At 36.7% G+C, this 72,089-nt stretch overlaps 1 long non-coding RNA gene across 1 annotated transcript; it reads left to right on the top strand.

Moving 5' to 3' along the window:
• Positions 1-17,900: 17,900 nt before the first annotated feature.
• Positions 17,901-31,326, top strand: LOC116737387 (uncharacterized). The gene is made up of 3 exons (XR_004342794.1): positions 17,901-18,831; positions 20,038-20,040; positions 31,314-31,326. It is a non-coding gene; the product is annotated as an uncharacterized LOC116737387 (long non-coding RNA).
• The last annotated feature ends 40,763 nt before the right edge of the window (positions 31,327-72,089 follow it).

Raw genomic sequence — 72,089 nt, 5'->3', positions numbered from 1 at the left:
AAACCAACTGAGTCTTAGAATTTCTTGTGCTTTCTCTGTGACTATTTCCTTATATTCATTTAGAGTTAATGTTTTTATTATTTGATAAGTACAATACATCATAAACATCCCAACTTGATAGACTCTCCGATAAAGATATAAAAAGCACATATCTTTTGTTTTGTATCGCTTCATGGGGCAATGACTGTGAGAGTTCCTCTAGTTTCCTTGAGCCGACATTGTGACTTTTGGCAAGAGACTTCATCTGCCTTGCCTGCTGGTGGTAGGCCGCCATACCATCCGTGTGCGAATGCATGTGTGAATGGGAGACTGAACATAGTGTAAAGTGCTTTGGATTCCTCTACACTAAGAATCTAGTCAGAACATGGGTGTGAGATATCAGCTTATTCTGATACCCTTGAATAAAATCAATTTCAACTAATGCCTTCAAAAGTAACATGATCAGTAGATAAAATTCACATGTGTTTGATATAATCTAAACATACATTAAACCACTCTATGAAGGCATCAAAGGTCTGTTTAGAGAACCTCAGTGAACTTAAGTAACATCCTCATGAAGGTCACGGAAAAAGATGGAGAAATTTAAAGCCCATTAGGTTGTGAAACAGGAACAGTAAGCCGTGAACATGTGGGACATTGGAACGAGTGTGGCAAAACTGCAAACTTTATAAATGGTGATGGTATCCAACTATAAGAGTGAGTTCCCTCAGACTGTATGAGTTTTTAGAGAGGAATAACTTACAAACTACTTGTCCTCTAGCTTTCACATGCTATCCAATGACTGTTTATCATTGAAATGAAATAAAACACATGTGCTGACCTAATTCATAACTTAACATGGAAGACAGTTAGATTAGACATGGAGAAAGGGACTTCAGGGTCAGTGAATGACAGCAGGATGGAGTCGGATTAGAGTGCGGACAAGGGAAGAATCCTGGAAGAAGTTGAGGAAGAGAAGAGTGATTGAGGACATTATGACAGATATGTAAATGATGGAGAAAAGGAATGCTGAGAGTGGATGCTTAGGGTGGTGGAAGAGGAAATGTCTATCTGATGACATGTGCATTAGCATCTTGTCAGTGGCAGAGGGCCATGACATTGAGGGGAAGAGACATAGTGGGATGTGAAGTGGCTGAGTAAACCACTATAAGGTTATTTCTTGTCTCTCACCCTCTGTTTCTTTCATATAGTTTGTCAACTTTCCTTTCCTCATGATGCCCTATTTTCTCTGACTGAAGTTTCTCCTTCTGATGACATCCTCATACTGTTTGTAATGTATTTTTGATGTGGCGTTATCCTCTTTATGACCCCGCTCTTCACAAAAAGGGGAAAATAGCATGGAAACCATGGATTAGTAATTAAATGAATCACTTTTCAGTGGCCAAAACATGGTTTAAAATACCAAAACAAAGGCAAACCTTCAAAAAATGTCTTTTAGTTGAATAAGACTGGCTGCAAACCCATGAGAAGAATGTGAGTGTACAACAAGATATAGATGACCTAAATGTCAGGGTTTCTACATAATATTAAAAGGCCTGGGAAAATATAACATTTTTTTACGTGTTTTCTAGGTATGGATTAGAATAGAAAAGGGAATATTAGTTTTGATTCATCCATCCTTTATAAGTGTACCTAAAGCTGACTATGACATTTAGTTATCTGAGTCTTAAATATGTAGATGTGTTGGAGACTATTGCCCATCAGCCAGACCAGGAGTTACCATGGCAACTGAATGCAGGCTCACAGACAAACTTGCTGACCAAGGAGTGTGATGTATGACGCGACTCTATTAATATGTACCGGACAAGAGAATTTCATTTTGTCATATGTTTTGCATATTTCTGATAAAATAAAAAAATTACTACTTTTTTATTTAAATACTAACTTTTTAGATTGCATAATGTGTTTTTAAAAAATAGAAACTGACACAGTATGCAAGATGGAAATGTTCTCATTTACAATGCTGTCTGTGAACAGTAATATTAGTGCACTAATCCAAGTACGAATGCTGTCTTTTTTGTATTGCATTACTGAATTGCAAATTAAGACTGAACAGTAATAGATATTATATCAGAGCAACCAAAATGTTTGTTGTCTTTTATGTCTGCATGTCGTGTGTTGGGGGCGTCTTAAGCAAATGCCCAGGCAGCATGGCTCAGCCTGTTTTTGTCTGCCCACAAAACAGGCACCATATTGACACACTAATTTAGCGCAGCCATAGTCATGATGATTCATAATGAAATTTGTAATGTATAATATAATTGATTTATCACAGAACCATGCATGTCTTTATTTGCACCACATGCTTTTTTGCGAGTATCAAAAGGAGTAAATGCTGTTGTTTTCTGACTGCAACTAAGGGTATTTTTGTATCACATAGTTGAAACATCAAAGCATCGAAGGTCATTTAGAGAAAAGTTAGAGCACACTCACACACCAAAAGGAAACATATATACCGCTGAGGAGGCAGGCAAACCCCGTGTGGTTATCATGAATGAATTGCATTTATTTCTTTTTTCCCCCATGCTCCTTATTCCCTCCACCACAGCTGGAAAAGCAAATGTCAGTGAGTTGTTAATTGCTGCTGCTCCGTCTCTCAAGCCCATGTGCCCTAAAAAGCACATGAGGATGTCCACTTTGCATGTGTGTGTGTGTGACCTTGAACTTGAGACAATGTAAGGACCGTTTTTCCAACAGATACTACGCTGTAAGGACCTTCTGCTCCTTATAGGGTCCAAAGCCCAGGCAGCGGTGCTGTTCTTGGGTTAAGTGTAAAGTTTAGGACTAAGGTGTGAATTGAGTTTAAGTTACCGTATGTTTAGGGTTAGGTATGTACTGGTAATGGTTTAGGGCAAGGGTCAAGGTTAGGCTATAGAAATGAATGAATGAATGGAAGACAATGCAAAGGCCCTGTGAGGATGGAACAACATGGGGTGTGTAGGTGTGTGTGCGTGATCTGGGCATAAAAGGCAAAGATGACTAAGTGCATGTTTTGTTATGTAACTAATGTCGGTATGATTCAGAGCTCCAATAACACTTTAGACAGTACATTCAGAAATTGTTCAAAAACAGCATATTACTGTGTTTTAAAGGCACGACAAGACATACCTACTGGCCACATAAATAGAAAACAGGCACAACAGTTAAAGGTAAAAAGACTAAAAAAAAATATGACCTTTTGCAGACATGTGACGCTTTGATCCGAACTTGCCATTAAAATATGGCAAATGCGCAAATCAATTTTTTCTTTCTTTTTTTTCACGAATGATGTTAGAACCACAATAAGAAATATTTGACCTGATTAAAAACTAAGAAAGTAAGACAGTAAATAAAAACAAAAAAAGATAAAAGCATTTTCCCAATAAAGGTAATCCAAAAATTTAAGAGTTCAAACATAGGTTCCAGTTTTAAAATTTCACTGCAACAGGCAGGAATGATTCCTTCTACAGCCCAATTTTTATGTTGTGGCCATCTGAATAACCAACAGATTCAACAATCAATCCATTGATCCGTTGGTGATGCAAGGGATGTGAAGAAAAGTTCTACATTGTCCTGATTTTGGACAACATTCTCCTCTCCAGCATCATGTCCAAGGAATGTACTGGCTTTCCTAATGATTTTGTTGACCTTGTTGATGTCCTTGACTCTGAAGCCCTATTTATGATGATAAACATCTTCAGTTCTACTTAAACCCCAGCCAAGTTGGACTCATTGCTGCTTCTTTTAGCTTACATAGTGTTAAGAAAAAGTGATTGATTTTAATGCTTAATACAGTTGGTCTTGCGACATGTGTAAAGGGATGGCCAACGCTCTTGTTTGGAACAGTTTTCTGTTGAGCATGGGGAAGCAGGGCCTTTTTCCTCCCCCGCTGACACACAGAGCAATAAAATTTACAGGCCGATAGGGGTTAGAGACTTCTTGGCGCCTCGGCCCGTATCAGGCGGAGATGAGCGCGAAGTGGTCCGCCCTTTGACTTAGATAAAAAGCAGACACCTTTGCCATAATGAGGGGAGTTTCCAAGTTTTTCTGAGTCCCTGAGGGAGTTTCTAATTGGTCAAAGAACGGAACGCCTTGACTGCATACATTAAATAGGGAAACACCTATTTGGTATAAAATTACGTACACGGAGCACGCCGAGAGAGAGAGCGGCCGCTATTTTTTGCCTTTTTGTATTTGTTTTGTGTTTGTCTGTCTTCCCCCTTGTGTGTCTTTATTTTTATGAGAAAATGCATATCTCTGTTCCTCTGCAGCTTTGTTGTTCATTGCTTTGTATGAATTAAACTCTGTGATCTGTGACGTCAACACGCTTTGTTGTTGTTTCGTTTTAGCAGCACGCCGTCGCTGCACGTCGCCCACGGAGAACGTCACTCGCCGGTCCCGGGCAAAATTAAAAGAGGAAGAAGGAGCCAAACGTTTTGTCCAAAGCTAGCATTAAATGATCCTCTTTTTAATAATAGCCAAGATCTGTTCCTACAATCAGCCAGGGAAGGAAACAAGGTAATCCTACCCATTGCATAGTCCAGGACTTGTCCTACACATTACATAGGAAAATTATGAGCCCGTGTACTGTATAGGACAAAACAGACAGATAGGCAATGGGTCGCACACTGTAATAGGCAAACTTGAGAAGTCCGAGTCTGAATACATACTTATTTTTTCTTCTCACTTATTTGTTCTGCTGTTGTTTACAACTTTGTGACTGCAACAATGTATCCCTCTCGTCATTGTAGAAGTGTCATCCTCCACTGTTTACCTATGTGTGAGTGACAGTAAGTAAGGCTTGATGCGTTTCAGTCTCAGCTAAGTTTAAAAGCAAAAGGTGACAGCACCCAGCCCAGTATGAAGCTTGACACACATTCTGACAAATATTGCTCCCAAAATCCTTCCAAAGGTTCAAGACTCAGCGAGAGTAGAGCAGTATAAAAAAAGATAAGATGGCTTTTGGGGTAATGTTGTATGTGAAATCTTTGCTTCTGCCTTGGAATGCAGGATGAGGAGAGAGAAGTAAGCATAACAGAGACAAAGAGAGACAGAAAACAAATCGAGGCAAACGCAGGGAGACAAGGTACAGGCAAAGAGTGAGCATGAAAGAGGATCTGTCTCTACACCCTTATCCACAAGAGAGAGTGATAGCAAAAGACAGGGAGATGGAGGAAAAAGAGGCCAAAAGTGGAAGCAATGTTCTTCCTCTAGGTTAAGTGGTAAGCTTATCTATGGTTACTCCTCAGACTCTGAGCCTGAAGGAGAGCATTTTTCATCAGCTTGTCCCACTGACTGGGTGGAACAGATGAAACCGATCCTGTTTGTTGAGGGAATGCTAACTTCATGTCGCTGCTTCTTGTTCTGCTTTCTCCGGGTTTCTGTTTTGTCGAAACAGAGATAATGGGAACTTTGCCCCCTCTGGTACTGTCCCATTTTCATATTCCCAATTTGCTCATCAGCATGTGTGTGTATCCTTTTCCATGCATGTGAGTCAGCAATCTGATTTATAACATATTTGGGGAAAATACATTTCAAAATAGAGGATTAGAGTTTATAGAAAGTAGTAACTGAAATTGAATGGAAAAAAACTTCATCCTGATAATCAGTTAAAGAAAACTAAGAAACAAAATACACAGAAAAGGGTGTGCTGTGGTGGCGCACACATATATGGAGGCCTTGGTCCTTGACGCGGCCGACACAGGTTCGATTCCCGGCCTGGCGACCTTTGCCGCATGTCTTTCCCTTCTCTCATTACCCACTTTCCTGTCAATTAACTATCAAATAAAGGCCACTAGAGCCAACAAAACCTTAAAAAAATAAACTGCAAAATGTGAAATCCTCACACAAAAATTGTGAAGGTTAAATCCAAGATTATGATAATTGTGGAAAACAATGAATGTCAGTAATTATTGTTGTCATGCCTTTATGAATGATTTGTTCTTGACCCTTGTTTGCTGATATATCTTTGTCAACTCTGTTATTCGTAGATACACACTTCTTTTTTGGGTGATACCTGTTCAGTTGTCAAGTTTCAGATGATCACATGATTGTCAGTGCATTTAGGCGAGTGTGGTGAAGACAACTTAAGTTCAAACCAAGCAGCAGAATGAGAAGAATTGAAGGTCTTTGAAAATGACATCACCAAATGAATTTGTCTGAAAAACTGCTGAACTACTTAGATTTTTCACACACAACCACATCTTCGGTTTACAGAAAACTATATCCAAGGAGCAGCAGATGTGTGGATAGAAATGGCTTATTAGTATCATAAGTTTTAAACAATGGGCAGATGTAATTGAGATTATACAAAAGCAACAGTTGCTTAAATAACCACTTGCTACAACCATTGTATGAAGACTGCCCTCTCTGAATGCACACATTTCAGAGAGGTGAAGTAGATGAACACAGAATTAGATGAAGCACAACGCTATAACAGGTGCCTCTCCTATCAGCTAGGAACAGGAGCCTAAGGCTAAAATCTGCACAGGCTCACCAAAATTATATAGTAACAGCTTGGAAAATGTTGCCTGGTTTGATGAGATTCAAGTTTATTTGCCATTTTCTGATGATAGTGTTTGAATATTGCATAAGCACCATGAAAGCATGAATCCTCCCATCCCTGTTTCTAGCTGACTGTGAGTGACAGTGTATTAGAGTAGGATCTTTTTTTCAATAATAACAACACAGCCTCATTGAAAATGTGCAGTATGTCAAAATATTTATGACCACAGTGAACCTGTATTCTGATGGCAAGATTCAGAAAGCACTGGATCAAGAATTTCCATACGTTTTTTAGTATTACAATAAGGTTCCTGTAATCTAGGATCAGGAATCTCTACTGTCACAAAATATTAATCTGAATGTGCAACCATCAAGTCCTTAAGATTAGGTAATTCCTGAGGGAATTACAATGTAGCTTCTTGTTACATATACATAAGACAATTCTAGTAATTGTGTGATGATATGAAGCAAAACCTCTGATAAATATTTTAACTCAACTGTACTCTATTTAGATTTAAAGAAATTCTGAAAGCAAACGTCAGTCCAAATCTGTATTGACAAGGTGTAAAAAAAAACCTGACTCGTGAGTCTGAAGTTTATTCATATTTTCAGAATTTCCTTTATTTATTTATTTTTTGATGTCATGAACATATGTCAACTACTGACTGCAAGAGGAAAATATTTTGGAGTTTTAGAGAGATGTTTAAAGATCAAGCCCATGAGCTTGTTCATTGTTGTAATGCAAGACACAGCAACAGTGATGCAAGATCAACAGCAAAATGCTGAAGATAATGTCAAAGTGTTGTAGTGATTGCTGAGTGCTTTGAAATGGTAGATCTGACAACCATTATGAGCACAATAGGTGACTGATGACAATAATGGATGAGTAAACACCGCTGTAACACATTTTACGTCTGGACAGCAACATGTTAATACCCATTAAACTGCTATCAATTTAATGGGTGAATTTTCCTTTCAAAAAAGAACTTAGTCTTTGGCTTAATAAGATAAAAGTTATATTTCAGTGTAATGATTTACTGAGGCCACTAGCACAGTCATTAAAAAGCAGCACAGACAGAGCCTTGTCAACAAACACAATTGTGTGAAATTTCCCTCCCAACCAAGGTGAAATTGGATATTAGCTATTGTTATTCCCCACAGGCTATTTCTGGTCACTCAGTGGGTGCTGTCACCAGGTGTGCCCGGATGAGCAGTGGCCTGCCAAGGAAAATGTGAAAAGCACCCAGTTAGCATTTGGAAGCTGTCGTGGCTTAAATGCTTCAGTTAGCTCACTGTCTTCTCTCTTGTCTGTTTTTCACCACTAAAACCATCATTTGACTGCTTAGAAATTGGGAAGCCTCATCTTTACCTGCTGCCTGAATGCATGACGCAAACAAAAAAGCTAGAAAGATCCAATATTAGGAAGGATACTTACCAAATCATCCAATTTTTTGTTGCTATTTGAATGGGTTTTGTTTCTCAAAATCTGTTCAAAATAAAAATACCACTTTGAAATCTCACCAAGCTGTAATTAATTCACAGACTCACAACTTTTCCAAGAATCCACTTGCCACCTGGAAACCCACAGCAGTCCTACTGTGTTTGAGTAGATGTTTGTGCTTGTGTGGCTGTACTTATTGTCCACATCATTAGAATCAAAGCACATGTTTGCTTGGTTCTGACAATATTTGTAGAGATCCTGTGTGTGCACACAATGGTGTCCTCACTGACCCTCAAGAGGACGAGACTAAATTTGCAACAAGCATAACTGATGAATGCATTTCTATATCCTTGTCAATTATGTTCAAACTTCTTAAATTGATGTGTTTGTATTTGTGCTCATGTGCTTGTAGTTTCACCATAACATTGTATTTCAAGTTGTCCTTCAGTAATGCCAATAACATCCAAAGTCATTGTGGCATATTACTTTTTATTTTAAAAACCTGACAGGGCAATCAATGATACAAGTTTTTGAAGAAAACAATCAAATAGAAATCATTTTATTTAGTTAGTACTATTTTGTACATTCCAGTAAATCACTTCTGTCTTACTATATTATAAAAAAAATAGTAAGTAGGTATGATCTGATTAGCAAATCTTGTTCCTGACCTTGTCACTTAGAATTAGCCATTTTGCTTTCACCAAGTTCAAGATTAATACATCATAAAAAAAATCCCATGTATGATCATGACAACTTTACCTTTATAGATCTGTAAAATAAGACACTGACTTACCACTGACAGTAAGGATGCAACAGAATCTGTTTTTCTTTTGCTGCTTCATGTGGAGCAGATTAGTGAAATGGTATGCTAATGCTAAAACTTTGAGTTGGTATAGTTTGTTAATAATTTTGGTTTCAACATATGAATGATTTATATGGTTCTAGCAGCAGCCAGCATGGTCTCTTTTTCCCAGTGAATGCCATTGTCAAATGGAGACTTGCAAGCTACATTCACACAGCAAATCTTAATCTTCCAATTTTTTGCTAAAATTCGATTTTATTTCTTGGTCATTCATCCTAATTAACTGTGATCACAATTAGACTTGTGTGTGAATGGTTATTGACCCCAAAGTGACCCGCATGTGCAGAAGAAGAGCATAGACATCAAACAATTGTTTATGGGAGTAATAATAGATGCCACCATCTAGGAATCGATTTTAACGTTAATTCAGAAATGGCAGAACTAGTAGCAACATCCTTTTGAGGTGCATTGACTGCAACTTCTGTACATCTCCAAATCCACATCTAGATGTGCATTTAGAGTCAAGAGTGGTGGGACTGCGATGTGCTTCACTGACATGTGCTTCTTTCATAATTTCAGAACATTGAGGACGACCTTTAATTTAATCTATCAGTGCCTCTCGTTAAGACTCTCTCAACCAGAACACTTTCTCTGATGACGTAAAAGTCAGACGTAAAATGTGACATGACCATTCATTCATTTGTCACATTTCGATGTGTCATTCAGGAACACTATTTTCATTTCATTTTGCATTCCATTAGATTTTATTTATAAATACACTCTAAAAGCAACCACAGCTGACACAAAATGATGAACACTCCCTAAAAGAACACTTTTTTAGATTATAACTGCTTATGATATAAAAACATGTCAAAGAGTCAAAAAGTAAGTAAATAAAAAAGTTAGTGTTTAAGTGAATTAATGATTAAATAAATATTGGCTATGGATATTATTATGAGTTGTTTGAGCTTAAAAAATCAAATATATATGAAATATAAAAATGTGCAATGCCTGTATAGAATATAATGAATGAGTTTATTTGGTAATGCTAATAGATGTAATGGCAGAATTTTCTACTATGCAAATCACTGAATTTAAGAGGCAGCAGTTGTGTTTCACCTGACAGTTGAAACAAAATCTCAATAACCTGCACAGATGAACATAATGTGAATGTGAATTTATGCAAACATTTATATGCACTTATGCTGTTAGTGTTGTGCTGGATGAAAAGTTTTAGCAGTTTTCCAGAGCCCTGAATGATGTTTTTTTTTTAAATTTTAAAGATTTTTAGCAGAACTCGCCAGTTACAGATTCTGGCACCAAGATCATTACATCAGTAGTTCAATCAGTGTTGCAGTTTGGTTTTTTTTTTTACAAAAACTCACATCACATTCAACCTCTAATAGTCTTGCTTAAATAGATGCAGACAATAACACTGAACAGTGTATTTCTAAATAATGCTATACAATCAAGCACTTTTTTTACATATTAAAATCTATTTTACATAGACAATTTACATCACACTACAAACTTTTAAATATACAAAAACTAAGTCATATAAAACTAATTCTTCAGTCCACTTCCACTCTCATCTCGAGTCCAATTGTCTGCACCAATGAGGTGGATGATTAGAGAATTAGGCTGTCATGTGTGCACCCCATGAATCCTGGCTTCTGGAAGTTGACCTCAAAGAGAGACTGGTTAGTGGTCATCAAACTAAAAGCATTACAAAACCACAAAATTTACCATGTTTGTGTGGACCCTTTTTAAAGTTTCCCAAAATTTTGCCAAATACTCTTTCTTGCTTTAAGGTCGAATTACAATAAGGCATTTAGTGAGAAGGGGAAAAAAAGTTTTGTTATGGATCTTGCCTCCCTTGATTTGCAGCTAAGCTGACCACAACATTTTTTTAAGAAGAAAAGTCAATGTAAAAAAAACAGTGGGTTTTTTTGTGGCAGACCTAGCTGCTAGAAAACAGAGATTAAACAGAAAAAGCAGCTGGACCTGTAATTTCTTTAATTATTTAATCCATCTTTTTTTGTGTACAAAATGGAACCAGGTAAAAAAAAATCAAAAAGGATTGTTTCTTTAAATATTAGCCAGTCAAAGAGGAAATGGGTAGAAACATGACACAGCTGGAGGCACACTACGCATGAGGACCTGCTTAAATCTGCTCTTGAGATGTGAAGACTGCTCTTGGCTCCCTTGGGTACTTTTACAGCCTTCATTCTGTCAAAAGATGGCACTAGTACCACACCTGGTATTTTGTTAAACAATAAGAAGGAAGAAAAGGTAGAGGGAAAAAAGAGAGACAGATAATGGAGAAGCTCAGCCATTGAAAATACTAAGATAAAGTATGCAAGTGTATAAAGGATAAAAAAGCTGAATTAAAATTGCACATAGTAAGAAAAAAGGAAAGAGGTGAGTTGCATAACAGCCTGATCTTGCTAGCAGTATAATTTATTTAGCACAGCAGATTGGGCCTAAATCTGGACCTGTTTTTCATGCAGGAACTAATCAGTGACTGCTCATGGGGAAAGAGTGATCATTTTAAGGCGCTGCTCTCCTTGGACTCAACCTAAAAATCAGATGTGACTCCTACTCCTGTGAGCCACAGCAGTAGTGTAAAGAAGCACAGTTCTTCACGCCATAAGTGCTTGTCACAGTCACTTAGTATGCTATTGTTGCAGGACAGTAAGTGGAAGAGGAGAAGATGCTCATTCTGACAGATGGAGTCCCTGATTGCTTTCGCTTATCATATTTGATAGACTGACAACCTCTAGAATACCAAAAACATGCAAATACACAAGCGTTCAGTTCAATTTGACTTTCAAGCAAGTTTATTCTTCAGTTTCTTTAAAGAAAGTTCTATTCTACAACAAAACACATGCATGTTGATATCTTCATTTTTGACACAAAATATTAAAAGTGATGAGTGTGCATTATTACTTTCAGAAAAAGAAAAAAAAGCACATCAGATCCACAAACATATGCACAATGTTTGACAAGAAAGTTGGTGAGTGTTTTTTGAGTCACTCAATTGTCTTTCTGTCTCCTTAATTCAAGCATTCCTGATGAAAAGATGTGGTCAAGTTGTAGCTTTAAAGACAAGTGTTCTTATCTCAAACTATTTTTATTTAAAGACTGTCAATGCTGAATTTAGGGGTTTTCAGTGGTGAACAGAGCAGCTTATTTCTTCTAAAACTGTCATGGCTCAATCATTTTAAGATCCCTCACTGTCTGGCGCCTCCTAATTGACTGCCTTCCTAATTGTTGGTGAAACAGCTTCCGGTTGGGAACAAACCATATTCTATCTTCTATATACAATCAATTAGTATCTTTGCTTCTAAAAAAAACCAAAAACAAAACAAACAAAAAAACTTAACCTTAGCCTTCAACTATACCAACAGGAGCTAAAAATAACTATATTTTCCTGCATTATACATACAACTGGTCTCAAACAATTCTCTGAAGTACATATCATTGTTACCTTAAATATCTGAAACTGTTCTTCCACCCAGAAGTCAAGAAAATCCTGTAACTTCATTGTCTAGCCTAAGGGGCCCCTTTAATTCACTACCCAACTTGTTTTAATAGCCCACATCCAAAATGTTGTTTTCTAGCTGCAGCTTGCTCTGTTCTGATTCAGACACTGAAGATGTGAGTCATCTGCTTTTTTTTTGCATGCCACTACCAGACTTTCAAAAGTTATTTTTAAAGTTTATTGATAAGAAGTCAACAAACACATTATCCACCATTAACAGTTTCAAAGTTTGAGGGCTTTAGCTTCTGGGGATCATTTGACTGGTGTCCCTGCAGAAACAACATGATCAGAATACACTGTTGTTTAAATGAAAGAGAGAGAGAGATTAAATGGTATCTCTGTCTGTTGTCATTATAATAATAATAATAATGACAATTTAATGACTGTGATAATGATGATCTAATTTGATGACACATTTTTTTGTGCCTTAGAGACATATCTTTTTTTCATTTCTTGTCTCCAAGGTCTTCTTGGCACTGTATTGAAGAAGAACAACCTTTCAAGCAGTATTCCTCAAACTTTAGTTTTGACTTTTCTCTTATGACTGTTTTCCTTCAACTTGCCTAACTTGTTCTTCTTTTACATAGTTTAAGTGAAGAAAGAGGAGTGCACACTACTATAGTCAGAAAGCAGTGAGTTCTCCACTACCTCAGCCACAACCCCAAATTTGATGCATCTTAGACATTTATAGAAACATTTCATATTACCACAGATTCAAATGCGGGTAATGGGTTCCAGGGGCTCGGTCTGGTCCTTTTCGCTTACATGCCAGCGACTGAGTTGTCGGCATTGACTGGAGATGGTAACAAGAAAGTTGCTCAAAAGGGTAGATTTGTGCAGGGACACTCATAGCTCTCTTAACCTACTTCTTCTTCCTGTCACACCCCAATCTGTGTCTCCTTTCCTGGAGGTTCGATTCAAATCAATGGTCTTTGATATAATAATTTGCTGGTTTCTGACAGAAAACAAACAGTTTATAGATTCATATCAAGATAGAACACATGTCTTTTTGTATCACATCAACAGCTTTCTTAAACCTTGTTTTATAGAAATCAGATAATTTTTGTTCCAGGTACCTGCTCATTACCCATTGGAGCAATATGGTTTTGTGAACGTGACTCAGTGAATAGTAATGGTGCCTGCAGGTGACCGTCATTAGAAACAGAAAGTAATAGGTGCTGTGCAATCCAGTGGTATACCCCCCTTTTTCCCACCCAGCAAAAAAACAGAACCCCAAAGTTTTGAGTTTGTTACATGGCCATCTTGCCTACATTTAATCTTTGAATTTGCTTTTAACTTGTCCATTTGTCTTGTCTTCCTTTCTGCTATTCAGATACGTCTCATCAAAAATAATAAGGCCAGTGAAATACAACTTCTTTTTCTTTGCTCTACTGTCATTCATTCTTTATTTCTTTTCTTTTTGTACTGCATGGCTTTTTCTCTCTTCTTTTCTCCCTAGATTTTTCTTAACCTTGTTATATAATTTTTCTCCAAAATTCATCCTTCTTAATGAGATCTCACCAAAATAACTGGCTGTTGCAGTGTCTGACATTCAACCCAGATTTTCTCAGTCTTTCATTTCAACTATGTATTTTTGATAATATATTCAGTAACAATACAGTAATTTACAGGTGGAATATTACTGTAAAATGTGGGTCACTACAAGGCATAAAAATGGCACAAGTTATCTAAGAATATCCATCCATCCATCCATTTTCTGTTCACCCTTTGTCCCTAATGGTCAAACCAATATCAGAGATTTCAAATACATGTATTGTGCATGTTGATGTCTCATATCTCTTGCAGTTGGGTTACCACTGCTGAATGGCAAATTAAGAGTTCAAAAACACAACAAACTGACAAAGAAATGGCAAAAAAATAAGGTCTAACATTAGAACTTTAGTCTTGTTTAAGCAGAAAAGTTATGTAGTTACTTAATAACTTAGTTACTTAATAAAGTGGAGTTGAAGAGAAAAGCAAATACAAATTTGGAGATAGTACTGAGGCTTGCTTTTGATCAACTTATGAGGATGGGTAGAAAGGCAGAACTGTTAGTGGTATGAAAAATAAATGGCCTGGTTATGTCCTCACGTTGTTGATTAATTATTGTTCTCTCGTTCATAATATTTCTGCAAAGTTCACCACATGCTTGAATTCCCAAACTACTGCACAATTATGTAACAACCAGCATAATTGCTTATATTAAGTGGGGCTTTTGCTTTGACAATTACCAGATGAAAATCTGATTTTAATGACTAATTGATGCCTGCCAGTGCAGAGACATATACTTGATTACCTAGGACATTTTTGCTTTTGTTTTTTTAAGTATATATCTGAACACACAAATGACATTTTAAAAAGTACTGACTTTTGTTTTGGAGATAAAAGACTCAGTGTATTTGTAAACATATGCTGTCTTTCCTCAGTTCTTCTTTTGCCTCTGTCATATCCTCAATGTCTTTAAGGGGGTCATGATCGATGTGCGAATCTACCAGACCATAACAAGGTTAGGAACTCTGCCCTGTGAATATTTGTGTGTAGGTGTGTAATAAACCCAGCTCTTGATTTCAGGGTGTGCACTCCTTCACAAGTAGGATGCACATGTACTCTGCAGGAAGGAATTTATCTGAAGTCAACCTGACTGTGAAGGACGCATGTTGAAGAGTGTTTATTTTTTTCTGTGTATATTCCTGTTTGTGACTGTGTGTGTACAGAGTGTTTGTAACTGTCAAGATAATGATTCCACCACTCAGTTTCTTGCTGCTCTAGCAGTGAACTGAATCAATAACTATGACAAACCTTGAGTCCATTTTTGTCTTGCTGTGTGCGCACACATACACACACAACACTCAAAGCTACCATACTTGTGCTCTCTGTGTTTGAAGCTGGCATATTGATTGTTCTGCTATTGAAACTCCTATAAGGAGTTTGCCATAGATTTTAGTACATTGCTTCCACCTCTGACAGCTTAAAATGCTGCAGGCTTTTGTTTCCGCTAGCTGAGGGGAACATTCACTAAAAGGAAGCACACACATGTACTACCCTAATGTACATTTGCATTTTGCTGTATTTAGTTGTTTCCCAGGTCTTCACGTTGCAGTTCTTTGTGTTTTTATTTAGAGACTTTATTCTGTTTTGCACCATGCAAAGAGAAAAGTTACTGATTGTTACCCTATTTCCATATTTTTCTTTGATAAAACTGCTCCTCATAACACAAAGAGGACTGAAAACAGAGTGGCAATGATAAAATATCGAAGGATCACTTATCATATTTAATGTGAAAGTCACTCTGGTCTCTGTCAGGTCTGTCCCGGCTGAGTAAACCCACTAGCGAAGGATGAACTTGCTTTGGGTTCTGGCTGTCTGAGCATTCCTGCATTTGCCACTTTGCTTGAGTTAACTTCTCCATCTTACTGACAGAGCTGGATGGGAGTCAAATAACATGTGCACTTTGTTTACAGCCAAAGTCACACATCTGCCATGTAGAATATGTAGTCAAGTTACTGAAGGTTAATCTTATAATTACTCAGTTGTTGTGTATGTAAAACAAAGCAGTGTGAGCACATAGTTTAGGCTCATAGTTCACTAAGTTAATCATTTCATTGTCCAAAATAAAATATATGTGTAAAATGAGCAAAAGATAATCCAATGCAGTTGACGACACAGGTGAAATTTGCCAGTGACCATGTATTTCCTGACTTGCAAAAGCAATTTTAGCACAGTCTTTAATTTGATTCTGAGATCATACAATGAAAACTGCAAGCTGCCCAGTGAGGAGAAGAAAGATAACAGGTAACCTATCCAGGGGTCTAAGTCACGTTCAATGGGAAATTCATTCTGCCTGTTGGAACCAACACAAGCAACACAGGCACATCATAGAGCCTGATGTTCCTGTTTAAACTTTAGGTTAAACATTTAAACTAAACTTAATCATGTTGATAGAAAAAGTTCTAACAATGTCCTTTATCTGTCACACCAATAAGCTGCACCTTTGTTTAAAGATCTTATTTAAATCAATAAAAACTATCCTCTATCTAAAGCCACAAGAAATGACAGGTTAGTGGACCTGATTCAAAAGCATGTTTTAAAATTACATATGTTTTGATAGGCTGATGTTGCTGCAGTAATGGTTCTTATATCCTATATTTATCCATTTTCTGGCCCCTAATTTGTGAAAATTACTTTCCACAGTTTGTAAATTAGCTTTGTCTTTCTTATTCTCGAGTTTTTGAGGTGCTAAAGCTAAATAATAATTATCGAAATGATAAGGTAAAAGTTACTGCAGAGAATTTTCCATGGCACATATTCCATACAATGTTTAGTGGGTAAGGACAATAGTTCAAGTGTTTGAACCCATCTCACAAAAATTGTAGCTTAACTCAGCTGTCTGGTATAACATCCAAAACTAGATCTCACTTTTAGTGTGAGCCAGGTATTTGTGGGCTTGAGCAGAGAAAGCTACATTTATATGAAAGGGATATCATGAACCAATCGAAAACAATAAATAAAGACATCATGATCTCAGACACCCTTCCTTTTAGTAACAAGTTACCATGGAGATAGTGTCTGAAATTGTGATGCAATACAATATACTGATAATGACAGGCAAAAAGGGAGATGACACTGATTTTGAGGTAATAAATTCCCCCAATTTTTTTTCTAGAATTTGTAATTATTAATCATTTTTTCTTTAACCATCTTGCAGGTTTTTTTTCTTTTTTGGAGATTTTGTGGTATCCAGCTTTACAGAAATGTTACCTGTCATGGTAACAAGTTCTTCACTAATATGTTGAAGGACACTTCAGCAGGGAAAATGCTTAGTGGCACAGAACAGAGCAGCAGCACATCAGGATCAGTGGCGCAAAAAGTGGGTATGCACTGTATGCAACGCATAGGGGCGCTGCACTAGAGAGGGCGCCAAAAAGGGACTTTTTTTTTTTTCTAGTAGGAATATTCTGTATTTAATGGTTGTTTACGAATGTATGAAATGATCAATAACAGAGGGACGGCACTGATTAAGGGCCCTCTGCTCCTTCACCTCCCCTCCCACACAGGTCGTTTGGGCATGTGCCCCTTCGAGAACGAGCTCAGGCTAGTTCTTTTCTTTATTTTAAATTTTAATCGTCTTATCTAGTGCACTTGACCAGGTAAAGATGGAGCAATAGGGGGAAAAAAGCTATCAGTGGTACAATAAAACAGAAAATGGAAGAGGAAGGGGGATAAAGATGTTGGAGGGACGAAGAAAAGCTTTTCAAAATGACTGAAAGACACTAACATTACTTACCTATAGGTTATGTATATATTTATACACACACACACACACACACTATATATATATATATATATATATATATATATATATATATATATATATACTGTATATACATACACACACAATTGCAACCAATATAGAGTTGTTTGCAATTTTAGAATCAGAGATAAAGATTATAACAGATGAACATGGATGTTGGACTGAATGGGGGAAGCCGGAGCACCCAGAGGGAACCCATGCATACACAGAGACACTGTGCCACCGTGCAGCCCTTACTTTTTTAGAAATAACTACTACTAATACTACAATTAAAACTAAACAATATTTAACTAATAATAACTAATAAAAAGGAGCAAATACAAACTAATCAAAACCACTTGAACTAGACAAACAAGTCACTACTAAATAAAGCTAGATTATAATAACAAACCCAAACTAACTATGGAGGCCCAGACTTCTCACCCAGCCCCCAACTCTCTGATAAATTAAAATCACAGAGCCCCATGTTAAAGTTCACTGTGGCTGTTTTCCTCTCTATTTTTATGCTGCCACAGACATGACAGAATGACAGCTTTTTAAAATCTCCTCCACAGTGAAATCTTTTCTACTGGGCTACTCTCTTCTTCAGAGTTGTTGTCCTGCTCAGAACTGGACAACTACTTTTGGTGTTTCTGATCCCTGAGGGGAAACAATTTTTATTTCATCCATGCCTCCAGAAAATCTTACATTGGTGACTGTTTGAGGCTCAGGGACGGTTTCCATTTGTGACTTCCTACTTCCTGATTCTTCAGATTGTAAGTCTTCTCCTTCCTGGCTGGATTTCTCTTTGGTTGTAGAGTCTTTTTCTGCTTCACTAAATTTCTGTGTTTTTTTCCTCCTGATTGCTCAGCACTTCAGAGGAAGCTGCAAGTTGTGTCTCCTTTTGCTCAAACACTGTCTGGAGGTTCTCTGTTTTTATTTCTAAAACAGTTTGTGGTGCCGGAGTCTTGGGTTCTTTACCAGAGTTTTGAGTTTCAGAAGTGTCCATCTTGATTTGGTTTATGAGAGCTTCCAGTTCAGCGGCAGCTTTCAATGCTGCCGTTCCCCTTTTCTCATATTCAGATTTCCTAGATAGCTCTTTCTCCACTTTCTGATCCTCATCTTGTTGAGTTTCAGACGTCTTCTCTTCTTCAGTGGTCTGGTGTAATTCAGAGAATTTTTAGGTCCTTGGTTCTGATGCTGCTGCCCCAACAGGTGATGGCTGAAGAGATGACGCTCTCAACAACAGACTTATAGAAGATCTGCAGCAGGTTTAGCTTCTTCACAAAGTCTAGTCTGATTGTCTATTCACAATCGCCAAGAGAAAACACTTTGATTTTAAAAAGGGCTATAAATCTCCATAAGGCTTGAAGTTGAGAAGTCGTTTGAAGAAAATTTAAGCACGTATTGCTAAATGCTTAATTTCCCATACGATTATATGATTTTAAACAAACAAAAAAAATATCAGGTTCTAGTTTTTTTGTTTGGTTGTTTATTTGGTTATTTTTTGCTATCTGGTGTTTATAACCAATATGAATCACCTTAAACCTGTTGCTAGGCAACATTCAAACAGGGCATCCATTTCTTGGGTTCTTTTGGGTTTACTTCTGTTCTGTGTGTGTTCTCTCTGATGTTTCTCAGTGTTTAGGCTCGATACTCTCACCCAGCTCATCCACATCCATCAGACTCACTGGTTTTTGGAAACTCATCAAAACATACCTTCGTTCAAATATGAGCAATGATCGCTTGTCCCAGTTAGCAGTGATCTCTACTGAAAACAGTGTGGCACGGTCCATTTCATTTGATGCTATACTTGACAAATGGGCAAGTGCAAAGTCACGGAATGTAACAGTCTAAATGTCATAAATGTTAAAACTCTGACATGGAGTGCAGGCTGTTAAGATTTCATATTTCCGCTACAGAAAATGTTGAGCACTGAGTGCCACTACTGTTATATTTTTGTACTTTATTAAATTTCTTATTTGCTTATGATTGAAATGATCACCTAATATAATATGTGACATTAAAAAAAATCCATAATATGACTACTGTATTTTGTAAGTGCATGACTAAGGGAGGAAAGCTATACGAGACGGGTAGTGGCGAGGGGGCGATGATGTGTTTGCATCCACCTCAAAAATATGTAGTTGCGCCCCTGATCAGAATCATTTAAAGGTTAAAGGTCTTAAGGTTAAAGGTCTTTCAATACATTGGAGCACCATCCCCACTCACATTCAAAACAGGACATAAATACCATCACCATGCATCTATTCCCTTAAATTAATGAGTTATTACTCTTGCTTGTATTACAACAATGATAAAATTATGATTCTATGCAGGTCAAGCTGCAATCAAAGTGGACATCCATCTATTACATAATAAATTAATTAAAAATATATATACATATAAAAATAATTATTATTGGATATTATGATAGAAATATATTAACATTTGTAACACTTATGATTTTTCCTAAGCTTGTGTTCAAACCATGCGTTCATTGTTGCTCTACCTATTCAGAGAGAGAGAACATTCCTTAAGCAGTGACGTGTTCTCTGGTGTGTAAGAGACTGAAGTACACACAAGAAGTAATGAAGAATCTGAGTGTAGAATAGTTTTATTACTTCTCTTAAAATATGTGTTGGTTGTTCAACACCAACACATATTTACTATGTAATTATATTAGTTCCTTGACAAAGACCATAGAGTGAATATTAGCAGGAGTGTGTGTGACGAGAACTTTTTTTTTTTTTTTACCCCTCCAGGGGGTCTTTTTTTTTTTTTGTGGGCTCTAGTGTCCCTTATATGACAGTAGGCTGACAGGAAACGGGGAAGGAGAGGGGGGAAGACATGCAGCAAATATCGTCGGGTCCGGGAGTCGAACCCGCGACGGCCGCGTCGAGGACTCAAGGCCTCCAAATATGGGTCGCGCTAACCACTACGCCACCGCGGCACGCCCGTGACGAGAAAATTTTGACTAAAAGTTATAAGCTAATCTTGACTCCAACGGGGCCGGGGCAGACACCCTGGTGCAGGAAAGTTGCTGCAGAGGCATACAAGACGTTAAAGTTTGTCAAGCTCATGAATAACATTCATGGAGTGCTTTGCATGGCTCATATTGTTTCATGAATTCAGATTGCATCACAGCAGGAAGAGTTCATGCTTGGCGTCAGTTCATTCTGCATGGTTCTTTGCCTGTCAATGATGAGCTGCGCTTCCTTGTGTCTGTTTGACATGTAGATCTGAAACAGAAATTCAAATTTCTATTTGGATAAGAATGAATAATCTGACCTCTGCCTGGTAATCAGAGATGTGTCCTGGTTCCCAGGAGTGCACTATTGCAGAGTGTGCTGCAAAAGACTGTTGGGGAATATATATATTATTTTCTTGTGCCTTTTTAACATGGATTTAAATTGTTTTTCTCCACATTGTTTTGTGATTGATTACACAGTATGAATCACAATGTAGAACTGACAAGTAAAGCAAGTGGGAAGTGTGCATGAGAAAGTTATTCCTTTAATTTGGAGTCATGTAAAATGCAGAAGCATTTATGTGTGTAACATGTGTCACAACATCAGGGCATACACTTCTCAGCAGATCTTTATCGCTATTTGAGGTAATTAGATCTTGGGATATTATGTTATGGTGGGTATGTTGCGTGCAATATTTTTTTCTATTCTCCAGTATGAACCATATGAATTATGTCAATCTGTTTTGTGTTATGTGTATTGCTTAAAAAATATTTTCTTAAATATGACAAATCTTTATTAGCTTAATCTCTCAATGTTTTTCGTAAAGTTATCGTGCAACAATTGTGAAAAGTTAATCCATTAATTAAGAATGTGTGTCAATTAGCATTGATTGAGTGATAATCCCTTTTTCCATTACTTTTTGCATTTTGTGGCATTTAAAAAGCAATGTCCTGAAATATGAGTCAAAGTAAAACATTTGGCCTTGATGTTGGTAGGTCTGTTCTTGGTCTTGGAAGAACCGGTCTTGACTCAATCCCAGATCTCCACTGACACGGGTAGGGAAAGTAAAACATATTCACACAATTTTCTAGTTTTGGTTTGCGTATCATGATATCCAAATGTCTCCCATGGCTGGATCTAAATCTAAAACAGACCTGTCAACTCCTCAGTAGTGTGTAATGAAATATTAAAATAACTGATGACAACTTAAATTTTCAAAACAAATCAGCTTAGAATTTGTCCAGATATTAAACTAGTTACGTAAGTCCAAGATTTAAAATGGGTGGTGAAATTTTTTGTTGCTGCAGACACCTTAATAGGAGATGATGCAACTCTGGCATTTGTAAGTTTCTTATTAGAGGGGGAAGGCAGCGACATCCAGAAATCATCACTGCAACACCATTATGTATCGTGGATAATAACTTCAAATACTCACTGATTTGTTTGGGGGTTTCATATTTAGCAATTACTTTCTCAGAATAGGTGTCACATTTCATTACTAGTGGTTATCTCCTGTGAAATCAAAGTCTTCAATTACACAGCACTTCAAACTGACATACTTTATTATACTGTACACTTCTAATTGCTTCAATTCATTTTTATCTCCTCATTAACTCACAAATTGCTCCTTTCTTCTATTTTTAAAGCTATTTCAAACCATGCCACGAACATGAATAAATAGCTAAATAATGTACGGCTTTTTCAAATGAATTAATTTAAAAATACAATTTTTCCACATCCATGTCAGGCTAGAGTAGGTTCATGACAATAACCAGCACCTTTGCTGTGATTTTAAAGAACCATGCACGCTGAAGCTTCAGCAACTTTTAGGGGGATGCATTATGTAAAATTGAATTTCTTTTAGCTTTATATTATGTTACAATGTTATTTCCTTATCAAAAACCTGGAGTGCTGCTTTGATTCCTTCATGCGTGTTTGAGAAATCCTTTTAATCTGCTGTGTACACACACCTAAGAATGGTTGTAAATCAGAGGTCTCAAACTCCAGTCCTCGAGGGCCGCTGTCCTGCAGTTTTTAGATGTGCCACAGGTACAAAGCGCCAGAATGAAATGGCTTAATTACCTCCTCCTTGTGTAGATCAGTTCTCCAGAGCCTTGCTAATGACCTAATTATTTCTATTCAGGTGTGGTGCAGCAGAGGCACATCTAAAAGTTGCAGGACAGCGGCCCTCGAGGACTGGAGTTTGAGACCCCTGTGTAAATGGTATAATGAAGGAGCATTGTTGTGATGATGCAAAAGGCAGAATTGGAAAGAGTATGAGTTTCTTAAAGATACAAAGGCCCAATTTCAAGGTGCCAAATTGTTTGCGATATAAAATTTTTGTAACAACTGAAGGTAACACAGTCACTTGATTTTTTAGCAAAATCAAATGGAAAATACATAAAACTGCCCCTATGACATGGAAACTGTGCTTTGTTGCTATTAACAAAATAAAACTGCTAGATGAATTTGGACATTTGTCTCCTTTTAATCAGCAAGCAAAATAAAGACAAGGATCAAACACAACAAACATAAAAAACTGCTGCCTCAGTTCAGAAAACTGTGGTATAACTTTGGAATTTTCTACATGTTTATATAGGTTTAGTTCAAAGCTTTGCTCACAGTTTGACACTGATAAGTTTGGGGAATCAAAAGAAAATACAACACAGGAAGTGAAGGAATGATGATCATATAATCATGTAGAAAGCAATAACATTCAGCAATGCCGTCATCACTGCATTCAAGTGTCACAAAAATCACCCCTGTTATTTATATCTCCCAGTAAAGTAATAACAAAAGTAAACTAAGAAAAATTGCATATCCCACGCTTCATCCAGGTCGTGCATAATTTTGTGACTGTCAACGAAGTTTTGGCAGAAATTCTCAACACTGATCTTTTAATAATATTGTGGTCAGAACCCTGAGGGGTTCCGAAAAATCCAGGAGCACTGCATCAAAAGAAAATGCAATAAAATAAAATTCTGTTCGATCAGTTTTTTTCTGATGTCTTTTCTTTTACCAAAGGTAATTGTGATTTGATAATAAATGAAGAAAAAATATAACTTCATTAAAAACCTCAATCGAATAACTGGCTTGACAACATAAGAATAGCAAATACGTTGCAGTTCTCCCAAGTGAATAACCTGTCACCTAAATAAATAAATAGCTTACAGTTTATCGCAATATCTTAAAAGCAGATTTGATTCATATTTGTTCAAAATATATCAACAGCAAAAACACATCAACATGGCGGACAGACTCTTCCACTGTTGTCAATTTTAGCAGAGTTGCTGGAGCCAGCTGCTCACCCTCGAGAGATGTCCACCACAGGTACTTTTCCAACAACTTTTGTCAAATGAACTCGAAAGGTCTTTCAGTCTTCACTGCTTTCTCTACAACATCTTTACAACAGAGCCGCTAATAATATCTAAGGTATTTGTTTGTTGAACCATTCTCACTACATTTTTCTGTGTTGGTTTGGAAAATGTTGTAATATTATGTAATGTAACTGAAAATTATCTAGTATTATTGTTGCAGGACAGTGACTATGGCCTGTCCACTATGAGGGGAGTCAAGAGACAGGAAGCAAACAAGGACCGGCTGCAAACAACAACAATGTCTCTTCAAGGCTATATTAGCAGCTACTTACTGGTAGCTGCAAGCACCTCAGGTCACAGAATGCACTGAAGATGTCTGCGCACGACTCGGACTTGTGAAAACAACAATAGATGGTATGAGGTGAAAAAGGAAGGACTTGCTCTGAGTGCCACTCTTCCCATAACCACAACTGCATGCAATCAATGAATAAGCTGGAAAAAAGAAGCAAGTCTCAAGTAAGCAACAGTTATGTTTTTGTTTGTGTGCCGAACATCTTGTCAGGTTTTTCTCCAACAGGAGAAAGTGTTGATGTCACCATTATATGGTGACAGGCTGAGAATCATGGCGCACTATGTTTTCTGATTCTACAGCAGATGGTACCCATGCCTTATAAATGATAAAGTCTGCAGAAGAAGAGTTTTTGAGATCAAACGTTTAGCTGAATCAACATCTGCTAAAGATTCCACACACACAAATTTGTGCACATGCATAAAGGAAGAATATTATTGCTATCCTCTCTGTCTTGATCCATAAATCCTGGAGGCTTGTCAGCAGCAAACAGAGCTTATATAAAAGGCTTTTACGGTTTTAGATAACTACTGAAAGAGTGTAATAGATTTCCACTGTGTATGTGCATGTTTTTTATGTGTCTTCTCACATAAGCAGATACTTTCACTAGGTATTCTCTTTTAACTTTAAGAAAACTATTTCTTTCCAATTCAGACAGGCTATCAGTAATGTTTTTTGTTGAAATCATAGATATTAAAAAGAAAATCTCAATTATTTTTTTATGGTTTTACTGGGAGCAATATTTTAAGGAAGGTTCAACACTTTCCAAAATAAACTTTTTTTCTGTTCTGTAAAGTATGTTAGGGATTTTTTAAAACAGGACTGGATTGTAGCCTCATCTTTGCATCTATACATCTAAAAACATAGATAAAGTAGCATCACTCTAAAGTGAAATTTAAAATGATTAGGGTTAGGGTTAGGGTTTTGCTACATTTCTATGTTATTTGGATGTGCTTCATACTTAATTTTACTGTAATTATGGATAACGTATTAATTTCATTTGTAAGTCCTGCCATTTCTCTAAAATGTTATTTCATTTTAATATTTAATGTCTCTGCAGATGAATTTCAACAGAGAATAGTCAAGTCAAGTTTATTTGTATAGCACATTTCAGCAAGATGGCAGTTTAAAGTGCTTAACACCATAAAAACATAATGCACTAATTATGAAACAAGCAATAAACCTTACATTTTGTCAAATGCCATCACCAAAATCAAGATGAATAAACAGGTAATAATTAGTCCAGCTGGCTTCTGACTCAATGTATTCTTTTTCTCATTCATCAGCTTCTTCTGAATATCTTCTTTCTCTTCCTGTGACTCTGAAGCTTTCTCATCTTTACCTCTTACACTAACATAATTTCAATTATCTTCATTATTTTTTCCACCCTGTTGCTCTTTCAGTGACCTTCTTCATCTGTGATCTTCCTGTTTTTTATTAAAATACCCCCTCTTCAGTTTTTGTTTTCACTTCTTTGTCTGAATGCCTGCCAAGGGGATTCAAAGATTTCTCAAACATGCATGAACGATGTACTGTATGTCCAGGTATGTTTATGATGAGGGGATAATATTATAACACAATATAAAACTCAAAAAGTTGATAAATCCTCCCCAGATCCCCTTTAAAGCATGGGTTGGTTTCTTTTTGACTTCAACCAGTAAACAATACAGTTCAATACACAGCTGTGAAAAAGTGACAGGAACAATGGCACAAGAAGTCCCATCTACAGTTTTTCACCAGTTATGTTGAACACATAAAACACAGAGAAGAAGATGCTCTATGCAGATGAGACTAAACTCAAAACATTTTGACTTAAATGCTTAACACAAAACACGCCATGTTAACTCTTCCCCCCAATGTCGTTTTGGCAAAGTTGCCCACAATGCCAACATAAAACCGTTCCCCTAAAATGATTCAGAAATCTGTGATGACTGTCATCTATCAGCAACTCAATGTTCCTCTGATTTCTGGGAAATTAATTATGTTATGTCTTTTAAGTCAGATTCTTTAATTAGAGAAAAGCTCATTGGTTTTAAATGTGTTCTCTTAAGGTTATGTGAATTATATTTGCAATTATATTTAAATGAACTTTTTCGCATTTCTATTTCCCCATTCTGTTTATTTTTATATAAAAGAAAACAAATCACTTGTCCAAATATAATTTTTGGTCTTGCGTTCCTATCCTTTTCTCTTTTGTTACCATCATATGTTCCCTTCTACATGTCTCTTCACTCTTCGTCTTTCTTGCCTTTTTTCTCTCCTTTCCCTTCAGTCTGGGCCGTCATCCAAACAAATAGTATGAGGTTCTGTCTCAGGCACTAATTGACCATGACAGGACATTTATCACTAGTCACAATGTCCAAAGCTGTGTTGCTGTTGGGTGTTTCATTTCTGCTCTGGAACAATGACAGAAGCGTATACACACACAACACACAAAAAGTAACCTATCACAAAAAAATAAGAAATGCTGCAAAGTTTCCCAAAACAGGAATACAGACCTGAAAATGATGCATTTTTAAATACAAACAGACACATGCAAGTAATGCCAAATATATATATATATATATAAATATAAACTGGCACAGGCAGTTTGACTTCATTATGCAGATTTTTTGAATTGAGCACTTTTCCAGAGAACCCATCAGTAGGAATTAAATCCATCAAACCTAAATTCAGTGCCGCTTCATCTAAGCTTCCTTTGGTGTGGATCGTTGGCTGTATTCGCTAGTCAGAGCTGTTTGTCTTCTCGATTCATCCCTCGTACTTATTATTCACTTTAGGATGCTGGTGCCTAATTAATTTGCACTGCATATTTTGATGCCAATTTCTAATTTGTGCTTTAAAAAATACACAAGAATAAAACAGATGGAAGGCACATGTTTTAACACTTGGATAAATCTTTATAGCATATGTTCTAAACACAAACTTAAACTCCTCTACATATACTGTATGTATTATGACATTCATGAAGCAAATGGGTTTAATCGCAATTGTTTAACTACAAGCCCAGTTAAACAATACAATACTACAAGCCCAAAGAAACTGAATTACTGAATAGTGATTTCATACATTTACAATAAGAACTTACTCAACAAAGAGGATCGAGAACAGTTCACTACCACCTCATGCCCTCCTCTAATTTCTAGTGAGCAATACAGTACGATTCCTGCTAAGCCTTCCAGCTTGGATCAGTGTGCTGCTTGTCTTATGATCATGAACAGATAGTTGGACAGCCTCCTTCAGGATTTTCTGGCAGAGAGCAGAATTATGTCTTCAATTAGTTACAGAAAGTTGTCTAGGTTCGGAATTAGCAGAGCAGACCCAGAACATCACACCACCATCACCTTTACTGAAGGCGTAATATGTTCGATTACACCAGATGTAACTGTTTCATTGCCAGTTCACCAGATACGTTTCCAAAAGTCTTGGAGCTCGTTAAGATAGTTTTGGGATGTGCGAGACGGGGTTTTGTGTTCTTGTTTTAGTCAGCAGTGGTTTTGCTCTTTGAACTCTCCACTACATGTCCTTTCTCCTCATGACAAGAGACACATTGTATGTTTAAAATCAGAGGCCTCTTTTCAAACTTTTTTTTTCCAGTTTTGCTGACACCTAACTTAAACGAAAGGCTGAAACCACATGCAATCTAAGCCTTTTTGAGTAATTGAATTTCTGAAAGAAACCGGGTATAAGATATTCAGTTGGTGGTGAAATGGAGACTGAGCGATGAAAGATAAAGTATTTGGGTCAAGTATTCATGGAGGATTCTTACCTTAATGTAAGATCCTACGACTTTTAATAGAATACACATTTTTTTCACTTTCCGCTGAACAGACAATAGAAAAGGCAATAGTGAAAAATGTATAAGCGTAAAAAAGGAAGAGAGGGACTCAGAATCTAATCAAAGAAGGGACACTCTGCTGATTGCCTCTTCAAAAACAATAGGGGGAAAATTGGTTTGGTTTGCTCCTGTCAAGAAAGCAGGAGACAACTGATGCTAAAATGGGTAAAATGTTGCTGGGAAGTAACAAAAGGAGCTTAAAGTAAAATGACTAAATTACTTGTTCATGAACCTCAGTGGGGAAATGGGTAATCTCAGGCACCAATTCTATTCCCCAGTCTCTTGCATCAGTACTTTTCTCCATCTGACAATTACAGAGCTTTTCTAAATTGATTCTTCTCCTCTCCTCTTTATCCTCAACATTTATTGTTGTATTTATATTCATATAAAAAGGCATAGAAATGGAAGTCATCATACAACAATTTTTCTTTAAGTATGTCCTGCTATGTGACCATTGAGGTGTATATTTCACCCTGCTAGACAAACTACATACACAACAACAACATTAATTTACAAATTTAGGTTTACACCTCCTTTTGGGATTAAATGCCTGCAAACCTGCATTTGAGAAGTGATGAATTTCATATTTACCTCATTTCAGCTTTGCTGTAAGCTTACAGCTGTAAGCAATGTAAAGCTTACAAATCCAACTGTAAGCTTTACATTGCTTACAGTTGGATTTGTTGAATTAATTACAGTAAATAAAGTCTAGACTCCAATTGGGATCTAGCATATAGGACAGCACCTAGTCTACACCATATTAACATTAGACTGTGCTCAGCTGAGGCAATAGCCTATGCAGGAAAGATCTGAGCAAAACAATTATTGTTATGTTTAAACTGCAAAGAAAACGTGTCACTGACCAATTAACAAGTAATGTCGAACGAAGGGGAAGCAGATTTACACTTAAGCAAATGTCCCACTGTGGAAGATCTTCAGCACTGCAAGATGTGAATGTACTGAAGACTTTTTGAAGATGTCTCTAGCTAAGTCAGATTGTCCTTCAGATATGATGTAAAAGCTTACATGTATTTTAGATAAAGTATCAGTACAACACTGTAAAAGCTTTCTCAAACCCAGTTAACAATATGTTAGTAGAAGAACAGTTTATTCTGAAAAACCACAAGATCAAAATACTGGTTGTTGTGAAAAAAAAAAGGATCCAAAACTTGATTATAGGTGAGTAAGTCAGATAAAGCCAATCATCAATCATGTAATAGGATTTAAGTTTCTCTTTGTTGCCTTTTCTTCACGTTGATCCCTTCTACCAATCTTAAAACAAGAAGCATGTTTTCACGTGCTGATATGGCCACTCTGCCATGTAGCTCCTTTATTTACATTTCAACATCGCATTTCACTTGAAAGTGAAACATAAATATGTCTCAAAAGTCCCAAAATATTTTAATGTAAATGTTTCTTACAACCATTTAAGGCTTATGAAAATAAGTGTGGATTTTAAACATGTCAAAAAAAATTTTAAAACATTTTTTTTATCTTTTAAATGAACCATGTGTGCTATTATTTATAGGAAAGAAATCATACTTAAAAATTCCCAATATGCAGGGAGATTGTTAAGAGATTCGGAAAACAATCATTAAATTATTTAAAATACATTTTTATTATTGTAAACAAATGTGTTTCCTTTGTAAAACATGAAATTACACAGATTTAAAACAACAAAAAATTTCATAGGGCCTTAGGTTGCTTTCAATACATTTCACCTCATTTTCATCAGTTAGTGTCTTGTTGCACTTTTTTGTTTAATTTAATTATCTGTGTAACAAAAGGCTCCTTATTTTTGAGAGAGCAAATAAATGTAACAGTTCTACATACAATTATAGCACATAATTTTTACTCTTATAGACTAGAGACATTTAGGGTCACAAATAGTGGTATTTTTTAAGCAAACTTGGTGACAAATCTTTGCTCATCATTTTTAAAGTCTATATAAACATGTCTTCAACATGCATTTGAATGGTCAATCAGGTTTAGGTCGTCAAAAATTAGGCTGTATGTGTGTACCTAAGCCCTGAATGTCAACTGAGAGGCTAGATTGCCTCTTGAATATGCCATGTTCAGCCAAGTGCAACAACCAAGCAAACATCAGCTCCATTAGCTACAACAGTAACTACCTACATCAGTATGGGGACAATGTCATCAGTGCAAAGGGTGGTGTCACCTAATTAAAACACAAGTAAATAGCAACTTAATGAGTTGTAATAATAGCTAATTGGCGAGTAGTTGATGAATCAGGTCTAATTGGCTTGTATGGCTGAGATAATAAAAAAAGTTTGATTACTTTATGCTAAACATGTTAGCCAGGTAGCAGGTGTTGTTTCAAGGAGCTGTCATGAGTAATCCATTACCTTACATCTCAATCTCATCACCCACCTCCACAGAGAAGGAGAGGGCATGGCTTCCTCAGGAGTGGGTTTCCTAAGACTTTAATTATACAATGAGCTAAAGGCGCTGGCTTTGCTCTCCTTTCATCCCAGGTAAAACTCTTTCTGGAGTGCAAGAAACTTGAGAGTGGAAGTTGTCATGACTGTGCAACTGTGACATGTTAATTTCTCAAATCTTTGACATTGATTTCAAAAGAATCAATTGTCAAGTTATTCTACAACAAAGCCAGCTTCTCGGTCAAGAAGCATCAAGCTTAGATTTACAGGTTTTGCTCTTTGTAGTTTTGATCTGTCAAGGTTCATCCTGGGATTTAATTATCAAAACACTGTCTTCTCTTCCCTTTTGATCTCCTTTCATCCTTTCATTGTCTCTGAAAAAGCCAAAATCAATTATCTTCAAACCTTATCTATATGCCTGCCTATGGTCCTAGGGATGAATAATATTCAAAGCTTGTCATCTTAAAGCTAACAAAACTTTTGATACATTAACTCTATCTATCTATCTATCTATCTATCTATCTATCGGTTGTGAGCTTCTAAGATCAACTAAACCATAACTTTCTCAAAGAAATCAAATCAGATAAAAAATATCTGTTTAGCAATGAAGAGCATATTTGTGCAAACATGCTAAAGCTGAACTTGTTTCCTATATATTGTTTACCAGCACTTATATTCTGATCTGTTAACCTGTGAAGCTGCTGCACATGAATTTACAGGCAAATTCAGAACATCTTTCATCAGCATTAATGAGATGGGTGGTGATGTCGTATCCCTGGTGGAATGATCTTGCTGCTGATAAGGCTGATTATGGGTCTTCTCTACAGCCTTGGGGAGGAATATGTAGTGCCTCTTATCGATGGTTCTATCAAAGCCAGGCTGCACACCTTTGATAACTACCTGAACTCTGATTCACCGATTGACACAGATGTGTGAAGATTATATAAATAAAATATTTTTTTAACCTTCAGACAGCAGATTGGAAAGATAACAGAAGCAAGCGTGAATTTCATGAATATGCAGCACTAATGCAAAGTTTTTAGGCTTACAGAAACTTGAACAGCACACAGCATCAGCACACGTATATTACCTTGAAACTTTCAGTGACTTATAGATAATAGCATAAACCTGATTAGCTTTCCTCTCTGTGTTCACTTTGCTCATATACTGCATGGTGTTGCATAATATAGTCTCATTTCCTTCCTCACACTGCAAACATAATTTTACAGTTTTCATCCTTGGGAAAAAAAACAATCTAAGGGTGGAGAGTGTAAAACGCTGTATAGGGAAAAAACAATGTGAAAAATTGTGGATGGAACAGAAAACTACAGCAAACTGTTTAATTTTTTCCGCTCTGCCCACTGTCTCTTGCCATTATTCCCCTCCATTTCCCCTCACTTGCCTCACTGCTTGGTCAGGTCATTGAATTTGAGTGGTGAGTTGGGGTTCTGCTCTCTTTGAACTTCCTGGAAGGTCATGGGTGGCAGGGCAACACCGTGTCACAGCTAATCTGTCCCTGGACTACTCTAAGAAAGACAGGAGAAATGACACTGCGTGTGCGTGTAAGTGAGATGGTGAGTAACATAAGGGTCATCGTTTCTCGGTAGTTTTGGTATTGTTGAATCGCGAGAAGAAGATAGGGACAGGAGACAGACAGAGATGATCTGCCTAAGTAATGTATGAAGAAGTGACCCTGAAAAAGTCTCCCCCCACAGACTCGAGCCAATGAAGCGTAAACTTACTCACTCACATTTACCCACCATGCTCATATTCTCAAGTAACAGAAAAGGTCTTAAAAGTGACTTGATACTGAAAGATGATATGAGAATCAAACTTAATTGATTTTCATTCCTCTCCACCTTTTACTACACTACAGACTTCTCAATGAACTCCCCAGGCTGCCATCTTGGAAAGCTCTCTGACAACTCTGCCACTGTTGGCCTTATCAAAAGTGAGAGTGACTCAGAGTACAGAGAGTGGACACAAGACTTTGTGGACTGGCAGCAACGGAACAATCTTCTGATCAATGTGGTGAAATCCACCATCCAGGAGCTGGACTTCCACATGCACAGACCCATCACACTGACACTGGTGAACATCCAGACAGGAGACATAGAGATAGTGGACACTTATAAGTACCTGAACCTGAACAATAAACTGGACTGGATTCATAACACTGATGATCTTTACAGGAAGTATCAGAGCAGACTCTACCTGCTGAGGAGGCTGAGGTCTTTTGGAGTGCAGAGGGCGCTCCTTAAGACATTCTCTGACTCTGAAGTGGCATCAGCCATTTTCTTTGATGTATTATGTTTGAGCAGCAAACATAATTCTCAGCTTATCTACAGCTGAGAAGAAGTGGTTAGATAAGCTCATCAGGAAGGCCAGCTCTGGGGAGACCCTACATCCAAGTGCAAGTGGTCGGAGGCAGAAGACCTATCTTCTGCCTCCGACAGAAGATAGGAGGCACTTCACTACAGACTTCTCAATGAACTCCCCAGGCTGCCATCTTGGAAAGCTCTCTGACAGCTTTCAGTCAGAGAGCTTTCCGCCACTGGACAATGTCTCCTACCCCAGTGGCGGTTGTTGAACTGGACAGCTCCTTCAGTCACAGACTACTGCATTTTAGGTGAATAAAGGATCCTTATCACAGATTCTTCCTCCAAGCAGCTGTAAGACTTTTAAACCACCACTGCTCCAAACAAACTCAAGAAGTGCTTAATTCCTGCTGTTATTTGCAGTTTTTTTTTCCATTTCTTAAATAAACCGAAACCGAAAGTCATGTATCTATGCCTACAACACACCTGTGCTCTACATATTGATAGGGGGTTAATACAGAAGTATTATCATACTTTAAGATTTCTAATTATAGAAAAAAGTAGAATTTTTGTAAGTTTTTCCTTAAGATCCTACTAAAATAGAATAAAGAAATTGTGTCTTGGGTGCAACAAAACAGAAAAAGGAAGTGGTAGGAATAGTTTTGCAAAGGCACTTCACAAACTAAAGTTTTAAGAATATAAGTTAACTCAAATGTTTTGAAGAGGCATTCATAGCATCTAATTTGCAGTCTTCCCCCCTCAGCTCAGTAGTCTTCAGCTTCAGTCCCCTGGAAATCTGATGAGGATATACCAGGCATGTAGAGTTTGTGAAATTATGCTGATGAATAATTTAGGTTATTAGTTAACAGATATGGACAGCAATTATTTGACATATTTATTGTAAAAGTTGTTTAAAATAACAGAAAATGCCTGGCTCCCTGTAAAACTGGCTTTCAGTAATAAGGTACATATTTAATAATTTGGTGCTCATGCATAAAAACATCAGAGTTTTTTTTATAAAGCTCAACATCTTGCTCTTGACAAACATCATGTTATTTTTGTTTTTTGAATTTGGAGATTAATTTAGATAACATGTGCTAATTTTGTACCGAGTACTGATATTTGGGAAATCCCGTAGAAGTTTTTTTTTTTTTTTTAAAGCAATATTCCTATTCATTCCTTTCCCAAACAAGGTTTCATCTTGACACAACACCAAAGCCCCAAGATTTGTTTTGGTACATACTGGATGTGCCCCTGCTTTTGTGTGTGTCTTATTAAAAACTGAGCATAATATTTAGGAAGGCTCAAGAGATTTATCATGCTAATGAAAATTATTCAGAGGAAGGGGGGGAGAGCACAAGGTTCTGGGCTAGAGAGAGTTTATGAGAAATCTGACTGAAATAAAAGAGAAGCGGAAAAAACTTGTACAGAATAGCACTCGAGAGGAGAGGATGAACACAAACATAAATTGTTAACATTTTATAGGAGATAGTCACAAGTCACCAGCTGTGTTTTCATTGTGAATATGCCCAAATCTTTGTCTATAGCCCACTAATGTCAAAAAGAAGAGCTATAAATTCGACACATTTGAATGACACACAACTTTTAATGACCGGGATGCTGTGAAAGCTCTGGTGGAGCCACTGTAATGCACTGTCCAAATGAAACGCACGGTGTTTCACCTTGTGGTCGGTGCGCCAGGGTGGTCCACCCCTATGAACATGACTAATCAATTTGACTGTGTTATCAGTACACAATGAAAACAAGGACTTGTTCATTGACACAGATATTTAATTTTAAGAGACTGACTAAGGATTGTGAGAAAGAAACTGAATTTTTCATGGTGTCTTGCTGTTTGTACAGATTGTTTTAAGAAATGCACTTGCTGTTTTGCAAATGTCAAATGATTGGAGAAATGCACCAACACAACTAAGAAAAACTGTAATGCAGCAAATGGGATAGATTTAACATGATGAGCTACTTTTCACAAGCTGAAATTAAAAACCTCAAAAGCAAAAATAAAAAAGTGAGTGGTATTGAAGGGATTTGCTTTTTAGCCTGTGGCATTTGAATCATACTGGACAATTTAGCATAATAGCACTCAACTGGCACTCTGCCGTAATTGAAGTGATTCATTAACATAAACTCTGTGTCTTGCATCTTTCAGATGAATAAACTTCAATAAACAGAAGTGGAACATCTTCACATTTTATAATAGAAACTGAAAAACAATTTATATATAATTCAAACAATAATGTTGACTGACTGATAGGCAACCTTGGAAAGTTCATAAAGGCTTTGCAGTAATATATGGATGGGTAAATATTGTGGCAATTTCTCTAATTATTATAGTAATTACAATGGGTTACAATCTGAAGGGATAAATAAGTGTCCAAATCACTTTAAACTACAAAATACAATTTTGTTCATGGAGTATAATGATAGCCCACACCATCTCACTCTCATTATTTGTCTGGTTGCTGTTATTGCCATTGTATAATAAGTACAACACTCAGACCTTAGTTTTTCCCAATAAACACATTGGCATTTGGAATTTTCAATGTTGATGTATGAGAAACGTCCAGTTTATTTGCTGTCACAATGTGACTGCTAAATTATTTTTTTCTAATTGATCCTCAAGGGAATAAGGAGGTGCAATTCATTATCCATGTCTGTGGTGAGGCATCATCAGCAAGCAAAACAAAGTACTGATCTTCTCTTGGAGTGCAGGCTACACTATAAATGATACTCCTTCCATTTATTGTGCCTCAATGAAAGTGCCATATGATAAAGACAATGAAATTACTCTCTGTTCTGTGGAATTTCACTTTGTCTTACACTGAAAGCACTCATGGGAAACCTGGTTTATGTTGTATAATTACAGGTTCAATCTGATCCTTGTATGTGTAATCCTCAGCGTAGCTTTTATTTTACCGTTCCTTCCCAACACAGATAAAATACTGCAAGTAAGCAATCTACCACTGCCGCCAACAGATATGGTAATAAAATGTTCATCACTTGTGGCATTAGTATGCTATAAAAAGCAAAGGAACTGTACAAAAGTGGAAGCACAAAAATACAGCAACTAAGATATAAATAGACATGAAATTGTGCATTTTTTTTGTTTTGTTTTGTTCATTAAGACAATGCTGGAGAATTTTGATTGAGGCTGTGTGTTTATTTTCCTTCCATTTTCTGCAGTTTATCTTCCATTTCCTCTGTCTGCGCCGTCATGTATCTTCAGGTGTCTGAGCTAGATGAGAAGTGACTGTGGTGTCTCCAGATGTCATTGATGGAAACGGGGTGATGACTCTTCTTAATAGACAGCCTGCAGCAACTTTCATCCAGACGCTCATTTGTATTCAAATTCACAACTTGTTTGGCTAAATGTGCCTGTGTGTATGAGTTCATCATCAGGTTGTTTTTTTTTCCATGTGTTATCTTGTACGTTGTATGCAGTACACGTGTTCCTTTTGCCGCTAATGTGTCCTATGTAAGGGAACATAATGTGTTCTTCGTGGTATATGGTTGTGAAAATGCAAACAAGTGTGGACATTTATCATCACACACATACAGGCACACACACGCACACGCACCCCGATATCACCAGGTGTCAGTCTGAAAATTGGTTTCTCTCCTCTGGGCTGACAGAGTTGACAAGCCCTTTATGAGAGGCATAAAGAGGGCTGCCTTGCCACCCTCCCAATTCATTTTGTCTTTTTAACTTAAAGTTTACAATTTCCTTCTAAATCAATGAAGCCAATGATTTTCTAAGCATCCACCATTCATTTGTAGCACGTTTAAAATTGATCAGATTACACTTAATTCCTGTTTGTGTTTGACGTGAATGTTATGTGTGACCTCTAAGTAGATGTACAAATAAGTTGCTCATGGGGTTCTTGGTTGTAAAGGCTTTTAGGATTCTATTACACAGTGGGTTGACATGGAGTGACAGAGTTAACGAATGCGTATATAAAACAGAAAATAATGTTGTAAAGTTTCAAAATGACCATAAGAACACAAGTACTATGACAAAAATAGTAATAATAATTCAACCTCTTATGTCAAGAGCAGGGAAGGTCCTTCAGGCTTTTATGCCTTTGGGACATGCATATAGTTTCATTGACTAATAAAATTCACTGAGACTTACAATAATTAACATTATGAGCATACCGAAAGTTAAATGATCATGCCCAATAATTTTATCATATCTCAGCTGCATGAGTGAGATTCATAATATTCAGAGTTCTTCACATTTGTTGGCACCAGTATATAAAAGTGAAGAGCAATACATGTACAACCAGCACTAAAAACTGAAAGGCATTAAACAATATAAACTTGGAGAACTTTTTCTATTCTTTTAGTTTGTGTATATATATACTGCTCAAAAAAATAAAGGGAACACTTTAAGTGTTAAACACCTGTTTAAGTGTTCCCTTTATTTTTTTTGAGCAGTGTATATTCAGTGACAGGGACAAGGGACCAGTTTTTAAGAAGCAAGTACAGAATGGGAGAATCCGATTACTTGGTTATCACAGTAATTGATTACAAATACTAAAATAATTGTTCACAACAGCCCTAACTGTAATCACCTTATTCAATAAGACACATACAAGAACAAGGGAGATCTTGTTTGCATTCAAAATCTTTATTATATGAATTTATAATACCACCATCTAAGTCGTATCCCTTATGCAATAATTTGCCAATTAATAGTGTAAATTAATTCATCATACTTGCAGAAAGAGAGATAGAGGGTGAATGAAGGTACATCAGAATGGCAAGAAAAGACATAGGGGAGAGAAAAAAAGAGAGGAAGTGAACGAATTTGATTTTTAGAGCGAGGGCAGCTAAATGAAGCCATCGAATGTAGTGCAAATGGAGAATGGCTTCAGACACAAGGTAATTATTTCCTGGCTGGTGGAATAGAAAGAGCAAAGGCTCCTTCATTAACTGGCTGTTCATTACTGATGGATAGAGGGATGGGCACACATACACTGGAGTTCATAAGCACGAGTGCTCATGATTTGCACACACATCCTCTGATGCTCATTTAGATTCGCAACCCTTAAGTCAGCCAAAAATGTTGTTTTAAAAGTAAGCTTGTGCATGATAATTTGGTACTCCAGACACTGAAAAAATGTAGATACACAATTTTCTTCGAATAGCTTCTTGGGTCAGATTTAAGGTTATGTAATTAAAGTCAAATTCTGTTAGGTGAGGATTTGTGTCTTTTTATTTTAAAATGTATGTTCAAGATATTGTACTTAGTTTACCTCTGTTTTATATATATACAGTATATATATACTGTATATACATATATATATATATATATATACACACACATATATTCCTGTATTATTACAACTTTATTCTGGTAATGAGTTTATTCTAGTATTTATTAGACTTTGTCATCCAACCATTTTGCTCACAATATCATGATTTTATTCTTGTAATTGCATTTTTCTTCTAATGACTAACACTGCATTGCGGATATGGCATTTAGAACAGCGAATATAATTATCTGATTTATAATAAAATAACCAATGAAATTACCAGAAGAAACTAACACTTCTGGAGTCGTGTTGCCACAGTTGTTGGGTGACTGAAGAGGTCTGAACCCAAGAGATGCCCTAACTGACAGATTTGGAGTATTTTTGCCAAACATTTCAACAAGGATGTGAAGCGTTTTTTATATCCTCTATGCTTGTGCAGTTCACATCTGTTTACATTTGTACAATATTTATCAAGTCTGTGGTCAAGTCTGTAAGACTTCTATAGCTTGCCTGGAGACATTGTTATATTAATTTCTGTTCATGTTTTTTATTTAACAAAGGTGAAGTTAAAAATGATTTGTTTTCTTATCTCAATAATCAAAGGAACAAATGTATTTGCATTGCAGCAGACAAACCTGTATTATAATTGCTGACCAACGTTTTGGATGTTCACACTAGTATTTTGATTATTTTTGTTGAGAACATTTCTTTATTTTGGAAAGCCTTTTTCTATAACCCTGAATCCAATCTTTTACCTTCAAGCAAATAGTATATTTTCATTAAGCTCTCTTTTCTAATTCAAACTCTTTTTTAATGCATCTCACGTAGTATTATAGTTTTCCTAAAAATAAAATGTCCTGTTTTTAGTAGCTGTAAGCGGAAAATTATAATTTGAAGACGTCAAGGCTTGAACGCATCAGATTGTGTGCAATTAATCTGCGTTTTATTTAATGAATTGAGTTACTAGAACAAAGGTTTTTCAATAATGGTTCAAGTTATTGAATGCGAGTGTATACAGTTACCATGGATTTAGAAACAGTTTGCAGCATGGTGTTGCTGAGCTTACCATTCACATTGTTGTGCTGTAATGTTATTTTATGCTCTTTCAGCTCAAGTTTTTTGTCTGTTTCTCTTCCATGCCATTTTGACTGCCTCAGACCTTTGGCAGCAGAAATGCAATTTCTGATAACTCAGTTTTGTGTTCAAAATGGCATGTAATGGGATCAATCAAAGGTCAAAAACCATGGACTGAGCAAATTTTCTCAGCTTTCATCGAGTTTAAAAAACAGTTCCCTGCACACGCCAATTGCAAAGAATGTTTTTTTAATCCTTTTCCAGGCCACACTGACTGCTTTCTATTCTGAACTAACATAATGGTGAATCATTTGAAGGACAAATGACATTAAATCCTCATTTATACATGGTGTTGAAATCATAAATGGATGAAAGACGTGCAAAACACCGACAAATGAAATTAGAGATCAAACTGCTTTTTCTTTATTGTTTTCAATGCAGTTTAGCACAATCTATGTTTTTCCACAATAGTTCATAATGTTTAATATTGTTCAGATTATTTTATTAATAGTTAAGAATTCCTTTCTCCATTTTAATTATCTAGATTCTATTTTCTCTAATTGCTATTAATTACAGATTAAAGATTAATCACAGGGGGAAAAAAATCTACTTTGCAAAGAGTTTTTTTAATGCCGGTATCAGACTATTTAACAGCGATCAGAGAGGTGCAAAAAAGACATTAGGACAAAGATATTCAACACTTCATATTTTTACGCGAATCAAAAAAAGTTACGGATATTTGGCTTTGAGATGAAATCTGACAATAAATGCAAGACACACCATACATCATGATTTGTAGATTGTTGATCAAAGTGCACCTTTGCATTTTTATAACAACTGAAGGTAACATAATGACTTGATTGTGCTATGGAAAATACTAAGCATTCACATTCAGATCTTGGTTATACACCTTAGGATGATGTCAAACAAAATTAGAAAATGTGTTAGTTCTAAATAGAGACGTCACTGGTAAATAGAATAGCCCATGACATTAGAGGCGGGTGTCCTAAATATATACCTCATTGACACATTTCATTATCAATTTACTTTGTCTGGGCACTGTATTGAATAATATGCACTTGGGTAGTCATTTTCTCTCTGCGTGTGCTGGAGTGTGTGTGGGGGTGGAGACAGATAAGCCAAACAGTTATCTCTTGAATTCCTGTTCAGTCTGCAGCTGTAGTGTGTTTAAGGCAAGTACACTTGCAACATGGCATTATTAGCTCTGCATCAGGAGGGTGTGGGTTTCCAGCAATGGTAAAGCTGTGTTTCTCAGCTCTCAAATGGTCATCCACGGCAAGGGACCACCATCGACGAGGTTATATTGCTCAGATCTGGACAAGCAAGGCGGCATGGGCAGGCATTTGGAGCATTACCTGTTCACAAAGTCAGCTTCCCGTGGAATAATTTTATTATTATTATTTCTATTTTATAACTTTCTATTATTCCTGTTTTGATTTGATACAGTAGAGTCTCCCACACTTTCCATATTTGTGTCCTCCATCTCCCGCACTTTTTTCAGCCATTACAAATGTTTAATCCTTTGGTAATATGTCGATGTGTTTTTCCGAGCCGCCTTTAAACGCAACATGAGTCCTAAGTTCATCACACTAGTTTTACACCTGTGCTGCAGCACAGGAGACATGATGCTGTGCTGAGCTGCACCGGTGTGTGTTAAAATCATGGCAGTAAACCAGAAAAAGACAAAGAACTTTCCACAATTGTTTCCTAAAAATTAACCGAGTGAGTTGAGTAATGCTGTTGGATACAGGTAATGTTAGATAAATGATGACTAGCCAATGTCAATATATTACTTTAAGCTTGTTAACAAGAATAGGCTTAACAAGCCTATCCACCCCCAGAAAAATAACCAGTGGTCCTCCAGCTAAATTCCTCTGAAGCCAGGGTTGGCTCTGGAGGACATCTGAATTGGCTGTTTCCTCTTCTGGCTTTCAGAGGTGTCAGCTAGCGTAGGGTTGTCGATACCAATCTTGAGAACTTATATTTTGGATCTAAACCTCCTGGAGTTTTAGAAGTGGGCTCTCTCTGCCTGCAGAGGAAGGGGGAGGGAGTTTGCACACTTTGTCCTTGGATACAAGAGGGGTTTCTCCTCTCTAGATGCAGCTCTGCTGCAGAAAAGGCAGTTTTGTCCTATTCCTGGGGTTTAAAGGTCCCTGTGACCTCACAGTTTCCTTCCTGAAACTCCTCTTCCTGTTGCCGGATCCAGAGTGGGTTAAAATGAAGTTGTATGGTGGTTTTATACCAGACAGGCTGTTAATGTGCTCAACTAACTTTCTCCTCTGTTAGTTCTGTTGCCTGGCCTCCGCATTCAGAGAGTTCTTACACTGCCACTAGCCCACTCCCTTCACTATCAGCCATGCAGCTACTTTTCCACTACAAGCCATCCATCATCCTCTTTACATCACAAAAGGCCATCTATCACTCCATTGGAAGCCTAAGAAAATCCTTGGTGGCAAGGTACAAAATAAAAAATGCAACATGATTTTCCTGAAATGTAGGTGCAAACATGTGGGCAGCCATGTTCTACTAAAATGGAAGGCATAAAAAAAGTAGAACAAATCTGGTACTATTTAAGTGAGTTATGTTTTTTCTTTTGTTTTAAATAAAAAAGTAAAAGAAAATCACATTTCTTCCTTCTCTTTTCCATTGCATGTTCTCTGGCTTTTTGCTGCCTGTTTGTGTTGAGTAACATCCAGTTGCCTTTGTGTTTTACATTGCAAATGGCTGACACCAACATTTCACCACTTAATGGTAAGTTAAGTAACATGAGGTGCAACAACCTGGCCATTGCCAGTAACTTGCAAGTCAGCTAAAAAAAGTAAAAAATAAATAAAATAAAATAAAAATCTCGCTTACAGCCCAGTCTGGGCTTTGTACCCTTGACCCAGGTTATCTCCAGTCGACTTTTGTCTGGACATGTAAGCGAACAGAAGGAGAAGTTGTGAACGATGTCAATTTTCTATGGCGTTTCAGAATTGTAGTCTGCCTATAGTTTTAGCAACTGCAGTAAAAGAAATGAACGTCATTCCGTCCATGTTGGCCATGATTCCAAATACTGAAATAACATTAGCAGCCGCCTCGGTCAGATTGGCACTTCTTTCTTTGCGGTGGAAGATCTTTGTTTACAGCGCAGGCGATTTCTGGTAAGCTTCTTGGCATCAAACTGACGCATTACATATGTTACAGGCAAACGCTAGTGATTGAGTAAAATTTTAACCTCAACAGACTCCACGCCTCCAGGAAGCAATAATTTCTCAATAGCCAAGAGCCCAGACCCTCTGTATGAATGAAGCAAACGTAGGAAAAGGGGTTATTTTTTACCTGGCTTCTGTCTTCCTACCTATCTAAACAAAGAGAGGGTGAATGCTGGAATAATTTCCAATTCTGAAGTCAAAAGTGGTGCCATCCAATCAGCGAGACCTTTTTTATTTTGTTGTGTTTTCTTAACATGTGGTTGTGCTTACTTAATGTTGTATTTTCTCAATTTGTAAGTGTCTTTAGTGATTTGTTGAAGTGCCTTCCACTGTACATTTTACATTTGTTTTTTCTTAGGAAGATGTATGTGCTGTTGTTTTTGGTTAGTGTGTTCAGAGGACTTTGTGTTTCCTTCCAAATGTTGGGTCATTAATTAAAATCCTTGTCAACACATGGTATCGTTTTGGAGGACTGCCTTCTGTCTTTTAAATGAATGAGCAGCCTTCCTTCTCATGAACTTCACAGTTAATTGAACATTCATTGGAAAGGTCAGTGAACTGTTTTTCTTTTTTGTTTTTTTTTAAGAATACGACGAGACAGCATCTCAATAAGTTGAAATGACATCACTTCCTCTGCTCTGCTACAATAGTTAGATTACCTAAAATGCCAACTGGGTATTTGTGTGTAAAAAATATTTAATTAAACTTTCAAAAGAAAGATTTTGAACATTATTGTCTACATGGTGTTAATCTGTAACTGCTAGCATATTTTTATTAGACATGCATAATTTTCCCATTTCATTTTATTTATTTAGGGTGATGCTTCTATTTTCAGCTCCAGATCACCCTCAAACCTGAAAACTAGAGAGCCACATTCTCTTAATCTCCATCCGGATTACAGCTTTTCTCGATTGCTATGACCTGCTTACAGAAATTTGGGTCCACTTGGTTGTCATCATCACTAGCTCAGCATAGCAGAACACACCTCTTGGAAATGTATGCACCATTTTTTATTGGTTTGACACATTTCCTTTACCCTTTTGCAAAACAGTTAACACACATATGCTAACACACAACTATGACAGACAAAAATAACCTGGTCCTAACTATTAGAAGCTATCTACTAGAGTTTGACCGATACAGGTTTTTTAAGACCAATGCCCACACCGATTATTTTGGGTCAATTCTTGAAGACAAAGTTGCCGTTTCTTCCTCTATTTACATGATAGAAATCACACAATGATAACAAATGCCACATATGTATCAATTTAAAATGGATGTGAGAATATAGAAAGAGGAAAAATTTACTCTCACTTAAGAAAGTGAGTAAATAAAAAATATAGAATATAAAAAAATAAATAAATGAAATGTCACAATAAATAAAAATATTGCATGAAATAAATCCTGTATATGAAAAACAAAGAACAAATAATTGGAAAAGAAAAAAAACAGATTGGAGAATGAATTAAGAATAGTGATGATGTGTCAATAATGCTATTAAGAATGACAAACTTAATATTACTTTGTCACATTGTGTAATTCAAGAAGTCTGGAAAGTTCTTTTTAGAGCCAATGTTTGTCACATTAATTACATTATCAAGCAATTTATTTTTCTAGTTATTAGCAATATTGGCAGGATCTGCCCTGCACCCATCCGTCCTTCCACTTTGTCTGTGTATCTTCAGTAGGTTAACCTACAGGTCAGTGAATCTCTGCATGAATGAGTGAATGACTGAATGTAGCATTATAAGAGCAGGACATTTACCACTTCTTGCTAAATTTGCTTCCCACTTTCTGTTGGCCGTTGCAGAATAAGAACCATCTGAGCTACAGAGCGAAGTTTATATTTAATAAAATAGACTAGTTTTTCCAAATGGAGCTGCTGATTTCACCACTGCTGTTTAAGCCACATCTGAAGCAGATGTTTCACTTGACTTTCCAAAAACCTTTAGATGGTAATCAGTCTGCAGGCCTTAAAATATGACATGTATTTGTTGTCTGTTACCAGTATGGACCGTATCAATAGTGAGAATTTATTTTTACTGTAACAGAAGGTTTTTTAAATTTTTTTTTTACTTTATTTTTTGTTTATATTTACAACAGTTTGTCCAATATTTACAGTATTTCAGTTTTTGGTCACATTTAAAAAAAAGAAAATTGCCATGCACACATTAAAATTTGCATCAGCAATCAAGGCAAACTGTAGAGAGTTGTAGTTATGTTGTAGGGTTAAGTGTGTGCGAAATCACTGAACTAAGAAATACAGCTTTCCCGATGGCTTTGATGCAGTTGTCAAGACTCCACATTTTTCAAAACAGTTAACACACAGACCTTTACATAGGCACTCATGGTCAAAGTGACAAATTTTGTGATATTTTTTTAACAATAGCTCAGGAGGATTATGCTTAATTTCTTCATAGCACAAAGTTTTTGGTTCTACTTTTGAATAATTAGCTACGCTAACCTGACACCTGTCACCGATAATATGTTTTTAACACAGAAAATCAACAAGATTTATCCTGGATATCCAATGAACTACAAGCCACCAGCATTAAAGTCATTTGACTTCCAAAAACTGACTGGCTATGTGGAGTTGTTACAGACATTTCAGTCTTCCTAATTGGACTGCTCTTTCATCCCTCTACCTCCCTCCCTCTCATCAGGTAACCAGTCTGCAGTTTCCAAAATAACTGCTGGCTGTCAGTGGACAGATTTCAGCCTTATAAAGTGCAGTGCTTAAGAAGGTCTCAATTTGCCTCGTCTCTCTCTACATCAAGCTCAGTTTCAGTACTTCTCTGCCTTTCAGTCTCACAAATGTTGTGATGGTAAAGGGTTCACCAGAGTGACAGTCTCAAAGAGGATGTTGGAGAAACGAATGTCTGAGAGCTCCCCTGTCTTTTCTCCACTTACGTTTTTTGATGTCTGTACATTTTCCAGCCAAAAATAAAATCATTTTGGAAAAAGGAGACACATATGAGGAATCACAGTTAGAGCTAACAACACAAGAAGCTTTGGTGTAGCCCTGTCTCTGGCACATTCTCTACCAGCTTGTCAACGAAAGCTACATGTTAAGACGGATGATAATTTACAGCTCATTGGCTCAAAGGGGAAAGTAACAATGTGATACCTGCAAGATGAAAATTGATTTTACTTAGATTTGTCCCTATAATTGTTTGCATTTATCAATGTAAACATTGTTGAATCTGAAATAATTCAACAATGCCTGTAGTCCAGCAGATTATGGAGTTTTATAGCTCAGCCAAGATGAATGCAAATTTAAACAGCTGGTACCAGGAAATGTACGCCTTCATATCTTAGAGTGTACATTGTGTTGACCTTTTATCATGCAGCACATTATTTTATCATACATTTAATGATGTAAAATTTAATGCATATGATTAACAACTAAATATTCCTGCCTGCTCTTGTTTGGTTTTTTTGCATGAGAAAAGATTTGGTGCATTCAGGTGTCTGATTAGGTCTTCTTATATTTCTTGATCTGAACAATAGAATTTAAGAGATTCAGTTTACATAAATTATATATTAATATGCTTACTTTATGTTATATGGTTCTGTCTTTGTCATCTCACATCTCACATGACAAAGATTGTCCAGCAGTTGTCCTGTTCAGAGAATGAGTCCAAAAAAAAAAAAAAAAAACACATGCAGATGTGCAAAAGGCACATATATTTGTAGTGTTGAAACCAAACAATTTGCTGTGACAGATTTTTGTTAGTGGTCAGAATGGTGAGAATTAGCAACCCAAACTGCCTGTGTTGATTACCCTCAGAGATATGGGAATACAAATAACAGTACTTAATCTTGTTTAGGGAACACAAATTCATTGTGACAGGTCGGCTGCTTCGGCCCTGTTGTGTTGGAGTATGATTTGAATGGGCTGATTGTAAAAGAAAAGAAAAAGTGAAGTGCTACTAAGTTTTTGTAAAAACCAGAAAAACTATTTGGGGTTTATTTCATAGTGAGAGCAAAGTCTGAGCATTGTTTAACTTAACATTTGAAGTACTACAGACAAATGAAAACTTTGGATGTAATTGTGCCTTGGCTAAAATGTTAAGAGGGTCACGGTATGTTTGGGCACAGTATTATCATGCCATTTTTCATAGTTAACTAATAAACCCAGAGATATTGGACCCATTTAAAACTTCTCAGCTTAAGGAAGGAAGAAAAATAAAATAAATACATCAACAACTTGCAAAGTACTCACACATATAGACAAATGTTGTATTGGAGCTGGACAGTAATTTGAACATATTCCCATTTAGTCTTTCTAGTTAATTTCTACAGAGTTACAGAAATAAAAATAACAGGCAGAAAGGAAAGAGCAAGAATTGCCTGACAAATTGCTGTAATGATTAACAGGGTCACAGAGGACCAAAGATGTCAGTAAAAACTTCACCCTGAGGGCAGTCCACAATATATATATAATTTTGGTGAAACTGAGGCAGATCAGTGGGGTAGTGCAATAAAAGAGATAGTTAATCATATATGTTGCAATAATGTGGTTCGCTGTGAAGCCAGATAAAGGAAGCGGAATAGCCGAATAGTCCTCCCAGGGAAAATCATTGAAAAATAACACAAAGGTTTATTGTACATCTCAAAACACCCACTCACATGGCAAACACTAAAATATTATGAGGTACAAACAAGAGGAACAATAATATAGAAATGTAAACTGTAAAACAGTGCCTGTGTTTTCCTGTGTGGACTATTAAAAAAAAAAGAGGGAGAAGATTAGTTTCTTTTATTTTCAGAAGTTGGTACTAGAGACAAAAGGGTGATTTTGTTGTAAGCACACAGCAGAAAAGCTTCTCCTGTAACAAAGATCCAACAACTATTATTGTCTTACAGCTCCAATTATGCTGTCATCCTAAAACATGTTTTGTGCTGCAGGTTACCATTGTATCTCAGAGTTTGTGTTTATTGTTTCTTTTCTTTTTTTTTTGAGGGGTGTGTTTTTCCCATTTGGCCTCCAACAAAAACAATGATTTTTAGAACATTTACAATAACTTTGAAAATAGTTCTTCACAATTGTTAGCTTGCTTAATGCAGATCTGTGATGATGGTTTAAAAATCCTGCGCAGTTTTCAATCCACTTTGATTTTTTTTTTTTTTTCCCCCCATCGGAGACAGATGGCGTCAATGTCCCTATCAGGTATGTTGGAGGCAACATGGAACAGCTACTGCGCATGTTACACATCAAGTTGTTGCTACGCAACCAAAGAGTGAGTGAGCTACGATGCCATTGTCAATTTATACAGGTGGATACATACATCAAAAAAATTTTAAACTGCATCATCTGAAGAAAGGACATGCTAGATAACAAGGCAAATCTTACACTTAAATAAATAATGAATACAGGATTTTCCTTTCTAATTTATTTTGAATTTAATTAAGCATACCTCCTTGTTTTCTTGACATTAGTGTGACCACATCATAACCCTGAGTCAATAACATTCAACAGCCACCAAGGACAAAACCAGACAGGATTAGTAGTACATTTTTTAACCACATACCTAAACCAAATACAAACGTTAACTTGCCCATTCAGATCCATTTTTCCATCTACCCTTAATTGTAAACCAAGATAGTCTCACAGTCTTCAGTGTTTACTATGCTATGATCATGCATTCAGTCAGGTGATTTTGAATGTCATGGGAAATGTCTCTAAAGTGAACTCATAAAGGGAAAGAAAATCTCCACTCCCCGCTTGATCAAGGTCATCAACTGAGCCATTTGATCCCCTCAGTGATAATTCACTTAAGATAAGAAATTTAATTATGTCATGATAGCTAACAAGGTGGTTTCTCAAGAGCTGGTCAGTGTTACCTAGCTTGAAATTTATCTGCTCAGTGAACATAGCAACTCTTTTTCTTTCCAAAGAGTCCTAAAATATACTTTGTAAATTTTGTTTAGTTTTTATTTCACGTACTGGCTGTGCATATATGTTACATTAACAGGTGAAACACATCATCATATTAGCAACAGATCCACAGAACTACACTCATTCCATGACAGGTTTTCATATACGTTACATTTATCCACTAAATGCACAGATGTTACCCTTCATTAAATCTGGCTGACATTTACAGAGGCTGACAGAAAGTCCTGATGACATTAAGAGTCCAAGAGACTTGGAATATTCATCGTCTTAATGAGGTCCAAAATCAACATGATGCAAGTTATATTTAGTTCAGTTGCATTTTAACTACATTTTCACCTTCAATAACAAAACTTGCATCATTTCACTAAACTCTACCTTGTAGTTTTGACTAAAGCATGAGGACACTGAAAGTTGAGTCTTTTCATACAAACTCTTTAAATTCTAACATTGTGACTAATATGTCAGAAACATAACACTATATCACTATTAAATTAAATCAAAACTTTGCCTTCATTCTTAATTCATAGCAAAAGATTTGACAGAGCAACTACTGTAAATTTCATACTATTTAGAGGACATTTCATCCCATTCTTTAATGAATGAAGGTGTCATCCACTTCATCTCACTGAAACTCTAAAAGACATTCTCATATACAGTACAGACCAAAAGTTTGGACACACCTTCTAATTCAATGGGTTTTCTTTATTTTCATGACTATTTATAAGGCAAGAAATCCCACTTATTAACCTGACAGGGCACACCTACGAAGTGAAAACCATTTCAGGTGACTACCTCTTGAAGCTCATCAAGAAAATGCAGAGTGTGTGCAAAGTAGTAATCACAGCAAAAGGTTGCTACTTTGAAGAAACTAGAATATAAGGGGTATTTTCAGTTGTTTTACACTTTTTTGTTTAGTGCATATTTCCACATGTGTTATTCATAGTTTTGATGCCTTCAGTGTGAATCTACAATGTCAATAGTCATGAAAATAAAGGAAACTCATTGAATTAAAAGGTGTGTCCAAACTTTTGGTCTGTACTGTATGTTTGTGCTTGAATCCGTATATGTCTGCAATAGACTGTGCTTAGATAAGTATGCTTTGCCAGAGGTTGAGTACATAACTCATGCAAACCATCATGGGTTGTAGATAAAGTGGTTATCGATCCTGCTGACTCCACATCTCCTTTAGTTCATCGGCTTGATTTTTGAACGCTCTCATGGGTGGGACATAGTGGGCATTAATGGTGATTTATTAACAACCATAGCCAGCTTAGAAAGAGCTAATCTTTTTGGTCTTATGACAGAGCTGTTTCACAAAGGAGGCTGCTGGCATAATGATCCACCTAGAGACAAAAAACAAAGTACAAAAAGCTAATTTGGAACTGAAAACATAAGTAAATATATCAAAGAGGAGTATCATGGTCATAATATGGGTGACCTACCAGATGTGACAGTGTGCTATAAATTTCTAGATATAAATTTGGCCTTAAGAACAAGGAGTTTCTTGCAACACTCGGGCAGTTTGACCCCAAGTCTTACACCTTGAGAAACTAAAACAGAGGAAATGAGGCTGAGGGCTGGTGACCACCAGACCTGCTACCTAGTACAAAACAACAAAGACCATTGTTGGTCCATGAGGAAAATGCCCCTTACCAATACATTGCTAAGTTAAGACCTCGGGCAATAGAAATGCAGAAAGGAAGTGAAGGAATATTCAAGGAAATGTATTCCCCTGCTTAATATTTACACATACCGACTGAAGAAGTAGCTGGTATAAAAATAATAAATATGATTTAACTACATTTTTTATGAGTACACATCCAATGAGTCTGTCCAGGAAGAAGCTCCAACATTCATCCAGTTATTGTTTGCTGGATTCCTGGAAAATAAGAATTTCCTCAAAATAAAATGCCTTTTAATGAAATTCAAAAAGCTGACAAAGCCCTTAAGCTTCTCTCTCTAGCATTGCTCAAGAGCTTGTAACTTCAAAAAGTATTATTTTACCACCGACATCATCTCCCCAAGATATGTGTGTACTTGACAGATCAAGAAGGAAATGGAGTATACTGAGAAAGGGTTGTTTTCACACATTTGATTCCTCTAGATACCATTCACACTAGGGATCAAACACAAGCTAAAGTGATTTTCTCCAGAGCCGTGTCCTTCACAGATCATCCCCATTCAAAAAGAGCCATGTGTGACCCTTTCATCTTTCAGACAGTAAACAGTGGCATGTAAAAGATTATTTTAAAGCTGCAGCGCAGAGAACCGGTGCTATGCATAATATTGTTAGAGTGGACATTATTTAGATTGCAGGCTGGCTGAACATGTTTAATTACAAGATCAAAGTGAGGATCCCTAAGTTGAACAATGACACACACTACATGTCTCATTTACAATTTTCACTTTGAGTTTATATAACTATTGATAAGTGTAAGGAGGTTACACTGCTTGGAGGTTTTCCCCTCATGTCCTCAATAATTTCAATAGAAGTCTTCATTAATATTTGGAAGGGAACCTATGATGCAAAATTTACTTTTTGCAAATTTTGGACATCCACTTGGTTTGATACCACTTCTAGAAACTTTCCCAGTGGTGAAAAAAGAGCAGTCAGTCATTGTCTGGCAATACATTTTTTTAAGTGTCTGGAAAATGAGCCATTTAAAAAACAACACCATTATTAAGTTACAATTGGCGGGCACAGCTTTTCACCTAGCAATCCCAGCCGAGTCCAGCCTGTCACTTGGCAACCGAATTGGAGCTACTCTAACTTAATAATTGGAAGATGAGCGTGTTTGGTCAGCTGGTTTTTCCACTGTATGTGTTCTGTATGGGCTGCTGGGAAAGACAGGTGTTTGGTTGTCGACTTACTAGAAGTAAACAAGAACCACTGCTGCGTCCTCGATGACTGTGCAGAAAAATCCGCTTCTTTAGCTTATGGGTTGAACTTGGAGTCAAAGACGTACAGTCATACAATTGCACACCTGTTTGCAGCCATTTTCACGTGTAAGTGAGAATGTAAACAGTGAGTTGGAGGAAGCAGCGAGCTTAAAGCTTATTTGCATAAAAGTAACATAGCCCTATTACAGCTCAATCCTAAATATGATTATTTAATAAGCAGAACTGAGCAAGTTAAAGCTCATTATCTGAGAAGGATTTTGTGCGATAATGTGATGAATATGTTTTGTAAGGTCCACAGTGCTATCCTAACTTGTTTAAAAAGAAAACACAACTTATGGGGTAGTGTAGCAGTAGAGTGGGTCCCCCATATACTAGCAGTGAGCAGATCAATCCAAAGTATCCCTGAAATCAATACAAAATTTGTATCAGTATCAGATTAGGGCTGTCAACATTAACATATTAACTCATGCAATTTATCAGAAAATTTTAACACGTAAATCTTACATAATGCATTTTGAGAGGCTACATTACGTGCTTTCTGCTGCAATAAAACAAATAATTGCTTGGATATTAATCGGTTGGACTGCTGCAGAAAGAGGGCCTTCCCTAGTGCAAAATTCAGCAAGAATCACAACTGTGTGCAAATTTATATTTCAAGCTTACCAGTGATTAATCACAGCACCATAGTGTGATTAATCTGACTAAATGTTTTAATCGATTGATAGCAGTATATTGGATTGCAACTAGCGTGGTAAGATTGATACTTTAACTTCAGATTCTCTCAGGAGGCAAATGAACTGTGGTCACTGCAGAAAGTACTTCATACTTTTAACACTGTAAGTGACAAGGTAACTGAAGCATCATTACGTAGCTAAAGCAGGTAAACCCTATAATATCAGTGAAATGGCAACAACAAAACTTTTACTGAAATAAGAACAATAATTGGGAGAGAGTGGGGGCGTGCAGTTGTTCATTTGCTCCCGGAGGGGGTAGCTAGCTCTCCCATGTTTTGAAAGCCCCTGGTCTAGAGCCCAGATGTAGTTGTCATAATTTTTCACCACTTTTCCCCTTCTTCTTTCCTTCCTCAAGGACAGGATGACTGGGTACAGTGTGACCTGCTAACCAGCACTGTAGTGATTAGTTGACTGAAAAGACAAACAAACAAAAAAAGGAAACACTTTTTTGGCAAGAACTGCTCCTTTTCCTAAATCCTTCCTTCCTTGTCCATAATGAGGCGAGAGGGAGTGTAGAACAAAGGCATAAGCATCCCTTTGTTGGGATTAGGTGAAAAAAGGAAAGCCTCTTGTCTTTGAGGCACTGGGCACAGGTTTCTCCATCTAATTTAATAACATCTTTGTGTCTAAGAGATTGTGGCATTTTTTTTTTCAGTGCATGTTTGTTTTTAAAGTGCAAAGCAAACATGTCAAGTATTCTTTTCATGTTGATATGTTGATATCCTCTGACAGCAGATAAAATGATTTTGAAGAATCCAATCTGACCTGTGAAATGGACAGTAAATGCTTTGAAGGCACTTATTTTTCAAAGATCCCTTTATGTTACCGTATGCATGTGTTTATTTGTGATAACGTGTCGAAAAAAATTAATAGACGTGCAATATTATTTGGTTTGATTTGAAATGGCTTTGTTAATTTCAGTTTATTTTCTAAGCTTTCAAAGAAAAAAAAAAAAAATCGCTCAGCATGGAGGTTTTCTCTCAATCCACAGTTATGAAGCAGTGCGCCACAAAATAGATAGCTCTCTTAAATGGAGATGAGGTATGAATATATTACAAGTCATTTTATAATTAACAGTGAAGTTTGTTTCTCTATTTACATATCTTGCATAGCAGACATATTCACCAAACATCTATTTGCAAAAATATTTTTGTAATAAATAATTGTGAAGTGAAACTAAAAAAGGCATATGCTTTTTATTTAAAAAAAACAAGACGATAAAATACAAAAATGTATTCAGCTCACTTTGTTTTTTGCCACATACAGTGAAGTTGACCACTGCAATATCAGTTAGCAGCAAAGGTTTAAATGAACCTTAGCAGCTTCTTCTGATTCCTTACGGACAGGGTGGTGACAAATGTTGACAAAGAGAGTTAAAGTGCCTGGAAAAGGTATATATACTGCTTTAGTTTTTTTAGCATGTTGACACGCTACAACCACAAAGCAAACACCAAATCCAAACGCACATTTACACTTGCACACCAATGCATATAACCTAAAAGTTTGAGTTTTATCTACAGGTTCAACCTGTCTACTTTGATGCCAGATGAAACCCTGATTTATCAGTTAATCAAGTCAATCCAGCAATTAAGATGCTTTAAATATGTATTTTCTGTGGAGTAAACATTCCCCCAGCATATGAAACAACCAGTTTTTTCCATATGGTAAACATAATTTGACTAATCAGACTAGATTGCACACACATTTGGCCTTGCGTGTGCACGTCTACACGAGTAAAAAAAAAAAACTTCAGGGGTCTAAATGACCCGTCTCTTAAGATCACAGGAGGGTGCAAATGATTGCACAAGAAATTATGGCAGTTTTGAGGTGAACCTTCATATTAATTATATTAATAATTATTGTTTTAGGTTTATTTCCTTTGTCATTTCCTGATGTGTCTATTCTGAGTCTATTCTACAAATTTATTCAAACTTTTACCATCTTCCAAATAAACAAAAAAGAAAATGTTTTAAGGTGCCTTAAAAAAAGAAATTTGTTTTGTACTACTTAGTTGATTTTGTCCCTAAGCTTGCCTTTGACCAATGAAGGAAACTTCTTCTTTTTGTGTCTGGTTAATTTATTATCCCAGGCACTATGATTTGGTTTTATGCTGTTACTTGATGTGTAATTGTTTGCTTAGTCAAGTAATATGGAACAAATTATGTTTGCCAAGAAAGAAAGTAACTGTACAAGTATTATCACAAACTTAAACATGAGCAAGACAGTAAACAGTGAGCTGTGCATTAAATCCAGAAACTTGAGTAGATGTTTGGAAATTCTGAAAATCGGACATATTGAATAAGTTTTCCTCTCAAGCCTATAAGCTTGTGGAGCTCTGGGACATGAATGTGTTATGACACTCTCTGCAGGCATGTAAATTTAAACAAGAGCTCTCATGGGAGGAAGAAAACATACTTAAGTTGCGATTTTCACTTCTTCATGTACTCCAAGACATGAAGAGCAGCTGGCTTGACACACTCACTCATAGCCACACAGACCAAGACATTTACACAATCTTGCAAAAGCCGAGCTTGCATTATGCATCCCTGCATTTTCTGAATACTGAATGGATAGTCTTGAATTTGTCATACTGCTGTATGCATTACTTTAACATGCTGTCAAACTTGGACCTTCCTACATCTTATTCCAAGTTGTTGGGGTTGTTTTTTGGTTTATTTTCGATGGCGTGAAAAGACACCATCACAAATTTCTTTGTTGTTGTTGTTCATCTTTTTTTGTCAAGGCATTATTAATTACTTTCCAGGTCTATGATGACATATTCAGTGGCAGACTTGCACAGAAATTGTACTCAAGAAAAAGCAGCATTATCTCAATAAAGTTACAGTGTAATACAACTACTCCTATAAGTATATTTTTTCAAAACCTCACTCAAGCAATGTAATGTTGTACTTCTAATTCCTTAACCTTAGTATTCAATACACGTAAAAAGTGGAAAAAAGTGCTATAACAGCTGCACCTTTTCTCAGACAATGTAAACATTTTGATCTGCAGACTAAAGCAGATGGTGCACATTCTGATGTTTCACAAAGTTGGAAACACAGAGTTAAATATGTTCTGTCACCCCTTTTAGAACCGAGGTTCATTTGAGAGTACTCCTCTGTTCTGATTTTTCATATGTTAGAAGCTGTAGCAGGTGGTCTGTCCACCGTCTCTTCAGATCACAAGGGCTGAAAATCTGCTCTGCTCTCATTATCAACCCAAATTCAATTATGTAATAAGAGGTCTCAGCTCCTATGAAGCTGAATGGAATTGATCTTGATAAGGAGCAGAGACCCGTGAAATCTGCAGGGTCTATGACCCACAAACCAAGTAATAAGAAAAACTGAGAAGATAGATGAGACTGCCATGATGAGCAGAGCCCTACTGTGTGAGAGAGTGGGTGAAAATTACACTTAAGTCTAAAGTTTGCTTTCATATTCATGACTAAAGGTGCACTTTTGCTTGAGTCTATCTGTGTGTGTAAGACACTTTTTAGTTAAAATATGGATTTGCTGTTATTAGAACAGACAGCAAACTGAAGACAAACACATATCCTAACACGCCTCTGTGTGTCTTCTGACTGAGCCTCCCATGCCACCCAGGGGTCTTTACTTGTCCAAAGCACTGTACTTTCATGTCAATTTACCATTTCACAGTGGATATGCAATGCTCTGTTCCATTCACACGATAAAAAAAGTTTCAGAGTAAAAACTTCTGGAAATTGACAGAATCACTGACCTTAATATTTTGCTAATCTTGTTAAATTTTAAATAATTACGATAAATTAATAATAAATGTCCTATAAAGATAAAGCTGATCTTTGCGTTACACATCTTAAATTTATTCCTGGACATGGAATAAATTTCATGCTCAGTATTTGTTTCCACTGTCAGTCCTGTACTGTGTTACAAAACTCTCCAAACAATCAGAAAATAGTCAGGATTCCACTAATTTTCATGCAAGATGATTAAAGTTGACATTTTACCCATCTTGGCAATTAGCAAATAGGTTAGGTTTGCATTACTAATAAGCACCAATCTCTGTGTGTTTCTCTAGAGTTAGCAGACCTTGGCACCAACTGTGGGATTTCAGAAAGATTGCCAACATTTTCTAATTCAACATGATTCATCACAAACAGATTTGGACTCTTCAAAAAGGATAAAACATAACATTCAGCTTCTTATTATCTGCTGATCTATAACTCCCTATTGTGACAGCTTGAATAAACAGAAGACATGCTGCCATAGAAAATAATCATCATATTTCTACATCTCTCTGATAACATAGTCTTCTTCAATCAAACAACTTTCATAATGGAGATTGTTATTGTCAAAGCAACCTGGTAACACAGTTGGTTTCAAATTAAAACTATGAACAAGACCATTCACATTAGTATCTAATGCTTGAAAGAATTCGATTTTCATAAGAGAGTTTGTTCTTTGGGGACACATGCAATGCAAATCCCACCATAAACTTAGCAGTTTTGGCTGAATTCATTAATAACCGACTACAGGACTCTGGGCAGCTTAACAGATGTTACGTTGATCTGTGTCGTGTTTCCCCCACAGCTCTATACCACTGTAAGTAAAAACCACAACTACTCATTTCAAGCTGGCCCTAACTGATGTGTCATGCTCATTAGGGGTTGAACCAATTAGTCGACTAGTCGACTAGTCGACTCTAGGATGTCTCGCGAGTTTTTACATTTCATGTCGACTAGTCGCAGTCATGTGATTGCCGGTGGTGACAGCCTGTGCTGATCTGACAGCACAGTATACGTCACAAGACACAAGAAAAATAAGTTAATACATTAGTTTAAATGATATGTAGATGGATGCATATTTGTGGTTTTACAGTGTTTTTAAAAGGAGATGGAGTTGCAGCTGCAGTCCACTACAAAACACGAGCCGTCTAAAACTCGCCCCCTTCCCGCTAAAGATGTCACTTAGCCGGCTCGCGAGTGTCTTTGTCACGACGATCTAACTAACTAACTAACTAACCGCAGATCCCCACCATGGCGAACCCGCTGCAGTGGTGGGCCAGCAACCAGGGCAGATTTCCCCGTCTGGCAAACCTCAGCAGAAAATATTTAGCTGTTCCGGCAACCAGCACTCCCAGCGAGAGGATTTTCTCTCTCGCTGGGAATACCATTACGAGAAAGCGGGCAAGCCTTCATTCGGCTCATGTTGATGCCCTTGTTTTCCTACATGTCAACCAAGAAAAAACCCCAACAACTCTTAGCGAAGAGAATATTGACAGCGAGTGAACTTTATTTACCCCCCCGCCCCCGTGCCACCTCTTTTTATTGTTTTTACATGCCATCTAAAAGATGTGCGTTTCCTTTTGAATGTTGGTTTCCCAGCAACTTATTATTTATCATAAACTATCTCGATGTTTTGTTGTTTCACTTGTTGCTGTTCTGTGTAAATGCCGTATTTTTCCGTGAAAACGGGTAATAAAGCCTGTACGTTACTCCAAAGCTTTGCGTCTTGCGTTGCTATGACGTCACAACGACTAGTCAACTCGACATCGACTCGACTTTTATCATGTTGACGTTGACTAGAAAATATCTTAAATCGTTCAATCTGCTGAGTCAGCAGAGCTTCCTGCCGCGCATCGGGCGGAGGAGAAGCAGGTGGTTTCGTTGAATTCAGCTGTAACCAAACGGGATCCGTTCATAACAAGTTTGGCTTGTGATGTTCCAAAAGCACCATGTAGTCAGTGTGATAATTTGACTCCTATAGTAACTATCCAGAGATCATCAGCATCAGCCCGTGTTTAGAAAAAAAAAGTCAGACCCGACTTTGTGCAACAAACTTTTCCCCGCTGCTCACGAAGAATCTCCATAATAGACTTAGTAAAAGCAGGAGAAGGGGAGAGTGTGTGTGTGGGGGGGGGGGGGTGGGGGGTGGTCAATATTTGCCGTGAAAATAGCTAATAAAGCCTCCAAGTAGTTGTGAAGGGTTTTTGCGCTTACGTCACTATGACGTCACCGCGACTAGTCGACATCGCCTCGACTATTATCAAGATGTAGTCGACCTTAAAAAATATGTAGTCGTTCAACCCCTAATGCTCATGCTAAGCCACCGTAAAAGCTTAAACATTACCTCGGCGGTCCGGAGCTGCAGGGAAACACTTATTGATGGAGAAAAGATGATCAACTTAACACTGGCACTTTTCACTGAAATTATAACTTACGATTTTTGCGGGATCTTGCAAAAGTAAGGTTGGATCCTTTTTTTTCCTCCCTGTCCCTTGAGGATTTCAGTCATAAACAACATGGCTTGGTGGTTGCATTATTAAGCATGTTATAAATATCAAAAAGATTTCTCTAAACTTCAAATTTACTTTAACATCCGTCAAAGAGGATTTATGTTAGGATACAGATAAACCTACACATTATCTTTGTTTTACACATCTTAACTTTATTCCTGGACATGGAATAAATTTCCATGTCAAAGCATAGATAAGGTTGTCAAAGCATTTGTCCATATGGACATTGTAACACTGTTTTTGGGTGCACAGGTCTGACTGCACTATTTTGTTTTAATAATCAGTTTGTACTTTAATTTGATCAGAAATAGGAATCACGTGGAGTCATGATTAAGGTGAATGATTTAGACTGAAACAGAGATAGTATCTGCTATTTAGAGATCTCTACTACAGCAATAGACTGCTATTTATTACTAATGGTAGCAATACTACTACTAATAATAATAATAATAATAACAATAATAAATAAATTGTCTCAAGAGATGGAGAAAGAATAAATAAATAAATAAATATCAGTGACACTTCAAAACTCAATACAAGTCAATCATGTTTCACAGAGTCCTAAGATAGTCCAAGAACAAGGGGGTAAATAATTGTTTTTCCCCTTTAGTGTTCCTGAGGTGAGGTCAGAGTTTGACTCAGTTTCCTGTGTATAGTGTGTGGTACAGTTTCCTACCACCAGGTGGTGTGAGGGTAGCTCGCCATCTTCAGTCAGGAGAAAACAAGGGGGGGAACCCTGACCTAAAAGGCCAGAAAACACACATTAAGTCCATATATACATATATAGTCATATATTAGCTAAATAGAAAAGAAATACATACTTTCTATGCGTCATAGCTGATTCTAACTTCATTATATAAAAATGGAAAAGGAAACAAAAATTGCTTTTCAAAAGTGCACTTCATAATTCCAGCTCAAATGTGTTCAATAAAGGAATTGGTTACAAATAACAACAACAAATAAATCAAATCAATCAAACTTGCAAATTTGATTGATCAATGTAGCTACAAACAAAATTATCTTTGGTACCAGACTCCATGGCTGCACCAGTATGGAATTCAACAACTAACAAAACAATCATAAAAATGATCAGACCTAGGATTGTAGGAAATGCCTTTAAATATTAAAGTTATTGCCTTTAATTCGGCTTATTTACTGTAGTTTTACATTCAGTCATTAATCGAATAAGTGAATTGAATTGACCTGAACGACTGACAGTCGAGCTAGTAGCTAATGCTAACTGGCGGCGCGAGCCTGCAGCGCCAGAAATAACGGTCTACTTTATGCTTAAATATGATATTGACTCACCGTCGAGTAGTGAATTGTTTGAGGAGGTTGATGCGATGTTGACCGTTCGGAAGCTGCAGAGGGAAGCTATGCAGCTGTCAACCCGATCACAACAGTGGTGAGAGAAATAACTACTACAGTGGGAGGGAAATAACATTAGCGGCGCTATTGTTGCAGGTACAGCATCGTGTCAGATCGTAGTTAATAAAATAACTTACCACCGATCGTCAAGTTTCATGTATTAGTCGAGTCAGATTTGGAGGTTTCGGGTTGTTTTACGAACAACACACGCCAACAGCCACAATGAGCAGCAGCATTTGGAAAAACCCGGAAATACACATGAGGATCCCGGAACTTAAAGGGAAGGTGGTTTGGTCCTGGCGGTCACGTGGGTTACAATATGGTAATAATTGTGTTCCTTAAAATTGTTAAATTATGTAATTTACATTTATCTCATTGACAGTGGGTTAAATGAGCCTATTTTTCTCTCCTCCATGCTATTCTGCTCAAACTAGAGACCAATTGAATTTTAAGACAAGAGCAATCAAATCTGAGTTATGGCTGCAATATCAAACAATATTTTTCTGTTCAACATTTCCTCTGTTAATTTTGCCCCATGGTTTCGATTAATACATTACTTTCTGTCTAGACTAGTTCGATTGTCTGCCAAATTTACCTTTTTAATTGACTGTTTGTCTTTTTATTTTGCACATTTGTATTCTGCATCTTAAAGACATTCTAAAAAGTTCCATCTAATCCTCATGTTTTTACCTTTGTCCATAGCTGTCATAATGGATGCAGTATTCAACTTACTGGCCCAAGGGAGTCAGTTGCACAATCTATCTGTTATGCTGACCTGTGTTTGCCACCCTCCCTATTACAGTAGAAGTAATATTGAATGTACTTTGTTGCTTAGAATTGACTTTACCTTTGTGGGTTCATTAAATGTCTTTGCTGGATGCACTTTGGGAAGTCAATTCTTAGAAAGACTGGTGAGCAGTACCAGGATGTGTAGCAGTCATCCTCATGATGAGTGCTGATAATTATCCATTACCAATTATCTCTCGGCTGGTCAATAGTGATGAGGCATAGACATTAGAGTGAAGGATTGTGAGTGCATTATAATTATATAGGGAATTGCATAGGACCATACTGTTGTATTAAGCCAGAGAAAGTGGAAAGAAATGTCCAATGTAACTTCGGGGTTTGGTGTCATAAACTTCATCATAACGGGAGAGTTGTGCAACTAGATCTTCAGCAAAGTAGGAAAAAAGATGGTGGGGAAAAAAGTGGCATTAAAATGAGAATTTAAACATGTAAATCACAATATTTTGCATGGGAGAAAGTAGAATCACAAGGAATGGAAATAATAAATTGACAGTTACAGCTTCGATTTTAAAACTAATCCATTAGGAGTCAGAAAAATAAATTTATTACACCAGAACTGCACCAGCTCTGCAAACACCACTGCACCACCACTAATAGTGCTGGTGTAGTAATACTACTATTAGTAGCTGGTAGTACTATTGTAGGGCTGGTATCATAAAGTAATCTATAGGCCTGCAGTAATCCATCTGATCGTATGACAGAATGCTGCTACCTCAGAACCTTGTAGAAATCACAGAGAGCAGACAGATAACCGACTTCAAGAAATTCAGACACTTGGATCTTATCTGTGTTCTGCATTCATGGGAAGGAAATAGAGAGGGAAGAGATCTTAAAGTTTCTTGGTGTGCACATCTTGCCTGACCTCAACCTCACACATCTCACAAACAGGTGGAGGAAGACACAGAGGATTTACTTCCATGGGAAGTTCAAACACATTGACCTTTTTGCATCACCTGCTGACATAGATCCACCAGGAAGGAATAGTGAGTGTTTGTCTTATTGCTGGATACAGTGATTCACAAACTGCCTGGCAGAGAATAAGGAGCTTATTGGAGTTATGAAAGTGGAAGAATGTTCCACATGGTTTTTGTAGAACAATAATTAAATGGGGAAAGCATGCATGCATCCAGGTTTCCTCCTAAATTAAACAATGTCATACCAAACATTGCTTACGTATTTTGTTAACAAAGAAAAATAATAATCTAAGACATTTCTTAATTCTTACCACAGTAAAATTAGTAATAAAATTATTACTCATATTACATTTTGGAGTTAGTAATTGTTGCATTACTAATAATTTGAAATTTGAAATTTTTGAAATTTGAAATTTTATTCGAACATGATACAAATATAAAAATAAAATAATGCACAGTAACAAGAAGTGCATAAAAAAGAAGAGAAAAATACAGATTTTTTGTTTCAGTTAACATATCATGCTCAAAATGGGGTAGGAAGAAGTGAGAACTTATAAACTCCTACCCCCTAAACACTTGAAACTTTAGAGTCCTACTGTCATTAAAAAATCAAAATCAAAATGGCAGTCAGAAATAACAGTTACTAATATTTCCCTATACATTTTCCCATTTTATGGTGGTTTGTCTTTCTAAACCCTTACACCAAGTTGTTATCTGCAATACACACCTTATTGCTTTCTGTCACCCATATGTGTATCTATTGAAAATTACCTCCTTGTACTTTCTTTTAAATTGTGTTAAGCTATTGCTTTGTTTTAAATCTTCATGTAACTTGTTCCATAACTTTACACCTTTAATTGAAATACAGAAGCTTTTTCTTGTTGTTCTAAAATTGCGGATCTTGAAGTTTGAGTGACCCCTTAAGTTATACCCCCCTTCTCTTTCAGAAAACGTGCTCTGTATGTGCTCAGGTAACAACTTTTTAGATACTTTGAACATAAATTGAGCCATTTTAAATTCTACAAGCTCCTCAAATTTGAGAATTCTGGATATTATGAAGAGCGGGTTTGTATGCTCATAATAACCGACATTATGGATGATTCTAATGGCTCGTTTCTGTAGGACGGTTACCGGATGTAAAGAGCTCTTGTAATTAACTCCCCACACTTCACAACAATATGATAGATATGGTAAAATCAGAGAGTTATATAGAATATGAAGTGAGTCAGCATTCAATACATGTCTAGCTCTAGCCAATATGGATATACTTCTACTGAGTTTACTCTGTAAATATTTAATATGAGGTTTCCAACTGATTTTGTCATCTATTATTAAACCGAGGAACTTATTAGCAAAAACCCTTTCTAGAGTTACGTCCTCTATTTGAACTTGGATTTCAGTATTTTTATAACAGTTCCCAAAGACCATGATTTTCATCTTGTCCAAATTTAGGGATAATTTATTATGGTCAAACCATATCTTTAACTTACTAATCTCTGAGGTGACTGTTGAGAGAAGATGCTCAAAATTGTCGCCAGAGGCTAGAATATTTGTGTCATCAGCAAATAAGATAAATTTTAATACATTGGACACTTTACTGATATCATTTATATAAAGATTAAATAAAACTGGTCCCAATACTGATCTTTGTGGTGCTCCACAGACAGTCTCCTGCCAGTCAGATTCCACATCTCCCAATCTCACAAATTGTTTTCGGCTCTTTAAATAACTCCTCATCCAGTCAGAAACTACTCCCCTAATTCCATAGCGTTCTAATTTTTTAAGTAGGATTTCATGATTTATTGTATCAAAAGCTTTCTTTAGATCTATAAATATCCCTACTGCCAGTTTCTTACTATCTGTTGCGTTGGTTATTTCTTCTATTAAGTCAGTTACGGCCAGCGATGTTGACCGGTTTGCTCTGAATCCATATTGACTGCTGATAAGTAGCGAATGTTTTTCTATAAATTGTTCCACTCTTTTCTTAAAGAGTTTTTCCAGGATTTTAGAAAATTGTGGGAGAAGAGAGACAGGCCTGTAGTTAGTGAAGAGGTGTTTGTTGCCAGTTTTATACATTGGTTTGACCTTAGCTATTTTCATTTTATTGGGAAATGATCCCGTTTGAAATGATAAATTGCAAATATAAGTTAGTGGTTTAGAGATTCCTTTAATTACTATTTTAATAGTTTTCATGTCCAGATCATCACAGTCAGTGGATGTCTTATTTTTACATTTATTCACAATGTTTATGATTTCTTCTTCTAGTACAGGGTTGAGATATAAGGAGCTGGAATTATTCTCAATTTGATATTGCTGAGTTGCAGTTTTTGTAGTTGGTATTTTTTCTGCTAATTGAGGTCCTATATTAACAAAGTAACTATTGAATTTATTGACGACACTTTTCAAATCAGTAATATTCTGTTCATTATCTATAAAATAGTCTGGATAGTTGTTATGGTTAGATTTTCTAATAACTCTATTTAAAATATTCCATGTTTCCTTAATGTTGTTTTTATTCCTATCCAGTAATTTATGATAATAGTCCTTTTTACATGTTTTTATAATATTAGTTAACTTATTTTTATATTTCTTATATTTGTTTTCTGATTCAGACATTCTATGTTTTAGAAATTCTCTATAAAGTTTGTTTTTCTTTTTACATGCCTTTTGTATTCCTTTTGTGATCCACTGTTCATTTTTTTGATTGCTTTTCCTGTTATATTGTTTGATTGGGCAGTGCTTGTTATATAATATTTTAAATGTTTTTAAAAATTCTTCATATGCTGAATTCACATCATTCATTCTATATATTAATCTCCAATCGTAGGCCAACAACTCAGCTTCTAGAGCTTTTAATGTCTCTTCAGACGTAACCCGTCTGTAATGCGTCTCTATTTTTTGATCGTCTGTTTTGCACTTACAGTCGTAGACTATGAACACTGGTAAGTGATCAGTTATGTCATTCATTAATATTCCACTAGTTAAATTATTTTCCAGCACATTTGTAAAAATATTATCAATTAAGGTAGCGCAGTGCGATGTAATGCGACTGGGCCTGGTGATTTTAGGATACAGGCTTAGACTGAACATGGTGTTAATAAATTCTTCAGTCATTCTATGTTTATTTGGATTAAGAAGGTCAATATTGAAATCCCCACAGAAAAATGTTATTTTTTGATTAATTGTTATAAATTTTTCTTCTATCCAGTTGTTGAGTACTTCAATGTTTGATCCAGGGGCTCTATAAATGCAACTCACTAAGACATTTTTCCTTTTTTCCACGAGTATTTCTATAGTCACACATTCAAACATGTTGTCCATCACAGTTGACATTGTTTCGATCAACTTATAATTAATCTTCTTGTCAACATATAAAGCTACTCCCCCTCCATTTTTGTTTTCTCTGTTCTTACAAACCATTTCATAACCATTGATTTCAAAGTCTATGCCCTTATCCCTATTGAGCCAAGTTTCTGATAAGGCAATAACATTGAAGGTCTGTGAAAGTTGTTGGAGGTATTGTTTGATGCTGTCAAAATTTGCATAAAGGCTTCTGCTATTAAAGTGAATTATTGACAGCTTTTGTTCCGTTTTAATGCTGTTGTTGAACTGATCATCGCTGTAATAGTGACAACTATCATTGCTGACATTATAGAAGTTGTTATCAGGATCAATGTCAGTTTCAATATCTTGCTGATGATAGTTTCTGTGTTGGAATACGGGTAGCTCTATATCCTCGTAGGCCGCAATCTGTTGCATGTTTCTCTTTCAGAAGTGAACGTCAGCTATATCTGGCTGTCTGTCATACATTGTTGGATAATTTAGGGGTACTAGTACGTGGATGGGTAATGGAAAACATAAAAGAAGGAATGAAAAACAGAAATACATTGTTGTTCATTCATCAGGTTGAATGAACAACCTAACTTCATATATTTTGCTTTGTGAACAGTCATTTAGATTAACAATATAATTAGCAATTGTTCCAAGAGATGTAGATGGAGCAATAAAAAAGAATTAAACATGGACTCGAAGCTAGAATAATTTTGTCCTCCTCTATCTCAGAGGACCGCAAATAGGAACTCAGAAGCACAGTACTAGATTCAGCAGAATTTAGAGCAACAGAAAGGGCCTGGTTTCTACACAAGGTTAGTTAACCATTTGGTGTCTGCCTCATGAAACCGCTCCTCCTTAAAGCTCCTCCTGATTGCTCTTGATGATGTTAAAATGGGGATCAAAATTGCCCATCATGCCCTGCAGAAGAGGAAGGTAAGGGAGACAACGCCCATTCACACCCACTCTCCTGCACACAATCTCCCTTCTTTCTTTTTAAAATTTTCATGACCGCATGTTCCTTTTTTTCAAGGTTTTATTGGCTCTAGTGGCCTTTATTTGATAGTGAATTGACAGGAAATTAGGTAATGAGAGAAGGGGGAAGACACGCAGCAAAGGTCACCAGGCCAGCCGCGACAGGGGCGTCGAAGTCTAAGGCCTCCATATGTGGGTTGTGCTTAACCACTGTGCCACCACAATACATTCTGCATGTTCCTTTTGCCATAAAACTATATTTCTCCAAACTTTTAATTACCGGTTGCTCATCAAAAATGAAGAGCAATAGAACAATCAACTTTTCATGTCCATTTTGATAGGTGATCCACCTTTAAGTAACAGTTGTGATTGAAAACATATTGTCGGGATCTGCTCCTTATATGTGTTTATTTTGAGTTTTTGTCTCTCTGAGTCTCTGTGTTGTCCTGTCTCCCCTTGATTGTTTCTTGTCTCCTTGATTACCCTCTGTGTATTTAACCCCACCTGTGTTCTTTGTTCCTTGTCGGGTCCTCGTCGTGTCTGTCTAGTTTCCAGTTGTCACCTGTTGTGATCATTGCTCTCCGCTTCTCTGTGTTCTGGACTTTTGGATTTTGGATTTGCATCTAATTAAATCGTCTACTTCATCGCTACCTGGGTTTGCTGCCTCTGCCTCACCACCACTCACACCACAAAACCTGACACATATAATAATTTACAAAGGTCTGGACTTTGCTGCTCCTCCTCAATCTGACTCGCCCTACATGAGAAACAAACCAAAAAAATTTACTCACATTAAGGACTGACTTTGAACAACGCTGCACCACTCCTGGCTGCACAGGGAGAAAGGAAACATTAGAAGTACATTTATCTGAGTCTTCATTACTGCTGAAATGTATGCCATGCACTGCTTTATATTTAATAGTGACAAATATAGCAATTTCTCCATTGCTCTGTTGGGACATGCACATATATCAACAGAAAAATTATGTCCATGCACAGGAAGTTTATAGTCTTCATACTGCCAGCTGAGTTTCACTTCCACGATAAATGTTCTAATTTAAAGGTTAAGTTTGATTCACACCTTCATTTAATGAATAATAAATTATGTAGCAGATCATTTTCATTCATAAATAATCACACTAAATAAAATTATAGAGGAGGGACCATACATTTCTCTGAACCTTTGTCATTCACGTTTAGTGGTGAAATAATTTTAAAGTGTGTGTCGTTTGAACTGGAAATTTTATCAATAGTCTGGAGTTCAACATGTACAGTAGTACTTAAATATGCTGATGTAAGCATTACAAAAAGATATGTTCATGGCACATTGTGGATGTCTCAACTTCTCAACTTTAATGTATATCAAAACCTTAATCTAATTTTACATAACATGAAGATGAAAATATTGAAAATATTTAGTTATTAAATATCAACCTGCAACTTAGTCTATGAGTCCAGCATAGTTTAACATGCAAAACTTGATGTAACGTTAACGCCAGAAGTTTGCATACATTTTTTTTTTGTCACTGTCAGAAGTTAAATCAGACCAAATTTCTCTTGTCTGCCACCACCTGTTTTGGAGGGGAACTGCTGGTTGCCGTGCTCTCTTGCTGAGTTTCCTCCCAATGGGAACAACCAGTCACTTGGCATGAGTAGCAGCGGTGCTGGCTCTGGCCCTGCTGGCCCACATCCCATTTTTCAAACTGCTTCATTTCCATCAGTTTTGAGAAACATTTTAACTTAAACTGTCACATCCACTGACCTGTGTGCAGGTTGCTTGTTTGGCTGTGAGGTTTCTCTCCAGGGTGTGACGGCTAGGTGGAGCCTGCGCAACTGCATGTCATCACTCTCTGTAAGGAAGTTGCATATAGTAAAGCCGACTCCCTCAGACACATGCCAGGTCATAATGTTATCAAGTGGTAATCAGGCCTTGGTCTCCACTTTATGTTGTGCTCCAGTTGTCCTGGCGCTAATTCCTTGTTTCTCTCCCCAGAAAGCTGACAGTTTCCTCCCTGGGGCGGTCAAGCTAAGACTCGCTGTCTCCTCCATGACCTCTTTGTCTGTAGCAGTGCTCATTCACCTGGATCCTATTCATGCAGCATTCCTGGTAATATGCACACTTACCTGTCTGTCCACTGCTCACCTGCCAGTTCACCCTCCAACGAGTCCTGCGATTGCCCATCCTGGCTGAGAAAATCAGAATAGATCTGCAAGTCTGCTTAACTGCAGCGCCAAGCATCTGTCAAGTTCCTGCCAACCTCGGATCAATGGTGCGACCATCTCCTCTCGCATCTTCTGTTTATGCCGCACACATCTTTCCCTGAGAAACAGGTATGAGAATCTCCACTGCACATTTCATTCCTGTGAAAATCAATCTGTTAAATTTTCCGCCTGTTTAGTTGTGGCTAAACAGATGGAACAGTCACGACAAATACAGGTTATATGTAATGCTAGGGATGCGGCAGGAGGCGACTGAGACTTCTGGGAATACGGAATGATTTGGTCTTTTAACAAAAACGACAAGTGCTGAAAGGCCTTTCTGATGTTTATCCTCTAAAACCTTTTTGGAAATGAATGATGATCACATCCAAAAAGATAAAAATCAATGGAAAAACATTTCTTTTTCAGTATGTGAAGTAACAAATAATATTTTTTTAAGGCTAGTGAGTAGCATTTGTGCTTTAGTTATTTGTGACACATTCACACCTACTATGTTGATTTGAACTATGGCTTGTTTCTTTGAAAAGTCTAGTTTGTTTGGCAAGGTGTGAATGTCAGGAGAAGTAGCTCGCGGTCACATGTGAAAGAAGGTCGAGTTTAAAGTTCTGACAGAAATAGACGAAAGAACATTACAACTGCTGGTAAGTATTTACAAGAACAATTAAGTTTTTAAGTTAAATAACAGAAATTGGGGTTGTGGGATTCATCTGTGCAGTAGAGTGATGCTGCACAAAGCTGAGGAAACGTAATAATCTCTTAAAAATCTTTATTTTGTTTTACAAAGTGCACTGTCACAGCAGACTCAGATGGGCAAAATGTGGCAACCCCAATCGAACCGAGTTCCCAAATGTACCAGATATACTAGACAATTATGTGCAATTTTTTTTTTTAATCTATTAACAAGTTTGCAATATTTTGCTGATTGCAATACTCTGCCATTATGGATACAACAGATCAAAATGTGCAGTTTAACCCTTCACAAAAACATTTGTCCACATTTTAACAACTTGTCCTTTCCTACCCAAATTGCAATGTCAGATGAAAAGGCGACAGTCATTATGGAAAAAGCAGAGTTTAACCATTTGGATTAATTAATTTGTTTTATGGTATTAGTTAAATTAGCATTAAACATATCTGTCAAAAATAAGTTATGTTTATTGCAAATAGGATTAAATTTGCGTATGCATGAATCAACTCCTGATTCATGCTACATTCTCAGTATAGCTGTTTGTTAATTAATTAATCTTAATTAATTAAATGTTAGGGGAATAAAATATGTCTAAATATGTAAATATACTGTACATAGAAACAATTTCACAGGCCATCCTCACACAGACATAATAATAATAATAATAATAATAATAATAATAATAATAATAATAATAATAATAATAATAATAATAATAATAAACTCTGTCTATGTTTTCTGACCACTTATACAAATCTTTGTTTTTATTTTCTCAAATCTTGAAAATTAGCACAATATTCAGACTTAAAATTGATTGGGTCCTTAACAGATTTTGAAACTAACTACAAGTGCATATAAAATAAATTTGATTTGACAGTCATTATTTATTAAACAAATACTTTTTCCCCCCTGAATTTTCCCTTGTTTTACAAGATGCACTTCTCTAATTTTCTTCACAAGGAGATCACCATTCTAATATCTGAAGTGCTAATCCTCTCTTCAACTAACTTCCTTTTCTGAGAGGTCAACACATAACCAGCTCTCCTAAAAGTGCTGAGATCTGCAAAGTATCACCCAGTATTAATACAGAATCTATTTAGCTGGTTTACTGGAGAAGACTCGCCTGTATTTCTTACAGCCTACATCTGAATGTCTCATCCCTATACCCTCCATGAACAAACAGTAGAAGTTTGTGTGGTAAACACATCGGTTATTTGAACATTTTTCTGTATCTGTCTAGTCACTTTTTATCCTATTTATGCTCTTGCAGCTTTTCTGAGCCCGGTCCACAAAATGTCCATTCATTTCTCTACACCAGTCAAATGAAATGGCACAATTTATTTTTAATATACTTTTTTTGGTTAAATTACAACAGCCAACCCATATATGTGCATCGGCTCACCAGTACGTCTGACTGCCAGTCCGCCCCTGAATGGGAGCATTTCACAAGGTAGAAAGATGTAAAAACAATGCCAAGTATATAGAGAGAACTGGACTGAGGCTGGGGGCATTTCCTGACTGGCTAGAAACAATTATCTGGTGATGAGTGTTGGGAAGCTTTTTGCAGATATCCTGCACGGTCACAAGCAGATGAGCTGCAGCTTTGCCAGGAACCATGCCAGGGACTAGAAGGCCAAGCTGCAGAAGCCAAACAGAGGTAGACAAGCTGACAAAGATGTACAGACACAAAACAGAAAGAGACAGAAATTCATGAAGAAAGAAGCACACCTACTGCCAGCATGAACTGTCATACAGAGGCAGATTGGACTCAGTATCTGAGAGTACAAAAGGCCAAAAATATTTGAAAGACACATCTAACAATAATATAAAAAACGTGGAAGTTGCAGACATTACCAAAATCCTCACATAGGACCTATCCCCTATAGCAGGTGAAAATATCAGGATGAACAGAGCGATGGAGTTCCACATTCAAAATGGAGAGGATGTCTTTCTGTTTTAGAATCCAACAGAAAGTCTTTTTTGAAAAGATGGGAGGGTTGCATTGAGTGCACAAAACATGTGAGAGTAAATTGAGTGTAATAGATGACCACTTTATTCTATTACTTGTCTGGGCCTAGAGAAAAGTTACTTTATGGAAGACACACCCAAGTGTTTATCATTTTGATTCTTTTGAACAGAAATACTTATTAATAAATTATTTTTAGGTTGTTCTGATTTACTGCCACCTGCTAATATATGGCATTTTAATACATAACCAAACTGTGAAATCTCCATCCATCCATTCGTCCATTATCTGACATGCTTATCCTTGCAGGGTCACCAGGGGTGCCAGTAACTATCTCCAGCGGCCAACAGCTGGTGAATTCTCCAGTGATTCTTAATTTTTACCAAATACATTCTTTAAGTTTTAAGTTTTAGCTTAAACAAATCCAGAGTAAATACGATAGTAAATATAAAAATAGGTCTGGTATGCAAAACGTTACAAAATAATGATGTTATTTTCTTTTTCAGCATACTGTATAGCAAACTATATAATAGAACAATGCAGGAAAATGCACACATGCACATACTTGTATAAATGCAGATATACACTAAGAACAAACGTGGATTGACACAGACTAGCAAAAGAGATGTTTAAGCACCGTATTGAAACACTGAGCTAATGAGGCAGAGTGAATAGTGAATAGTCACAAAAATATTTCAAGGTAGATTTTTTTTTTTTCTCTTCAAATCCTGTGGAACGTTATTAGTGTACTGCTTAAGAGCTAGTATTGAGCAATTTACAGATAAAACAAAGTATTCCTTTATGTGAATCCCATTTCCCAGGATCACACTTTTTTAGAACATTGAAGTGAAAAAACAGAAATAGTACATCAGAAATGTTTTGTTTTTTCAGACTTTTTACATTTAGAAAAAAATATCCTAAGAATGTAGAATAATCATTGTTCTTAAATGCACAGCTCAGAGTGACAGAAAAAAATGGTGCTCTTGGCAAAATGCTGCAAAGGGAGAAAATTACACTAAAGTACAGGCTGAGTGAAGTGGCAGCTGGGAACGGATGGAAAGAGCCATAAGCAGAGAGAGGAGGGGATAGAAAGCTAAAGAAAGCATTATTTATGCGGGGAAACCAGATAAGTTGAATAGACAATGAAGAAGACAGGTCAGTAATGCATGGGAATAGGATAGAGGGGCTTAACAGGAGTCGTGTGTTGCATTGATTACCTCCATCTATCATTTGCTACAGTCACCACACCTAGAGCAAACATAGAAATCACAAAAAAGATGAGATTGCAAACTGCTTGGCTTCTTACTTATGAGAAACATCATTGCATAAAAATCCAACAGTAAGTTATATTATGCTACTTGTGTATTTTTTTTTAATCTAAAGACAATTTGATGCTCGCAGATGTGATGTAATAGGTCTAATGCAGGAAAAAGAAAACTGTAATAGACATGTTCAATTTGCCAAACCCACTTTCAGAGCTCAAAAGGACCCTGAAATCATTTATGAAAATCATATGCAGCAGGCAGGCTAACATGAATCAAGTCTTCAAAGAAGCACACTTAGGGCCTAAAGGTTTGCAGGTACAAAAACAGGTGCCAACTTGCTCTACACACAACACCTACACAGGATTACATCATGAATATGCAAAACATATGCTGATCAACAGAAAGCTGTGTTTGCGTCTATATTTAGT

This window comes from Xiphophorus hellerii, chromosome 18, assembly GCF_003331165.1.
Source record: "Xiphophorus hellerii strain 12219 chromosome 18, Xiphophorus_hellerii-4.1, whole genome shotgun sequence".
NCBI lineage: Eukaryota > Metazoa > Chordata > Actinopteri > Cyprinodontiformes > Poeciliidae > Xiphophorus > Xiphophorus hellerii.
The sequence above is the reverse complement of the archived record's forward strand: the minus strand, read 5'-3'. Positions and strand labels throughout refer to the sequence as shown.